General features: G+C 38.2%; 6 protein-coding genes and 3 pseudogenes across 7 annotated transcripts in view; 5 read left to right on the forward strand and 4 right to left on the reverse strand.

Moving 5' to 3' along the window:
• Positions 1 to 5,224: 5,224 nt before the first annotated feature.
• Positions 5,225 to 7,315, reverse strand: LOC122028092 (cytochrome P450 78A5-like). The gene is made up of 2 exons (XM_042587109.1): positions 6,179 to 7,315; positions 5,225 to 6,102 (listed from the first exon to the last, which is right to left on the reverse strand). Exons 1-2 carry the CDS (start codon positions 7,112 to 7,114, stop codon positions 5,494 to 5,496), a joined length of 1,545 nt encoding a protein of 514 aa, XP_042443043.1. The 5' UTR covers positions 7,115 to 7,315; the 3' UTR covers positions 5,225 to 5,493.
• A 258-nt stretch (positions 7,316 to 7,573) lies between these two features.
• On the forward strand, positions 7,574 to 12,601 carry LOC122027019 (annotated as a pseudogene).
• A 2,931-nt stretch (positions 12,602 to 15,532) lies between these two features.
• Positions 15,533 to 16,892, forward strand: LOC122027020 (pentatricopeptide repeat-containing protein At4g18975, chloroplastic-like). Its single transcript, XM_042585817.1, has 2 exons — positions 15,533 to 15,675; positions 16,035 to 16,892. The coding sequence occupies exons 1-2, from the start codon at positions 15,571 to 15,573 to the stop codon at positions 16,299 to 16,301; spliced, it is 372 nt and encodes a 123-aa protein (XP_042441751.1). The 5' UTR covers positions 15,533 to 15,570; the 3' UTR covers positions 16,302 to 16,892.
• A 1,001-nt stretch (positions 16,893 to 17,893) lies between these two features.
• LOC122027021 (40S ribosomal protein S19) lies at positions 17,894 to 20,126 on the forward strand. The gene is made up of 4 exons (XM_042585818.1): positions 17,894 to 18,062; positions 19,264 to 19,354; positions 19,448 to 19,631; positions 19,887 to 20,126. The coding sequence occupies exons 1-4, from the start codon at positions 17,973 to 17,975 to the stop codon at positions 19,945 to 19,947; spliced, it is 426 nt and encodes a 141-aa protein (XP_042441752.1). The 5' UTR covers positions 17,894 to 17,972; the 3' UTR covers positions 19,948 to 20,126.
• A 464-nt stretch (positions 20,127 to 20,590) lies between these two features.
• On the reverse strand, positions 20,591 to 23,583 carry LOC122027024 (annotated as a pseudogene).
• A 29-nt stretch (positions 23,584 to 23,612) lies between these two features.
• Positions 23,613 to 27,898, forward strand: LOC122027023 (pentatricopeptide repeat-containing protein At4g18975, chloroplastic-like). Of its 2 annotated transcripts, none has more exons than XM_042585820.1 (7): positions 23,613 to 23,908; positions 24,574 to 24,758; positions 24,838 to 24,884; positions 25,155 to 25,248; positions 26,320 to 26,463; positions 26,920 to 27,132; positions 27,332 to 27,486. In XM_042585820.1, exons 2-7 carry the CDS (start codon positions 24,591 to 24,593, stop codon positions 27,344 to 27,346), a joined length of 681 nt encoding a protein of 226 aa, XP_042441754.1. In that variant the 5' UTR covers positions 23,613 to 23,908; positions 24,574 to 24,590; the 3' UTR covers positions 27,347 to 27,486. The 2 variants fall into 2 exon arrangements, with proteins under 2 accessions (XP_042441754.1, XP_042441753.1); XM_042585819.1 differs by having other exon boundaries at positions 23,624 to 23,908; positions 27,322 to 27,898.
• Positions 27,899 to 28,839: 941 nt separating this feature from the next.
• Positions 28,840 to 31,894, reverse strand: LOC122028085. Its single transcript, XM_042587103.1, has 6 exons — positions 31,560 to 31,894; positions 30,615 to 30,764; positions 30,100 to 30,358; positions 29,633 to 29,851; positions 29,392 to 29,534; positions 28,840 to 29,273 (listed from the first exon to the last, which is right to left on the reverse strand). Exons 1-6 carry the CDS (start codon positions 31,830 to 31,832, stop codon positions 28,974 to 28,976), a joined length of 1,344 nt encoding a protein of 447 aa, XP_042443037.1. The 5' UTR covers positions 31,833 to 31,894; the 3' UTR covers positions 28,840 to 28,973.
• A 1,926-nt stretch (positions 31,895 to 33,820) lies between these two features.
• LOC122028438 lies at positions 33,821 to 33,964 on the reverse strand (annotated as a pseudogene).
• A 16,112-nt stretch (positions 33,965 to 50,076) lies between these two features.
• The window catches only part of LOC122027987, a 954-nt gene continuing 296 nt past the window's right edge, over positions 50,077 to 50,734 (forward strand). The window contains exon 1 of the mRNA XM_042587001.1: positions 50,077 to 50,734. This exon is cut by the window's right edge and continues 296 nt beyond it. Coding sequence (XP_042442935.1) covers positions 50,077 to 50,734 — 658 coding nt within the window.

Consider the following 50,734-nt stretch of genomic DNA (forward strand, 5'->3'; position numbering starts at 1 on the left):
TGGACGTCAGTTAACTATTAATCTGATTTATCATAGACCTTAATACCCTAATTTTAATATCTCAATTCATATTTGAGGATAGGGTTATCCTAAGGATGATGATGATGCGAAGAATATATAATAACTTAGTTTGAAATGTTTCTAAAGTGTTTATCCTTAGTGAATTTTGATCAAATTTGATGAATTTATAATATTTAAAATTGTAAAATATTGTATGAATAAGAGGAATCCTGAAACTGTGTGATCGAATGTCAGTGAGTGGATTGAAGTGATGTTGGAAATATGATGTGGCACCAATTGTATGGAAGATATATTTTTTTGCTTTGTAGACAGTTCAGTATAATCACAAGTGATTTGAATTTTCATCCCTAGTCAAAATATTTCGGGGTCTGGAACCCTCCTAACCAAAACATTTGGGATATCTGGATTAGTTCAGGTGTCATATATATATATATATATATAGTCAAAATATATGGGGTGCCCGGGACCCTCATAGCCAAAATATCCAGGCATTCGGAACCCTCATAGCCAAAATATTTGGAGCACCCAGATCTAGTCAGGGCGCCTCGAGCTATCAGAGTCGTCCACCCTAGTCATCCAAATTGGACGCCTAGGATAACACTTAACCCAGGGTGCTATTAGTCAATATAATAATTGGATGGGAAAGGAAGTAAGAGCGTAACCTTCGAGCGGCTAAGATTAGTCCATACGTTAACTTCTTGAGTGCGGTGTAGTGACACTCGGTATCCTGTAATAAATGACTTGATAAATACACTAGTTGTTACATATTTCCCTCTTGCAGTACTAAAATAGACCTGACTGCGCTCTCGATAGCCGACAAATATACCCATAACGGTTTGCTGACCATTGGTTTGGCAAACACAGGCAAGGTGGACATATAATCTTTCAACTCTTCGAATGCCTTGTCACACTCAGCATCCCATTGAAATTTAGTAGCTTTGCGGAGTATTTTGAAGAAGGGTAGACTCTGATCAACTGATCTTGAGATGAAGCGTGATAGCTCCGTGATTCGCCCGGTCAACCATTGAGCTTCCTTCAAGTTGCACAGTGGAGTCATGTCTCTGAAAGCGCGTATACCTTGCTTGGATTGGCTTCAATCCCTCGTTCGGTCACTATGTAGTCAAGGAACCAGCCACTTTTGGCTCCAAACAAGCACTAAAGAGGGTTGAGCCGGAGTCCATATTTTCTTAGTGTTTGACATGTCTCGTCGATATTAGCACAAAGATTCGTCGGCCGGAGGGACTTAATAAGGATATCGTTCACGTTTACTTCTATGTTGCGGTCGATCTACTTTCGAAACACTTTATTCATGAGTTGTTGGTAAGTGGCACTTGTATTTTTTAGTCCAAATATCATAAAATTGTAACAATAGGTTTCTTCGGTCATGATGAAACTTACTTTCTCTTGATCCTTTCGGGTTAACAGGACTTGGTGGTAGCCTTGGTATGCATCCAACATACATATCAATTCGCAACCTATCATCTCCACCAGTTGATCAATGCATGGCAAAAGATAATAAGCCTTTGGACATGCCTTATTCAAGTCCCTGAAGTCGATGCAGACTCATCATTTATTTCCGGCTTAGACACCAACACTACATTGGCTAACCAGCTCGGAAATTAGGCTTTTGTCAACCTCCGCTCGAATGATTTTGTTCTGCTCAGCTCCAAAATCTTGCTTTCTCTATTTGACCAGTTGGGTGTACAGGAAGACACGGAGTACATGTTCAATGACCTTGGATGAGATGCTAGTAATTTCCTTAGGTGTCTAGGCGAACACATCATTGTTGCACATTAAGAACTTCACTAAGTTGGCCTTGAGTTCGGGGATCAAATCGACCGCTATCTAAGTGATGGCCTCTGATCAGTCGGGGTATATCTAAACTTCCTCTTTTTCTTCATAGACTAGAGTTAGGATGCTTCGTGTATGACATTTACCCCTATCCGCTGGATCTTCAGCGCCGCTCGAGCTTCATTCTTGACAACATTCACATAGTACTTATGCACAACTAGATGGTTTCCTTTTACTTCCCCTACCTAATCATCCATGGGGAATTTGATTTTCTAACAAAAGGTTGAGACAACTGCTCGGAACTCATTCAAGGTCGGTCGCCCCCAAGATTACATTGTAAGCCAAGGGAACGTCTACCACGATGAAGATTGATCGGCAAGTCCTCATTAGAGGATTCTCCCCTAAGGATATGACAAGCTTAATTTGTTTGAGCGGCTAAACTTTCCATACAAGGGCGTTATCATGGGCACAAGTTTGCTCTTCTCTATTTACAACTGCTTGAACGCCATCTTGAAAAAAAATGTTGGCTGAGCTACCTATGTCAATAAAAGTACGATATATGTTATAATTAGCTATAACAACCTTAATGATAAGAGCATCATCATGGGGATACTTCCACTCCTTCTAAGTCTTTGGGCCCATAGCTAATTTCGGACCCTTGTGCTTGCTTTGGTTGCATCGGATCGCTTGGATTTTCAGTCGATGGGCGTGTGACTTTCTTGCCCAGTTGGAGTCTCTATCGATCGGCCTTCCAGCTATCATACTGATGTCTCCCCGAACCACGTTGCTGCGGTTTTCTTCTTGTCGAGTAGGGGGACACTCTTGTTCAACTCGGGAGGGGGTCGGGGCCCTATCCTAGCCGTTGGGGTGCTCGCAGGCGTTGCTCAGCATCTCGGTGATCTCTTCTAGTTGTTTCGTTTGGCCGTTGATAGCGCCGATTATTAGGAGATGATGAGCACTGGTGAAACCCATGGTCGACCGACGCGTCTCCTGCATGTATTAATAACAGTTCCTAGTGTTATGGGTTCCTGAGTGATGGTATAGTGCAGAATATCGGGGTCCATCGAGGGGGCTCAGGGAATCGCGTTCATTCGACCTCTACGTGTTGTGCAATATTAAGCCTTTGCTCTTGGTGGTGCGGTTGGGGTCTTGATTGGGACCTTTATGCAATAGAGGTGGGAGAGAGGCTCGACACTCGGGGGCAGAGACAGGAACGAGCACGACAACCTCCTTCTTCTGAGAGGATTGTGCCTCCTCTATATTGATGTATTTAGTTGCCCTTCCGAGTAAATGATTGAAGTCTCTTGGGGGCTTTTTGATCAGGGACCAAAAGAAATCCTCATTTGTGATCCTTTGGGAGAAGACACTTACTAAGATCTTTGGGGTGGCCATGGGGATGTCTATGACCACCTGATTGAATCTTTTGATGGACACAAGACCCATCATTGACGCAACCAGATTGTTCTGCAAGGGACACCAGGCTATTGCTTGCTGTTGTTGTACCATCCTCCACACTCAAGCAACTATTAGTAGCTCCAAGTCTTCTTGCGACAAAGTAACAGTGATGAGTTGTTCAATCTCTTCTATCTCCGCATTTCAGAGTCAGGCGAAGATTCTCACAGAAAGTGCCAAATTGATCCTAGCTATATGAAATTGGGGGAGACGGAGATGTCGTGCAATCCTACGTATCAAAAACAGATAATAGAAGGAAAAACGTCATTAATCGAGACAGGGAGGGGTCCCCAGCTTAGACACTTCAACGCTCAAGTCAGGTGTCCGAGAGGAAATGCAATGAACAACAGTAATGAACAATGGAATCCGAGTGTCTTTATTTGTGTGAAATAGCGTAATGCAACGTTAGCGTACCAACACATGTAGATAGAGACCCTTCTTTTATAGTGTTAAGTTTACCCTGCACGAATCTCGAAATATTGCCAAAAAAAGACCAACCCTTCTAGCATTCTGACATTCTTTCCAAAAATGGGCCTACCATCTCTATGTTTTGCAGAGTAGAAGTTTATTTCATAAAGACTGCATAGGGAATATTCCTTTGACAACTGTCCCACAAAACACCAAAGGGAATATTAAGTCATTGGGTTGGTGGGTCAGCTATATGCTTGATGGATAAACTGGTCGGTCGACTAACTGAGTCCCCTTTCGAGTCCAATCTGCTCTTGTTTGCAGGTGCGAAACGGATGGATGTCATTCTTAAGAACTTGGCCTGCACTCAACCTTCACATTGATATAAAAATCCTAGTCCGATCGGGCTGCGTGTCTAGTGTGTCCGATCGGACTTCCGGTTCGATTGGCTAGAGCACTTGGTGGGGACACTTGACTTATCTTTGAATGACACTCATATGACTCAAGGTTTCGTTGACTTTGAGGAACTTAGGATCCGATTGGACCCGCGATCTGATCGACCAAACCAATCAGTCGAGACATATGACCATGTAAACCCTGAGTGTTTGACCTCTTCTGGGCCCCTTAGATCCGACAGGCTATAGGGCTACCCGGGTTTATGCTAGGAGTCTTGCCCGTAAGAAGTGGGGAGCTGGTCCCCATTGGAAGTGGTATGTTCAGATACATGCACATTGATTTTGACTGTCACCCTATCAGCCAGCTTCCTTGACTTTAACCCGACGTAGGGCCCTAGTTTATTCACTGTATAAGTGTTGATTTGTAGAAACCAGTACTAAGTGGTGCACCAAGGCTATAAACCAACGCTAGTTTGTAGAAATCAACAAAAAGATGATATTGGTTTGTAGAAATCAGTACTAAGTGGTACACCAAGACTATAAACCAGTACCTACAAATCAACATCAATTTGTAGAAACCAACAGTAAGATTATAAACTAGCACCACCTTAATACTAATTTCTACAAACTAGCACAAGTACTAGTAAGTTATGCTCATTAGTCATTTCTATAAACCAGCAGTTTTAGAAATCATGGTGCTAATTTAAATCAGCACCATCACTTAGTACTAGCTTCTATCAATACCATCTTACTACTGGTTTGTCAAGATACTGGTTTCTATAAATTAACACCACCCCTTGATGCTGATGGTTGGTAAAAAACACTAAATGGTGATACTGATTTCTCCATATCATTTTTACAGGTACGAAAGAGAAGAAAATATTTATTTTGCTCTTTTAAATATGTACAGGTATCCTTATAGATATATTCCGTACATAAACTAATTATGATTTTCCTTCTTTGACAATAAGTATATATTTTTCTGCTTTATAGATTATAATTCCAGTGGCTTGGAATCTTCCTTTTTACAAAATTTTCATAATGTGCATCAAGTCATTCATATATATATTCTGTTTGTTTTTCTTATAAGCATGTATGGTATCTAATGCAATTGTAAATTTACTTGAACAAAACTGTGGAATCAAGACAAGGTCAGTCATATATTAAACCATATATTAAGATTGGAACCTGCTAATTTACTTGCACACTACAAACTCAAACATTTCAAACAGAACTACTCTTAAACTTGCTAATTAAGATAAGGACGTAGGCTCGCATTAACTTTGACTATATATGATCACTACATTACCACTGCTTCGTATAGATGGATACTGCGGAAAGCTTTTGTTTAGTATCTACGGATCCGTAGCATCTATCTACAAGTGTTGCAAAATTAGTCTGGTGCTTGATTAACCTAGTCGCTGTTTCATTCGGATCTTGGCAAGGCTCTGCAAACGAGAGGGTTCTTCATCTCCATGGACATCTTCAAGCACTCGGTCAAGTCCACTCCATTCTCGCCGGCAGGGATCCAATCAAAGCGCTGAAGCAGCTGTGCCACCCACAGGTGGACGGTGGCCAGAGCCAGGGCCTTCCCCGGGCACACCCTCCTGCCGGACCCGAATGGCGCCAGCCTCAGGTCAACCCCCAGAACGCTCACGCTCTCCTCTATGAATCGCTCCGGCTTGAAGGTTTCGGGGGCGTCCCACACGCTCTCGTCGTGGGTGATCGCGTACATGTTCACCATGGCGGTGGTGCCGGCAGGGACGAAGTGGTCGCCGACGTGGGTGTCGTGGATAGCGAGGCGCGCCCAGGAGAGCAGGGGACCCGGCGGGTGCAGCCGCAGGGTTTCCTTCACGATGGACTGGAGATAGGGGAGGCGAGGTACGTCGGAGTCGGAGATTGGCCGGCGCGAGGAGCCAACGACGCCGTCGATCTCCGATTGGGCCTTGCGTTGTATATCCGGGTGCAGGACCATTCTCGCCATGATCCATTCGAGGAGGATGGCCACAGTGTCCGTTCCTCGAAAGATCATTTCCTGTAACAAATTAAATGAATTCAAGATTAATTGGTATATATCGAAAGAATCTGGACACGGCGGAATTCTAACTCACCCAGAGGACAGCGATCATATCGGAATCACAGAGACTCTCTTCTTTCTGCAACTTTAGCAGCACATCCACGAAGGAATCGCCAGTTACATCATTGGACACAACCCCATCGACCCTCCTTCGACGGTGCTTTTCTATGATTCTTCCGACGAAGTTATTGACCCTGTCCACTAATCTCCTGCATCTCTTCCTGATGCCCTGAGGATCCATCCACCTCAACAGAGGAAAATGGTCGCTCCAGTTGAAGGCACCGAGAAGCTCGTACCCTTCCTTGACAAGTTCTTCCAATTCCGCGCCCTCTCCGTTGCCAAAATCGAATCTTTGGCCGAAAACGCTCATTACAATGTTGTTAAGAGAAGCAAAGTGGAGAATTTTCCTCATACCGATGACCTCATTCGAGTCCATGCTCGTCATTATGTCCAGGATCATTTTCTGCCCGATCTCTATCCGGTGCTGCTCGAAGGAGGCGATTCTCATGGGGCTGAACAAGTAGGTGGCGGAGATCCTTCTGAGTTTGCGCCAGTACTCACCGAAGGGTGCGAAGCCGATCGCTCTGTGGAATAGGAGCTCGTAGGCGGATTCCTTGACTGGGCGGTCCGCGAAGGCAGAGCTATTGAGGATCTCGCGGGCGGTTTCGGGTTGGCTCGCGAGGACGAAGCGGGTGAGGCCGACGGAGAAGGCCATCAAGTCGGCGGCTTGGAGGGAGCGAGCGAGCGCGGCGAGGACGCGGTGCGCCAGGGAGCCTGAGAGGGCAAGGACTACGCCGTGGGGGCCAGGTATGGATCGGCCAGTCCTGGACAGAGCCCACGCGAGGCCGCCTGGGTGGAACCAGAGAACCGCGAGGGCGACGGCGATGACTGCGGCCATTGAAGGGAGCGCCGCCGACGTCGGCAGGAAGACGAGGTGCAAATAGGAGTCGAGGACGGAGAGCGAATCCATTGGAGGAAGAAAGAAGCGAGGTCGCGGTGGGAGTCGATCGGGTGGAGGTTTTAAGGATGGGAAACGGGAGTAGTATGAGGCGATCGAGGTGGGTTGCGAGGGAAGAAGGGCGTGATGCAACGGTTATATAGCAACCGCCGCTTGTGAAATATTCTCCGTAGATTTTTCTTTATAATTGTCTGGCTCTTCACCTTCGCTCGCTATTAATATGGGGGACGGCGGCGGCACCTCGCGCGGCCACGGTTACTCTTGCTATAATTATATTTTTCCATCGTTCGAAGTAAACGCCCTCCTATGATCTCCGATGGAAGGACATTGCGGACAGTACACGTGGCTATATGTAAGCGGTGGATCGTGAGGCGGGCACGTGCGGCCCAGTGGTCCGGTCCGGTTCACTATGCCAACTAGAATACGACGCCCCCTACTTCTATACCTTGTCATTTGTAGAAAACCGAACCCATGAGAAGCTGTTCGTCCATTGGAAAGTTGGGTAGGGAAGTGAGATCGACTGAACGAGTATCGTCCGCTTGGCCTATCCTTCAAAGGCGTAACCGTTGTGAGTATGGAGACGGGCGACGGGGCCGGAGGCGGCTCGGGACCCATCCCGACACCGGGACCGCCGCGGCATTAAAGGCATCGTCCTCGTCGCCTCCTCGGAACGGCGCCGCGTGGCGGCGGCGTCACCGCTGCCGTTACCCATTCCCGACGGCGCTGCAGGTTGGTCGTTGCAGCGCCGCGCGTAATGATGACGAGGTGTTAACGTTGTGGTGGGTCGAAACGGACCCCCCTTTCCGCCGCCTCGCGGTTTTGTAGAGTTCGAAGGAGGGACTGGCTGGCAGGAGATGATAGATGGAGAGGAGAGGTGGCGGCTATGGTACAGGAGCAATATCACACAGTGATGGCGGTATATGCGGGGAACTTACTTTAGACGGCGGAAAGGGGGTCACTGATTAGCAGGGTATCGAGTTTATTATCTTCCTGATGTGATCTGGATGGGGGCAGGGATGAGACGGCGATTACGGAACACGTATCGTTTTCACTTTTGGGGGAAAGCAGATCCTCCTCCTTGATCTTCCCACGGATCACCATTCCTTTTTTTTTTTTTTTTTTTGGCTCCAAATGAGATAACGAGAATGGACACAGTTGTTGCTGTTTTAATTTAATCGTGCCATCGCAATCTCCATGGAACATCTGTCCTCGATCAATATGTTCGGGGTAGCATGAAAATGATAAAGTTGTACTAGGAGCTGCCCGCGATGTTAAGCTCGATTACTGCGAGAACATGTAAAAAAAAAGGAGACGCAGATATCGCAGCAGCATATTCTTGGTCGTCTTCAATCCTCATCCGGTGGGCTTTCATGCTTTTTGCAAAGTGGGAGATGCCATTCCAGTTTTGAGCGTGATAATTGTAAAAGTGAGATTCATAGAAATCGAGTGAGTGAGTGAGTGCAAACATCATTTTCCGGAGAATTGAGAATGTTGTTGTTATAGAATATCAGCCTCACCCTCATGTTCTCGCTCATCTGAAAGGTATGAATTCTCTATTCGACTTGTTTGTGTGTGGGCTTAGAATATCCAGCCCAATCCGAAGCCCATTACAAAGAGCAGTGGAATTAATGGGAGAAAATTGAGTTCTTTCCACCTCCCAAGCCCTATCGCCTGCCGTCCGTCGTCCGCTCCTCCACCACAATTGCGCCTGCGAAAGAGAGCAGTGGAACACTGCTTCAAAAACGATGTTGGATGTCTCTCCCGTGAATTATTCAAGGCCTACCCTTCACATCTGAATGGATCTGGCAAGGTTAGTTCCTGTTGATGTATCTGTGTGCTTCGTTACTCGAGATCATCTTTGTATATTTTGATTTATTATTATATTAATTAAGTAGAAGTTGATGGTCCCTTTCAAGTTTAAACATGTTGTATAGTCAATGCTGCATTAGTATCTGACCCTGCGGTTATAAGTTTTCCCTTGATTCAGAATACTAAAAACGACATATAATCTCCTGTTTGTAATTTATTTTGTTTGCAGTAAAGCTTAAGTGACACAATCTAGTTAAATAATTCGGAGTGGTTGTGGGAAAATATAGTCTTGAAGGAAGATTGTGTGTCTCGTTTGGTGCATGGATTTGAAGTTAATAAGAGACCAACATTTCTATAAGTTTAATCTGGCAATTCTACTATTTAAAAGGATTCTGCTTTCTATCTATCATCGGTAAGTATCAAAATGAGTGTCATGTGCCTCATAATGGTGTGCATATGTGCTCTCTGTCACTACTGCTTAAGTCAATTGGAGTGCATCCACATGATATCCAGTAATTACTATATGTTTGCAATCTGTTTCACAATCTATCTATTTAACTATTTCTTTTTTATTGCACTGAGTTTTACTCTTATTTCTTATTTAAACTGTAATTCATAGGAAAAAACTTGTATCCTATGTGCTGCTCCTTGCCGCTCTTTCTAAATTTCCGCGCCTCCCCAATTGATACCATTACCATGGTAAATTGTTCATCTAGTATGGGGGAAATCTGCATGCGAGGTGATCTCGTCTACGCTCCTCGCTCAACAAGCCTTCACTTTTTTTCAGCTAGCTTTGCTGCAAAGGTAGGCAATTCATAGTATTAGAAAAGTTTGCTTTTATCAATATGGAATCTGATCGACCCTATGTTTATCACTTTTTTGCAGATTGTAGTAAGTCAATCCGTGCGGCATTCGAGAAGAGATCCATCTCTGTTAGTGCATTTTTATCTTTTATTTCAGATATCAATCTCAAAATTTTAGTTTCTATCGTTTTAATTTAGATTACATTCATGTTGTTACTGGATTGTCCTTTCCTGTGACTATGATGTACTATAGTAATCACTGTGTTTAATAAGAAGGGGTGGATAATCATAATTTTGTACATATTTAAAAAGGGCAGAGTCAATGGTTAACATAGCTTCCAAACAAACTCTAGATCCCTTATCTTGCTATGGACGTTTCTTTACCTTTTGTGTGATCTGCAGCAAAATAAAAAGGGCAAGCAAAAGGGAGCATCATTTGTGGATGAAGAGAGATTCAGCAGGGTCTGGACAAAAAGTTCTGAATCTTGTCCATACTGTAAGATATTAAAATACTATTGTTTTCATTTGGAACCTATGTTTCATAAACTTTGACTATTTCCTACTGGCTGCCTTTGTTCCCTTGCTACCATTTGATGAAATTTACAAATCCATGAACTCAGGAATCCAAATAAAGAGCTTAAGATAGATGTATAAAGGTATAAACTATAAACTAGTCAGAAACATGATGGCTTAGTCATCAATATGAATATAGTGCATGGTTTGACATTTATATATTAGAAAAAACTGTATGAAACCCTGAACATATAGCATGTCTTGTATGGTTTTGGTTCTGACCCTCTTACCCCATCTCTAGCAACATTTTTCTAGTATGGAACTATTGACATCTTGTGCCGTGCTGAGTGGCATGACCAAAATGTATGATTTGGTATGCATAAATTCTTAGATGCATGTTGAGTGTCAAAACATTAACACATAACAATATTTTAACTTCGCTGCAAATCAGCATAATACTCAACATTTATCTTCAAGTATTGTTTTTTTTTTTTTTGCCTTTTTGGGTGAAGGAAAGGCCATTGACCTTCCTTTATATTATTAAGAAGTTATATGCACAAATGTGATATTTACTTTTAATGGTCTAAACTATGCTTGTGGAGAGATGGGAGCTGAATTGAACCAAAGTAATGTTCCTTCCGGTACCTGGTTTAAGTTTCCAAGGTTACGAGTTTTTTCTTTCTAGTGTTGTGATCCAAATCCAACCAATGGCAAATCTCTCTAGGAATAGTTATGACTATGAGTATTGTGCTGCGTGGTTTAAAGAGAAGATCTTTTATGTCTTTGTTATCATTTGGATTTTTATTTTTCTCAATGTTTCAGCCGTTTAGGCACTGTCCCTACTCTAAAAACATTTAGCTCATTAAGTATAATTTTAACAGATTGAGAAACTTCCCAATGAGAAAGAGGTTATTTATGGTATGTTGGACAAGTGGAGTGCTTTTGAAACTGAATTCCCTGTTATTGCTGCTGCAAAAGCCTTGGAAATTCTTCGAAGATGAAGAAAGTGGCTTCGAATCATTCAGGTAAGGCATGCTCATAATGCTTCATGTCTATGGACAAATCCATGGTTTTATTGTTGACAAATTACTTGTATTCAAGAAAATTTTCATCAATTGAATAACTATTCTGTCACTAGATTTTAGTTGATTAGCTTTAACAAGTCAATTCAATAAACTTCCTAAGAAATCCAATAAAAATTCAGAAGTAGAGCAGTTAGCAACTTCAAGACAAAAGATTTCTTATGGATTTATTAACTGGCTTGTTCAATAACCATTATGATTCAGCATTCTTAGCACTCTGCAGACTGAATAAGTTTTGATGTCTGACATCTCATGTAAAGCACATTATGATAACTTTTTCTTATTTGGTTTTTGCATGAACCAGGTGACCAAGTGGTTGTTGAGCAAAGGCCAAGTACTTACAATGGGAACATTTGAGACATTGCTCTTGGCATTTGATATGGATGGGAGAGTGGATGAAGCTGAATCCGTATGGAAAATCATTTTACAAACAAACACTCGTTCAGTCTCCAAAAAGTTGTTTTCAAGGATGATTGCTTTGTACGACCATCATCACCATCCTGATAAAATTTTGGAGGTAACCGAAATTAGCAGAATTGGCAGTTGTTGGATTCACAGCTAATTTTTTCTCGGTTCTCAGTTGCATTAGTGTCTTTTGCTGATTAAAAAAACGATAGCATTAAAAATTTTACATTATGTTTGCTAGAAGAAGGGGAGCCTTGGCGCAACGGTAAAGTTGTTGCCATGTGACCAAAAGGTTACGGGTTCGAATTCTGGAAACAGCCTCTACTTTTAGGGTAAGGCTACGTAATAGATCCTTCCTCGGGACCCCGCATGGCGGGAGCTTCGTGCACCGGGCTGTCCTTTGTTATGTTTGCTAGAAATTATTGTTGTTTTCCTGAAATACCCTTAAAAACTCCTTTTACTAAATTTGAGACTTCGTTTTTTTTTAGGTTTTTGCAGATATGGAGGAATTAGGAGTAACACCTGATGATGATACTGTTACAAGGATAGGAAGAGCCTTTGAAATGTTGGGACAAAATGATAAGCGAGATCTGTTGTTTAAAAGATACAAGAGCAAGTGGAGGTACCTCCACTTCAATGGCGAGCATGTCAGAGTTCGCTCAACAGAAACATATAACTAAATATCCAGTTTCATGGGATCGACTTATTATCAAACACAACACAAATCAGAGCAGAATGGTGCACCCACTTTTTGGTGCATACAATATGTTTGTAGTATTTCATTGTGAATACAATATGCATCTCCAGTTATACTGAAAATGAAATTTGTTCTCCTTTTTGTAATTTTTGCAGACAACAATCTATCTATTTAACTATTTCTTTTTTATTGCACTGAGTTTTACTCTGATTTTCTATTTAATCTATAATTCATAGGAAAATAACTTGTAAAAAATAATCTATAATTCATAGGAAAAAAACTTGTATCCTATGTGCTGCTCCTTGCCGCTCTTTCTAAATTTCCGTGCCTCCCAATTGATACCACTACCATCGTAAATTGTTCATCTGGTATGGGGGAAATCCGCATACGAGGTGATCTCTTCTACACTCCTCGCTCAACAAGCCTTCCCTTTTTTTTCAGCTAGCTTTGCTCCAAAGGTAAGCAAGTCATAGTATTAGAAAAGTTTACTTTTATCAATATGGAATCTGACCGAGCCTGTGTTTATCATTTTTTTACAGATTATAGTAAGTCAATCCGTGCAGCATTCGAGAAGAGATCCATCTCTGTTAGTGCATTTTTATCTTTTATTTCAGATATCAATCTCAAGATTTTAGTTTCTATCATTTTAATTTAGATTACATTAATGTAGTTACTGGATTGTCCTTTCCTGTGACTATGATGTACTATAGTAATCACTGTGTTCAATAAGAAGGGGTCGATAATCATAATTTTGTACATATTTGAAAAGGGCAGAGTCAATGGTTAACTGAGCTTCCAAACAAACTCTAGATCCCTTATCTTGCTATGAACGTTTGTTTACCTTTGTGTGATCTGCAGCAAAATAAAAAGGGCAAGCAAAAGGGAGCATCATTTGTGGATGAAGAGAGATTCAGCCGGGTCTGGACAAAAAGCTCTGAATCTTGTCCATACTGTAAGATATTAAAATACTATTGTTTTCATTTGGAACCTATGTTTCATAAACCTTGACTATTTCCTGCTGGCTGCCTTTTTTCCCCTGCTACCATTTGATGAAATTTACAAATCCCTGAACTCAAGAATCTCAATAAAGGGCCTAAGATGGATGTATAAAGGTATAAACTAAACATGATGGCTTGGTCATCAATACGAATATAGTGCACGGTTTAACATTTATATATTAAAAAATCTGTATGAAACCCTGAACATATAGCATGTCTGTCATTAGCTTTTCTTTGATTTCTTTTGGCTTTGTATTATGCTTCATATCTTTCTTATAACTGCTAAATCCTTAATATCCCCATTCAGTTCATCTTTGAATCAATATATTAGGAATGGGATATCTATGATACTAGTTGTCATTTAGAACAATTGCTCACTTGTACCATTATTTAGCTTTTGTTGAGTGCTGATTGGGGAGAGGAAATGGTGTCTATCATTTAATAAAAGGTCATTCAACAGCAACATTCCAACTGTTGCCACCAAAGACATGACAGCCTTCCGTAAAAAAAATGTGAAACCGCCACATCAGCGGCCCCCTAGAGCCGGTCCCACGGATATGGAGGGAGGTAAATGCAGGTACACAGCTGAAAGCGCATAGCCGGGACATTAACCCCAGGCAATGACATCCCGAGGATCGAACCCTGGACCTCTCGATCACGAAACCATACGCCCCCAGCCGTGCTACGCCCTGGGGACGACATGACAGCCTTCCATGCTAGCATTAATGATATCCTCATTAATTACGTGTCCAATCTTACCTCTGGTCATTCAATACAAGATCATTACCACTCATGCTATAAATATGTTACTTATTAGGTGGCCGAGGCCATGAGAATTTCCCCTTAAGTTTCAATCCAACTTGTGATCAGTGTTTAGACCTAAAAGCGTCAGAGTTCCTACTAGCCCATTCCTGGTGACACTTGGACACAACCACTTCAGTTGCCTCTATCAAAGACAACCCAATTTTGGACCCAATCTCCTTCACACCTAGGGTTTTGGTTTTGACCCTCTTACCCCATCACTAGCAGCATCTTTCTTGTATGGAACTGTTGATATCTTGTGTCATGCTGAGTGGCATGACCAAAATGTATGATTTGGTATGCATAAATACTTAGATGCATATTGAGTGTCAAAACATTAACACAATAATATTTTAAACTTCGCTGCATATCAGCGTAATATTCAACATTTGTCTTCAAGTCTTGTGTTTTTTTTTTTTTTGCCTTTTTGCCTTTTTGAGTGAAGGAGAGCCCATTGACCTTCCTTTATATTATTAAGAAGTTATATGCACAAATGTGATATTTACTTTTAATGGTCTAAACTATGCTTGTGGAGAGATGGGAGCTAAATTGAACCAAAGTAATGTTCCTTTTGGTACTTGGTTTAAGTTTTCAAGGTAATGTCTTTTTTCTTTCTAGTGTTGTGATCCAACCAATGGCAACTCTCTCTAGTTATAGTTATGAGTATTGTGCTGACTGGATTAAAGAGAAGATCTTTTATGTCTTTGTTTTCATTTAGCAGTGTTATAAATGGTGGTTGAGGCGACCACCTAGGCGCTGCCTAGGCGGGGGAGGAGGACAATAGGTCCGGACTCGTCACCAGGCTGAGACGACAGGTCTAGACTTGTTGTTGGGCTTAGGAATCCGAAGTTGAAACACCGAAGTCAATCACCGAATAGAATAGGTTTTTTTTTGAACTTGGGATTTAATCAAGCTTTAAATTAATAATTTTAATCATGATTGGGATAATTTAAATAGACTTAAGTAAAGCCCAATAAAATTATCCTATTAATTTAATATTATATATATATATATATTATCTTTTTTATTTTTAGATAATATATTTTATAGTATATTTTTTAAAAAATTATCCTTTATTTAATTTTTTTTTATCTTTTAGTTAATATATTATTTAATTATGTATAAAAATAGGAAAAAAAAATCAACTGCCTAGGCACTGCTTAGACACCGCCTAGGCGGTATGCAGTCATTGACCGCACCGCCACCGCGTACCGCCATTTACAACATTGTCATTTGGATTTTTATTTTTCTCCATGTTTCAGACATTTAGGCACTGTCCCAACTCTAAAAACATTTAGCTCATTAAACATAATTTTGACCGGTTGAGAACCTTCCCAATGAGAAAGAGGTTATTTATGGTATGTTGGACAAGTGGAGTGCTTTTGAAACTGAATTTCCTGTTATTGCTGCTGCAAAAGCCTTGGAAATTCTACAAAGTCGAAGAAAGTGGCTTCAAATCATTCAGGTAAGGCATGCTCATAATGTTTCATGTCTATGGACAAATCCATGGTTTTATTGTTGACAAATTACTTGTATTCAAGAAAATTTTCATCAATTGAATAACTATGCTGTCACTAGATTTTAGTTGATTAGCTTTAACAAGTCAATTCAATAAACTTCCCAAGAAATCCAATAAAAATTCAGAAGTAGAGCAGTTAGCAGCTTCAAGACAAAAGATTTCCTATGGATTTATTAACTGGCTTGTTCAATAACCATTATGATGCAGCATTAGCACTTTGCAGACCAAATAAATTTTGATGTTTCGACATTTCATGTAAAGCACATTTTGATAACGTTTTCTTATTTGGTTTTTGCATGAACCAGGTTACCAAGTGGTTGTTGAGCAAAGGCCAAGTACTTACAATGGGAACATTTGACACATTGCTCTTGGCATTTGATATGGATGGGAGAGTGGATGAAGCTGAATCCGTATGGAAAATCATTTTACAAACAAACACTCGTTCAGTCTCCAAAAGGTTGTTTTCAAGGATGATTGCTTTCTACGACCATCTTCACCATCCTGATAAAATTTTGGAGGATTCACAGCTAATTCTTTCTCAGCTTCTCAACTGCATTTGTGTCTTTTGCTGATTAAAAAACGATAGCATTAAAAAATTTCACATTATGGTTGCTAGAAATTATTGTTGTTTTTCTGAATTGTAGATATGGAGGAATTAGGAGTAACCCCTGAAGAAGATACTGTTACAAGGATAAGAAGAGCCTTTGAAATGTTGGGACAAAATGATAAGCGAGATCTATTGTTTAAAAGATACAAGAGCAAGTGGAGGAACCTCCACTTCAATGGCGAGCATGTCAGAGTTCGCTCAACAGAAACATATAACTAAGTATCCAGTTACTTGTTATCAAACGCAACACAAATCAAAGCAGTGCATTGTTGCAGAATGGCGCGCTCACTTTTTGGTACGAGATGCAAAGTTTCTCGTTAGCAAGCAAGTAGGAAACCTGAAGGCAGAAGCTGGACTATGAGTAAATACCGTTTGAGTATTGGCTGCATCTGCCATCTTGACAACTTGTGGCTGAACGTCTGGATGTTCTCTGTTTGTAGTATTTCATTGTGAATACAAAATGCATCTCCATTTACAAATGTTGTGCCAATTAGTCATGATAATTTTCTTTGAATATGATGGAAGATTCATGGATGGAAGATTCATGGATGAATTTTTTGAAGCTGATTAAATAATTAGATAATCAGATATGAGTATTCCAATAATCAGGTATGAAGCCTTACTCAAATTTGAATATCTGATTATTATTACCTAAATATTCAATTAAATAATATATTAAAGAAAAGAATCGGTATAAAAAGTCTCAAGGAGTTATAATTTTTTTTAAATTCAATCCATTTAAATTAGAATTTAATATATATTTTATCAAATTGAGTACTATTTTTTTTTTTTCTGTCCATCAATCGATTGGGTGTTCATATCAATGTTGAGTTGATAAGAATTATGTATTTTTAGATTTTTTATATATAAAAAAAATAAAGAATAATTAGATATATATGAGTTAAAATATAGAAAAATTTATATACAGAGAGGAAAATCAGGGAGCGTTTGGTCAGTTCTTATCCTCTGTCCCTAAATTTCTCTGTCCCCGTGTCCCTTGCCAATGGACGGACCAGATTACATCTCAAGGCATCATGACATTCTTAAGATGTGTGCGGTATCCTCGTGATGAGCAAGGCATCCTTGAGATGTAATCTGATCCGTCCGATCGGCAAGGAGATACGGGGACAGAGAAATTGAAGACAGAGAATCCGAACTCGCGTTTGGTTTGTATTTTCTATGTTATTTTTTATTTTCATTTTATGAGAAAATGAAAAATGTGTTTGGTTTATATTTTTCACGTTCGGTTTTAGAAAAAGAGAGAGCGTTTTCTATAAAAAAAAATAGAAAATACCGAAAAATCATTTTTCAAAAAAATGAAAAAAATATGATTTTCTAAAAATGAAAATAAAAATGAAAAATATAAATAAATCAAACGCCCCCTCAACTTTTTGACACAAGGAGTAAGAATAATTTGTTATTAGGGAGTTGTGAACAATTTTCCTCAAATAAATTAGCTTCGTGAGTAACATTTCTAGCCCAATCCGAAGGAACTTAAGCCCGTTAGGCCTGGCCATTAATTTCGCTCTCCGCTTCTTACATCTACCTATTTATTTCTAGCGTCTCAGTTCCCCAAGCCCTAACGCCTGGCTTCCATCGCCCGCCGTCTCCGAAGAGGGAAAGAGAAGGTAGAACCATGGAGAACAACGTCTCAAAGACCGTCAAGGACGTCTCACCCCATGAATTTGTCAAGGCGTACTCCGCCCATTTGAAGAGATCCGGCAAGGTTAGTTCCTAATCATGGATCTTAGTGCCCTGTTGCTTGTGATATGGCGTTCCATTTTTATGTTTGCGTGTGTGCTGTGGAGGGGTGGGGTGCGTCAACTAAGTTTGAGAAACGTATCTAATCCCGCACTCACAAGTGTTCTTCTTCTGATTCGGAACTTCCAGCGTAGGATACTGAAATCTAAATATGCTCTCCTTTTTGTTATTTGTGCTGAAAACGTCTGTAATATAATATAGCTAAATAATTTGAAATTTTTAATTTTTGCAATAATTCGAAGTGATTATGGCAAACATTGTCTTCGAGGAAGATTGTATCTCTCACAGGGTGCAGTTTTTGAACTAAATGACGGACCAGGATTTCTTTAAGAAGAATATGAGAATTCGACTTTTCAAATGATTTTATCTTCAATTTATCATCAACAAATATCAGAATAAGTGTGTTCTCCGTAATTGTGGTGTGTGTATGTGGTTTCTATAGGTGTTTAAGTCACTCCATCATATTTTATCAATGAATTAATAAATAGTTGCAATTTGTTTCATAATGTGCCCCGTGTTTCAGACATTGTTTATGCTTAAACAATAATTCATATTAAAAACTTGCATGTTTTCTTTAGGCGATGTCATGTATATATTCTTAAATAGAGTAAGGGGGAACTTGGTTCGCGGAAGGGAATGGAAATGGGAATGAGATTGAGAGAAGTGGAGAATGGGTATGATTTGAAGCTGAATAGTATTTTTTTTCCCATTCCCCTCCTTTTGTTAGGTAATGGCTCATTCTCATGTTTAAGGTAATGAATCCATGGGACCCACCACCAATCCTCCAAACAAACACCCATTTTCAATCCCTTTCCTATTCCCCACTCTCATTCCATCCAACCAAGCACCCCCTAATTCTCCAATATATATTTTGTAGACATGTTTCAAATTCAATTTTTGCCCTCGGTTATATATGACTTGTTTTATGTAGTTATGCTTATTTTATATAGTCATATGAGCATAATCAAATTTCAAAATCTAATTCTAAGCTAATGTTTCTTCTGCCGCATGTAGTTTAGTTTTATTTGATACTGTATTGAAATGTTCAGTGTAGGATGTCAACAGCTCATGCATGAGCATTATATAAAAGAACAGTATTTGTATTTGTCCACATTATCTTGTCCAAGTTTCTTTTGTGATTTTATGTTTGCTGTTCTTTTAAACAGATGGAACTTCCTGAATGGACAGACATTGTGAAGACTGGAAGATTCAAGGAACTTGCTCCGTACGATCCGGATTGGTACTACATCAGAGCTGGTAATACCATGCATATGATACTTACATTTCAACAAGAGATTGCCACAAGAAATCTTATTTGTATCTAATCTGTTTGAGTGATTATTGTTGTAGCGTCAATGGCAAGAAAGATATACCTGAGTCAGGGAATTGGAGTAGGTGGTTTTCAGAAGATCTATGGGGGTCGCAAGAGGAATGGAAGCCGCCCACCACATTTCTGTAAAAGCAGCGGGGCAATTGCCCGTAATATTTTGCAACAATTGGAGAGGATGGGCATTATCGAAATTAACCCTAAAGGGTAAGCATATTTCATCATTATTGCTTCTCTTCTCCACTCCAATTCTACTATACATCTGGCTTCCTTCGTCTATCAAATTATGTGCGATGCAATAGGGGACATGTCATGCATTGTATTTCAGTGAACAGGAAATCTTGACACTTTTTGTTTCATAAAACGATCCTTCTTGCATGCTTACTTGCAGTTTTATTGCAAGGTTTGTTGCTTATTTTTTCTTGCTACACCGCAATGATACTTTTCCCTTTTTGAATTCAGTGGAAGGAAGATTACTTCTCAAGGGCAGAGGGACCTTGATCAAGTAGCCGGACGTGTCTAGGTGCACCCAAATATGCTCTATTTTTAACATCTCGGAGATGTGAGTTAATGTTTGCTCGGAAACAGTGAAGTTATCTTGCTGCTGTGGATTGTTGAACTAATCCATGAAAATTGGAAAAATACCCTTAAAATTTCTTGCTATTTTTCTGACTATTAAGAATTAATCAGGTTAATGGATTAGATGTTTGCTCGAGCAGCAGGTTGCTAACGTTGCTGCTTTCAGGCAATTGCCGGTCTTGCTCATATTAATCTCCACTTGCATTCCTCATCCATTGCTTTCTTGTGGATAGTTAAAATTTTTTAAACTTATTTATTAAAAATGTTATCCAAGTTGTTTTTTTTAACAAGTTCAATTAGAGGCGTTATTCTCTTTGAAAATATTAATTTGAATAAATTAAATCGACCTTAATTTTAAAATTTCAACAATATATAGATTTGGAAAATTTAATAAATATTTTTTTATAAAATATTTTAGAGCTTTTTCATTTAAACCGGATGAGTTCATTAATATTTAAACTTTATCATTTTTATATATTTTTTATTAGTGGACAATTATAAATTTTAATGAGTTTTTATCAAGTTGAATGTAAAGAGCAAGATTAGTCTTTTTTGTTTGTGTATTTTAACCCATGCACAAGATCATGAGCAACAAATGTCAACCTGATCATTCTTAAGTTTTTATTTACTTCCTCTGTTCTTTTCATGAGGGTTATGATGATTGTATGAGAATGCAAAAAGTACATTTAAAAAAGGCCTATTAGTTCGCCTGCTGTTTCCTAGTGTCATCTTTTTCTCCCAGAACAACGCCAGCTGAAACCAAGAACTGATCAAGTGATGACAATGTCTTCATATCATCTGGTGGGAAGTAACTTGCTGCCCTACCCATTATCAACGCAAACAGAAGTGACAATCGTCCAGGAACTCATCAAGAAATACAAAAGCCGCCAGGAAATCTGACCTGCTAGCACTTATTGGATCTGCAAAATGGGCAGGAATTATCCTTCTGAATGGCCAATCTTTGGCAATTTTATCAGCCCAGTCCCTCACCTGAAATTCAATTTAAACATACTTGGAAAGTTATATCATGAACAACAGATACATATTGAGCAAAGGTTACATAGATTTCTAAAAGCCACCATTTTAAATATTTGGAACTGGCACACACCTTTCTGGAACTTTGCTGAAAACCAATGTCTTAACAATAGGCGAAACTATCAACTTCTGTGACATCTGGGAAAAGCTGGCAGTTGGTTCCAGTAGATTTGAAGGTCCTAAAAACAAAATCTGCAGTAACACTCGCTCCCAACCTAACACAAATATACCATGAAAAACTTGTAAATTCTCAGCATAAACAAATTACTTTGGCTGTTATATCTGAAAGGCGGCAATTTAACTTGTTGGCAACCTTTTTGGCGGTTCAACTTGTTGTCCACAACAGGTTCATTAGGAACTTCTTTTCCTTTGCTAAGGATCTTCACTGCCAAACCATTTTTAGCTGATGCCAACAGAGACTCTTTGCTAATACACTCTGGTGGCTGCCTCGGGACAAAGATGACAGCGTCTGCCACTAGTAAAGTTCGTGAACGCCCATGATAAAATGCTACCTCCACGTAGGGACCGATACCTACAGGAAAAGAAACCAACAAATTAGAATGATGGATCTGAAACTCCAAGGAAAAACAACCTATCATGTGAAGCAAGAATGTGTATAGTTTTTTGAGAAAGAAAAGCACACATGGTTCTAACTGGATAATCAGATACTTGCAGCAACTGTTTAGTCCACATATTTTCTTAAGAAATAAAATACAAAATGGCACATAAGCTGAAAAGGAATATTGGATCGAGAGGTAGCTAAAAAAGGAGGGACTTTACCAACTTCAGGTGAACTGAACACCTTTTGCTCAATCTCATCAGCCCATGGGGTGGAATCATCCTCATCTTCCAAAGCTCTGGCACGAAAAATTCCAAAAAATTCAAGTGGCAAATTAATCGGCCAACTCCACTGTCTAGGAGCTACCCACACCTGGCGCGTGGGAACTTTCTTGAGAACGGCCGAGGAAGATTTTATGTTCATATGCAAAAGTTGGTAGTACAATGTATTCAACAGGTGCATCCAACTCCTTCAAAAGCTGTAATTGGAGAAGAGGGAAAACTTCTTAAGTTTAACCCTGATGTATGAGCATTGCCGTATAAAATCTGTTTTAAAGTTATTAGACAGCAGCTGAAACTCTTCCATGGACTTTGAAATTGAACTGAGAAAACATAAGAGGAATATATTTAGGCAGATGCTAGACTTTGATAAAACTAATATTCCAATCAGATAAGAAATACACAGGAATCAGGATGGAGGAGTAACAAGAGGACAAACCTTGATGCATTCATCAATTGGTGCTATAGGCGCATGGACCCATAGTCCTCCAGACTTCAATTTGATGACAGTCATTCTAATATTTGTTGAGACACTACTGTAACCCAGAGCTTGTTCTTGTTCAAAGAGCCATATTGATTTCTTGACAGCCTTCAGAAAAATCAACAACAATAAAAATAGATCACAAGAAAGTGGCTGCCACTGAATGAGATGATATTTGTAGCAGATAGACTAAATGGCCATAAATAGCTTAGCCAGTTACTCTCGAGAGAAACATGGCTGATAATTGTGGTTTAGCTAATTTGGAAGGTTCCGATTGGTATTTTTAAAAGCATGGTTCATCCACATTGAAATGCCTCTAAATATTTGACCATGATTTATGGAACAATTTGAAAGGTTTCAATTGTGTGGTAGTCTATTACGAGTATATGTAAAGAGGGTGGTCCTCTTGATGGAATGAGCTCTACTAAATTCAACAAATGCAATCCAAAACCAAAACTATTCATGCAGGCATGTTCTCTATGAATATCAAAGTTATGTCAGTGAACGCTATTCTTTTTTAGTGTCTGTACTCTAAATTCTAGGTATATTTTGCAGTGTTTTTTTATCTGTTCCATCTCCGCCGTTCTCATGGAATAGATCAAATCACAAAATTTGCTTAAAGAAAGTATCACTCTTTGCTAGTCTTACATAGACTGTTAGTCTTCTGTTATCACCAGATTTCTCACTTCATAAACCTAAAGTACTTCAATTTGGCATACCTGAAGATCTCGTCGAACACATTTGCCAATTAAAGAGATTTTTGCTAATCATCTTCTTATAAAATCAAAGGTATTCTTTCTTCCGATCCATCATGTTTCCGATGTTTAATGTTCTCAAATAACTGAACAAGCTTAATAGAGACTGCTAAAGGGCAAAGGGGCGACCCCCGTCCTGATGGTACGCCGATTGATGAAGGGGCCGAGCGGGAAGGGAAACCCAGTGATGTTGAAGTAAAACCTCCCCGCGCCTCTTCCGCTGCGTCTGCCGCCTTCACCGTCATTGGCGGAAGCGACCACCGAAAAAATCGCACCTTCTCGCCGGCCCCGACTTGGATCTTGATCCGAGAAGAGATTCTTCGCGAAGGCGTCGAGGAAGCCTTGCCGTCTTTGGCTCCGCAAAGAGATCGGTCCGAGGATAACAGCAGCAGATGCAGCCATCGTCGCCCGCCTCTCTTCTCCACTTCCTCTCTCAGTAGGGATCCTCTGTTGGGTCGGGATCTTCTGGACCCCTTATTCCTGGTCCCCTGGACGGTATAAAATCTCTCACACGTTCTCTCACGTGCGAAGCGCGTGCATGCGCCAACGCACAAAAGCCCTAGCCTCTCGAACTCCAGCGTCGCTTCCCTCCCGCTAACTCCAGCGTCGCCTGCAGCCTCCCTCCAACGTCGTCTCCTCCCTCCATCGACCTCCTGAGGCCTCCCTCTAACGGCGTCTCCCTCCAGCGACCTCCCTCCAACGACATCTCCCTCCAGCATCGTCTCCCTCCCGCGACCTCCATCGGCCTCCCTCCCTGGCACCGTGTGGAAGAAAGCGAGGACCTTTTCTGGAATTAGGTAATCGTGGTTGAAAAACTTCTAATTTATTGCTACAATTTCAATTCCCCTTTTCATTCGACCTCCTGTTTCCTCCTGATCATGATTTAATTTTTTTTTGTGCCGATGATCCTTCTCATAAAGCATATCTTTTGAACTATAGTTGATTTGGTTAAAGGTATTACAGTTCATGTTAGATGATTTAATCTTTGTCTGCATATCAGTCAGTTGCAAACCTGAATTTTGTTTGCTTGGAACATTATTTAGTAGCACAGCAACAATTCTATTTTACCTAAAATTTTTATATTTAAAATTTGATTTTGAATATACAATTTGAGTATTGTTACTTGAAACAAGTTATTTACCTAAATAAATATGCTCAACCATGATAACAACGCGTCAAATACTGTCAAGGACGTCTCACCCCATCAGTTTGTCAAGGCGTACTCTGCCAATTTGAAGAGATCCGCCCCTTGTAACTTGGAGCTTTTGATATGGTAAGTTTGAGAAACGTATCTAATCCCGCACTCATAAGTGTTCTTCGGATTCAGAACTTCTAGTGTAGGATAAAACGAAATTTGTTCTCCTTTTTGTAATTTTTGCAGACAACAATCTATCTATTTAACTATTTATTTTTTATTGCACTGAGTTTTACTCTTGTTTTATATTTAAACTGTAATTCATAGGAAAAAACTTGTATCCTATGTGCTGCTCCTGGCCGCTCTTTCTAAATTTCCGTGCCTCCCCAATTGATACCACTACCATGGCAAATTGTTCATCTAGTATGGGAGAAATCTGCATGCGCGGTGATCTCTTCTGCACTCCTCGCTCAACAAGCCTTCTGTTTTTTTCAGCTAGCTTTGCTCCAAAGGTAGGCAATTTATAGTATTAGAAAAGTTTGCTTTTATCAATATGGAATCTGAACCCTATGTTTATCACTTTTTTTGCAGATTATAGTAAGCCAATCCATGCGGCATTCGAGAAGAGATCCATCTCTGTTAGTGCATTTTTATCTTTTATTTTAGATATCAATATCAAGATTTTAGTTTCTATCGTTTTAATTTAGATTACATTCATGTAGTTACTGGATTGTCATTTCCTGAGACAATGATGTAGTATAGTAATCAGTGTAAAATAAGAAGGTGTGGATAATCATAATTTTGTACATATTTGAAAAGGGCAGAGTCAATGGTTAACTAAGGCTTCAAACAAACTCTAGATCCCTTGTCTTGTTATGAACCTTTCTTTGCCGTTGTGTGATCTACAGCAAAATAAAAAAGGCAAGCAAAAGGGAGCATCATTTGTGGATGAAGAGAGATTCAGCAGGGTCTGGACAAAAAGCTCTGAATCTTGTGCATACTGTAAGATATTAAAATGCTATTGTTTCCGGTTGGAACCTATGTTTCATAAACCGTGACTATTTCGTGCTGGCTGCCTTTTTATCCCTTGCTACCATTCGATGAAATTTACAAATCCTTGAACTCAAGAATCTTAATAAAGGGCATAAGATGGATGTATAAAGGTATAAACTAGTCAGAAACATGATGGCTTAGTCATCAATATAAATATATTGTATGGTTTGACATTTATATGTTAGAAAAAACTATATGAAACCCTGAACATATAGCATGTCTGCCATTAGCTTTTCTTTAATTTCTTTTTGGTTTGTTTTATGCTTCATATCTTTTTTATAATCCTTAATCTCCCCATTTAGTTCGTCTTTGAATCAATATATTAGGAATGAGAAATCAATGAGACTACTTGACATTTAAAACAATTTTGTTTGCTCACTTGTACCATTATTTAGCTTTTGTTGAGTGCTGATTGGGGAGAGGAAATGGTGTTTATCATTTAATAAAAGGTCATTCAATAGCAACATACCAACTGCCACCAAAGACATGACAACCTTCCATGCTAACATTAATGATATCCTCATTAATTACGTGTCCAATCTCACCTTTGGTCATTCAATACAAAATCATTATCTCTCATTCTATAAATATGTTACTTCTCAGGTGACCAAGGCAATGAGAATTTCCCCTCAAGTTTGGGTCCAACTTGTGATCAGTATTTAGACCTAAGCATCAGAGTTCCTAGTGGCCCCATTCCTGGTGACACTTGGACACAATCACTTCAGTTGCCTCTATCAAAGTCTAAGACAACCCCAATTTGGACCCAATCTCCTTCACGCCTAGGGTTTAGGTTTTCAAGGTTATGGGTTTTTTTCTTTCTAATGTTGTGATCCAAATCTAACCAATACCAAATCTCTCTAGGAATAGTTATGAGTACTGTGCAGACTGGTTTTAAGTGAAAATCTGTTATTAGTTTATGTCTTTGTTATCACTTGGATTTTTATTTTTCTCCATGTTTTAGACATTTAGGCATTGCCCCTACTCTAAAAAAATTTATCTCATTAAGCATAATTTTGACAGGTTGAGAAACTTACTAATGAGAAAGATGTTATTTATAGTACGTTGGACAAGTGGTGTGCTTTTGAAACTGAATTCCCTGTTATTGCTGTTGCAAAAGCCTTGGAAATTCTACGAAGACGAAGAAAGTGGCTTCGAATCATTCAGGTTAGGCATATTCATAATGTTTCGTGTTTATGTGTCGACGAATCTATAGTTTTATTGTCGACAAATTACTTCTTGTTTTCAAGAAATTTTCATCAATTGAATAACTAACTGTGCTGTCACTAGATTTTAGTTGATTATCTTTAAAAAGTCAATTCAATAAACTTCCCAAGAAATCCAACAAAAGTTCAGAAGTAGAATAGTTGCAGCTTCAGGACAAATGATTTCTTAAGGATTTATAAACTGGTTTGTTCATTAACACTTATGATTGGGCATTCTGAGTTGGCGCTTTGCAGACCAATGATTTCTTAATGATTTATAAACTGGTTTGTTCATTAACACTTATGATTGGGCATTCTTAGTTGGCGCTTTGCAGACCAAATAATTTTTGATGTTTCTACATCTCATGTAAAGCACATTATGATAACTTTTTCTTATTTGGTTTTTTGCACGAACCAGGTTACCAAGTGGTTGTTGAGCAAAGGCCAAGTACTTACAATGGGAACATTTGACACATTACTCTTGGCATTTGATATGGATGGGAGAGTGGATGAGGCTGAATCCGTATGGAAAATCATTTTACAAACATACACTCGTTCAGTCTCCAAAAAGTTGTTTTCAAGGATGATTGCTTTGTACGACCATCATCACCATCCTGATAAAATTTTGGAGGTAAACAAAATTAGCAGAATTGGCAGTTGTTAGATTCACAGCTAGTTCTTTCTCAGCTTCTCAACTGCATTTGGGTGATTAAAAAATGATAGCATTAAACAATTTACATTATGGTTGCTAGAAGTTATTATTATTTTTCTGAAATACCCTAAAAAATTCTTTTGCTAAATTTGAGAGTTCTTTTTTTAGGTTTTTGCAGATATGGAGGAATTAGGAGTAACCCCTGATGATGACACTGTTTCAAGAATAGGAAGAGCCTTTGAAATTTTGGGGCAAAATGATAAGCGAGATTTGTTGTTTAAAAGATACAAGTGCAAGTGGAGGTACCTCCACTTCAAGGGCGAGCATGTCAGAGTTCGCTCAACAGAAACATATAACTAAGGATCCAATTTCATGGGATCGACTTTTTATCAAACACAACACAAATCAGAGTAGTGCATTGTTGCAGAATGGTGCACCCAATTTTTGGGACGAGATACAAAGTTTCTCCTTAGCAAGCAAGTAGGAAACTCAAAGACAGCTGAACTATCAGTAAATACCGTTCTAGAGAATCAGCTGCATCTGCCATCTTGACGGCTTGTGGCTGAACGTCTGGATATTCTCTGTTTGTAGTATTTCATTGTGAATACAATATGTATCTTCAGTACAAATGTTAAGTGCCAATATGATTAAACTTGTTCAGTGTGTAATATTTGCAGAGAAACTTAAGTGAATCGATGTAGGTAAATAATTCAAAGTGATTATGATAAACATTGTCTTGGAGGAACATTGTCTCTCTCATAGGGTGCAGGTTTTTGAACTCCATGACGAAACAGGATTTCTTTAGGATGAATATGATATTTTGACTATTTAAAATGATTTTATCTTCTATTTATCATCAACGAATATCAGAATGAGTGTGTTCTGCCTAATAATTCTGTGCATATATGGTTTCTATTGGTGTTTAAGTCACTTGGAGTGCTATCATACTGTATCATTTAATTAGTTGATACTTGCAATTTGTTTGATAATGTTCTCTGAGTTTTAGTTATATTTTATGCTTAAACAATAATTCATACTAAAAACTTGCATGTTTTCTTCCTGCAATGTTATGTATGTATATCTTAGTCACGTTTCTAAATAGAGTAGTTTTACAATATATATACTCGTAGACATACTTTTCCCTTTTTGAATTCAGTGGAAGGAAGATTACTTCTCAAGGACTGAGGCACCTTGATCAAGTAGCCGGACGTGTCTAGGTGCACCCAAATATGCTCCATTTTTATTCATCTCGGAGATGTGAGTTAATATTTGCTCGGAAACAGTGGAGTTATCATACTACTGTGGATTGTTGAACCAATCCATGAAAATTGGAAAAATACCCTTAAAATTTGTTGCTATTTTTTCTGACTATTAAGAATTAATCAGGTTAATCGATTGGATGTTTGCTCGAGCAGCAGGTTGCTAACGTTGCTGCTTTCAGGCAATTGCCGTTCTTGCTCTTTGCTTGCTCATAGTATTCTCCACTTGCGTTCCTCATCCATTGCTTTCTTGTGGGGCTGGATTTGAGAGCCTACTTATTTAAATTTTCTGAACTTAATTATTAAAATTTTTATCGAGGTTGTATTTTTTTGTGTATTTTAACCCAAGTCACATCCCCACGCACAAGAACATGAGCAACAAATCAATAAACATTGCAGTGTCTTTGTTATCAATCAAACAGAGAAGTATACTGTCAAACTGATCATTCTTAAGTTTTTATTTACTTCCTCTGTTCTTTTCATAAGGGTTATGATGATTGTATGAGAATGCACAAAGTACATCTAAAAAAGGACTATTAGTTCGCCTGCTGTTTCCTAGTGTCATCTTTTTCTCCCAGAAACTGTCTTTTTAACAACGCCAGCTGAAACCAAGAACTGATCAAGTGATGACAATGTCTTCATATCATCTGGTGGGAAGTAACTTGCTGCCCTACCCATTATCGACGCAAACAGAAGTGACAATGATGGTCTCGTGGCATAGCGATCGTCCAGGAACTCATCAAGAAATACAAAAGCCGCCAGGAAATCTGACCTACTAGCACTTATTGGAGCTGCAAAATGGGCAGGAATTATCCTTCTGAATGGCCAATCTTTGGCAATTTTATCAACCCAGTCCCTCACCTGAAATTCAATTTAAACATACTTGGAAAGTTATATCATGAACATCAGATGCATATTGAGCAAAGGTTACATAGCTTTTTAAAAGCCACCATTTTAAAGATTTGGAACTGGCACACACCTTTTCTGGAACTTTGCTGAAAACCAATGTCTTGACGATAGGTGAAACTATCAACTTCTGTGACATCTGGGAAAAGCTGGCAGTTGGCTCCAGTAGATTTGAAGGCCCTAAAAACAAAATCTGCAGTACCATTCGCTCCCAACCTAACACAAATATACCATGAAAAACTTATAAATTCTCAGCATAAACAAATTACTTTGGCTGTTATATCTGAAAGGTGGCAATTTAACTTGTTGGCAACCTTTTTGGCGGTTCAACTTGTTGTCCACAACAGGTTCATTAGGAACTTCTTTTCCTTTGCTAAGGAGCTTCACTGCCAAACCATTTTTTGCCGATGCCAACAGTGACTCTTTGCTAATACACTCTGGTGGCTGCCTCGGGACAAAGATGACAGCGTCCGTCACTAGTAAAGTTCGTGAACGCCCATGATAAAATGCTACCTCCACGTAGGGACCGATACCTACAGGAAAAGAAACCAACAAATTAGAATGATGGATCTGAAACTCCAAGGAAAAACAACCTATCATGTGAAGCAAGAATGTGTATAGTTTTTTGAGAAAGAAAAGCACACATGGTTCTAACTGGATAATCAGATACTTGCAGCAACTGTTTAGTCCACATATTTTCTTAAGCAATAAAATACAAAATGGCACATAAGCTGAAAAGGAATATTGGATCGAGAGGTAGCTAAAAAAGGAGGGACTTTACCAACTTCAGGTGAACTGAACACCTTTTGCTCAATCTCATCAGCCCATGGGGTGGAATCATCCTCATCTTCCAAAGCTCTGGCACGAAAAATTCCAAAAAATTCAAGTGGCAAATTAATCGGCCAACTCCACTGTCTAGGAGCTACCCACACCTGTGCGCGTGGGAATTTTCTTGAGAACGGCCCGACGAAGATTTTATGTTCATATGCAAAAGTTGGTAGTACAATGTATTCAACAGGTGCATCCAACTCCTTCAAAAGCTGTAATTGGAGAAGAGGGAAAACTTCTTAAGTTTAACCCTGATGTATGAGCATTGCCTTATAAAATCTGTTTTAAAGTTATTAGACAGCAGCTGAAACTCTTCCATGGACTTTGAAATTGAACTGAGAAAACATAAGAGGAAACAATTCCCTAGAACATTATATTTAGGCAGATGCTAGACTTTGATAAAACTAATATTCCAATCAGATAAGAAATACACAGGAATCAGGATGGAGGAATAATAAGATGACAAACCTTGATGCATTCATCAGTTGGTGCTATAGGCGCATGGACCCATAGTCCTCCAGACTTCAATTTGATGACAGTCATTCTAATATTTGTTGAGACACTACTGAAACCCAGTGCTTGTTCTTGTTCAAAGAGCCATATTGAGTTCTTGACAGCCTTCAGAAAAATTGACAAAAATAAAAATAGATCACAAGAAAGTGACTGCCACTGAATGAGATGATATTTGTAGCAGATAGACTAAATGGCTGGAAATAGCTAACTCTCGAGAGAAACATGGCTGATAATTGTGGTTTAGCTAATTTGGAAGGTTCTGATTGGTATTTTTAAAAGCATGGTTCATCCACATTGAAATGCCTCTAAATATTTGACCATGATTTATGGAACAATTTGAAAGGTTTCAATTGTGTGGTAGTCTATTACGAGTATATGTTAAGAGGAGTTCCTTCTCTTGATGGAATGAGCTCTACTTAATTCAACAAATGCAATCCAAAACTCTTCATGCAGACATGTTCTCTATGAATATCAAAGTTATGTCAGTGAACGCTATTCTTTTTTAGTGTCTGTACTCTAAATTCTAGGTATGTTTTTTTTATCTGTTCCATCTACGCCGTTCTTATGGAATAGATCAAATTACAAAATTTACTTATAGAAAGTCTGTTCTGACTAAAGGTAAAAAAAAAAACCACTCTTTGCTAGTTGTACATAGACTGTTAGTCTTCTGTTATCACCAGATTTATCACTTCATAAACCTAAAGTACTTCAATTTGGCATACTTGAAGATCTCGTCGAAGTTGAAGTGCAACACATTTGCCAATTAAAAAGATTTTTTGCTAATCATCTTCTTATAAAATCAAAGGTATTCTTTCTTCCGCTCCATCATGTTTCCGATGTTTAATGTTCTCAAATAACTGAACAAGCTTAATAGTAACTGCTAAAAGGCAAAGGGGCGACCTCCGTCCTGATGGTACGCCGATTGAGGAAGGGACCGAGCGGGAAGGGAAACCCAGTGATGTTGAAGTAAAACCTCCCCGCGCCTCTTCCGCTGCGTCTGCCGCCTTCACCGTCATTGGCGGAAGCGACCACCGAAAAAATCGCACCTTTTCGCCGGCCCCGACTTGGATCTTGATCCGAGAAGAGATTCTTCGGGAAGACGTCGAGGAAGCCTTGCCGTCTTTGGCTCCGCAAAGAGATCGGTCCGAGGGTAACAGCAGCAGACGCAGCCATCGTCGCCCGCCTTGCTCTTCTCCACTGCCTCTCTCGCGTGCTCGATACAATCGAGACGCAGAGTCCAGTAATTGGGATGTGGCGCCTACGTTACTTGGTCCCACTGTATCCGAATTGCTGGACCAAACCTTGCCACGTGTGAGATCAGGAAAATAAACAATATTTTTTTAAAAAAAATTACGGCCTTGTGAAATTTATATTTTACCGTTTAGACTTCGACTATTTCTTTTTTTTTTAAAAACAATCCTACAATTTTTAAATATGATTGATTTAGTCCTCAAACTTCCAACTTTAGAATGGTGGCGGTGGAATGAAGTGATATTTTTATGTTTCTAAATTTATTCAACGAAAAACTTATATGAGCCGAACATATAACCTTCAAAATTAATCCGTTAAGATGGATATGGATTGATAAAAATAAATGAATAAATTAATTGTTAATATAGTCGAATTGTAAGAAGAATATCGATAATAATAATATTATACAAATATTTTAATAATATTTATATGAGTATAAAAGTATCTCTAAAATAAGAATAAAATGATAGAGGGATTTTTTTTTTAAAAAAAAGTAGTAAGTTCTAACGATTTTATGATTTTTTTTTTCTAAAATACATCTTGATTTTTAAAGTCATTAAAATTCATTAAAAATTTTAAAATTAATATTTTTTCCAAATCCTTAGTAATGCTAATTCACATATTTAATAAGAGCATCATGACAATAAAATAGAATATTTCTTTCAAATACTTATGATTTTTTACATCCATATATATAATTAAATATCTCACTTCTCAAATATATTCAATCTCATAATCAAATATTTGACTAACTAAATATTCATGATTTTACCTATCAAATATCTCACACTTAAATATTTCAAATTTGATAATTAGATATCTCACCAACTAAATATCACTATCATTTTATTAATTTATCTCTTAAATAATATTTGATCCGGTATTAAGAAGGGGGGGGGGGGGTCCTGAACGGATAGGGATCGATGGCCCGTGGAGATCAAAATCAAGGCGGTCAACGTATAGTGTTGGACGGGCGGGAGGCCACTTGGCCGAGCAGGAGGCTACTTGGCCGAGCGTCCACACCAGTACCCCGGTCGGCCCGGAGACAACTCGACAGCAGGTCAGGGTTCCGACGCTCAGGGGTCCGCTTAAGAAAGCCGATGAGCCGAGCAATCGGTCCGCTCGGCCAAGTGACGGATTAACAACTTGTTAGCTCAGACGAGCAGTGCACTAGCAGTGGACCAGCGGAGACGACATGCCCGTCTGAGTTTGAGGCCGAGCCGACGGTCCGCTCGGTCCGATGTCTGTCCCTCCTGGACGTTAGTATGGTCGAGCGGTTTTCTCGCTCGGAACAGTAACAGACAGAAGGTGTAGAAGAGTGTAAAGGGGACAGCTAGATATATCCTTATCGAGATATGTGCCACCGATAGACAACATGGTCGGCGGCCGGACCGGACAGAGAATCGTATGGTGAAACTTTCCACTGTCATGTCAGAGATATGCTCGGACGGTTACGGTATGGCGTCATGCACACTTTTCTAACACGTCCATTTTTGAGGTATGACTTGGGAAGTGTACATGCATCGATGAGCGTGCACGCGCACCCCTGGGGGCCTATATAAGGGCCCCCAGACTTGACGGAGGTATGCAATCAACCCTATTGTAGCTACAGTTCTCCTTATTTTGCTTCAGCTTTCTTCTCGCCTGACTTGAGCGTCGGAGGGTCGTCGCCGGAAACTCCTTCCCGACCCGGCTTTGTTACAGGTTCACCGGAGGTCCACCTCATCCCGGCGTCTACGCGGAGCCAGCAGAGAGTGTCACATCCCCAGCTTTTATCAGCTCACAGTTCGAACAGGATCAGTATTAATTATATTTTTTAAATTTTGTTAATTTAAAAATTAAAATAACAAAAAGTATAAAAATCTGCCTTGATGCTCGAGAACTCCAGCAATAAGTTACTAACGGACTCTCCCGAGTGCATCGTACCCATGCAGTAATACAATGCAAGAGCGATGCTCGAAAATCCCAACAGCAAGCTACTACAACAGATTTTTCCTCATAAAAAATTAATTTAATATCACACTTGATATTAGCCAAAAAGTCAGGAAAAATATATTTTCTAACATCATCGGTCCAAGATATTTATAGAAATTTCTCCGCTCGTAATGTTATTAATCTAAAATATAAAATTAAAAAAACTCATAACAGTATTTAGAAAAATATTAACTTAATTTTATTTTAGACTTCATTAAAATTAATTATTAAAGAGTCTAAATTTTAAATAAAATAGTGAAATTATTATTTCTTTACAGAGATTTAGAGTCTAGAAATATTTAGAGAAATATATTTTCTAAATATCCTTTATTACGGATGTCCTAAGACCCACACGATTTTAGTTTTTTTAAAAAATAAATTATCAATGTTAATGGTTAAAATAAAAAAATATTTTGATTCCTTTAAAAAAAACTCCATAAGACATTTTGAAAATATGATTTATAATTTTTTTGATAAAAGAATGTTGCTTTGTTTTTTTATCGTGCTACAAATAACGTATTTTAAATGAACAAGAGTAGAAAATTTATAGCTTTATCTGAGGATCTAATACTTTTAGTATATTTTTCACCGAAATTAAAATTTCCAATATATTTTTTATATTTTAAAAGATAAAAAATCATTAAAAGTTTGGAAACAAAATAAACACTCACTTTGTCTACTCATTTCTTAATAAAAAACAAAAATATATTTTTGCTTTAAAATATCTTTATAAAAATTATGTTAGTAATAAAAACTCTTGAATTTTTGTTATTAAGTAAAAATATCTCTATAAATTACAATAGATTGGAGTAATACTTAAGCAATAAATAGATTATCAACAAAATATATAAGAAACGATGTAAAATTTAGAAATTAGAAGAGTAACATTTTATAATAACTATTATTTCTTATTTATATTTTATAAATACAAAAAATGTGTTTTTGAGAATTTAAAAAAACCTATTTTTAGGATTTCAGTCCTACCATGACATTCTTTATAAATCATCATCGAAAGAGTCGGTCCTTATTATTTAAAGGCCCTATACAAAACTATAAATTATGTCCCAAATTTTTCTTCCGCACTGCTTCTTCCAAAAAAAAAAATATTTACATCATCCATCTTAGAATATATCTATCTATAAAAAAAAATATAGAGGTGACTCATTTAAAGTATTTTAGTGATGCACTGTTAGAGCATCCGTAACGTTAATTCGTTATAACATCCATCGCCTCATCAAAAAGTATGGGACGTATTGCCACATACTCATTATAACAACATATCTCTTTCACTCACATCCCTTTTAACATTAACACTCATTATTTATGGGCCCCACCATCTACTTATTCATCCATTAGTTTTTTAAATAATATTAAAAAATTTATAATTTTAAAAAAAATATTGAAAAATTAAGAGAGAGTCTCTCCTCTCTCTTGTGAGTGAGCATTATAATGCCCACTCACAATGGAGAGGGGGTGTTAAATGGATGTTATAATGCCCATTTAACACCCCATTGAGGATACTCTTAAAGATAAAATTATCAATAATAGTATCATATTCAATGTTTTCAAAATATTTTTTTCAATACATAAAATTACTAATACATTTAGCCTATGTTAGTCATTATGATTCGTAAATAAGATTTTATTAATTTTAATTTTCAATAACTTCTTTTGATGGATGTTACTATAATATGTATTGTCAATAATATTTTATAAGCAATCATCACATTTAGAAACATATCTATTATTTTTAAAAATTTTAATATTTGAATGGAAGACTATTTTTATTTGTTTCATAAGATTTACTTAGTAACATTACTTGTAAAACTTGTATTTTTGAAAATATATATTTTGCATCAATATCAAAAGGGTCATCATTTTTAAAGTATTTTCAAAATTTACACAAAAACTCATCAATTCATCATCATCCAATGGAACTAATTTTACAACATCATAAAAGAACCCAAATATAGATTCAAAATATACAATTGTTTAAACCTACTCTTCAATTGCCCAAGAGTAATATTAACCACAAGATAAAATAATCTATTCGAAAAAAAATTTTGGTGATTGATTTTCCCTTTCAGTGTTAGCAATCTCATCAAAATATCTCTTTCTACCAATTTTACAGTTTGTAGAAAATACATGCTCAATTTCCATATCAGATTCTATTTTTTTTTTGTATCACCCATAGTAGAAGCAAAACCATTTTCTTTATATTTTAAAAAAAGGAAATAAGACCAGACAATTATTTTACAGTAACATCAAGACGTATATCCTCTAATTGTAATTTTTTACTAATTAATTTAATGCAAAATATAATGTCAAATAATAAGGCTTAATATAAATTCAAAACTTGAAAGTTCACTAGATGCAAAAGTTTTAACATCTCTATTTAATTTGTTGTCTTCACTTATTTGTGTTAATTTTAACAAATCTTCTTTGATTTGGGAAGCTTGTGTAGGACCGTTAGATTCGATAGAGGAGGGGGGGGGGGGGTGAATATCGATTCGAAAAATAAGAGTATAAACGCAGCGGAAAAGTAAAATAGACACAGATGTTTTTTACTTCGTTCGGAGCCTGTGACGACTCCTACTCGAAGGCCCGTGGTCCTTGACCACTTTCGTTGGGCAATCACTAACAATTCGAATATAGTTATAAAAATGAACACAGGAACTGCTAGTGAAAATAAAGCAATACCGACAAGGAAATTAAATAACCGAAGGAGCGCTTTGTCGGAGCTTAGTTGGCGTCGCACTGAACATCGAGCAGCAAGACCAGCAGTAGAAGAATTCTCAGATTGATTGATTGATTCTGAAGCTCCTGTCTGGGGCTTCTTTTATATGCTGTTCCGAGCGCCTGGATCACTTCCGGGCGCCTGGAATGCGACGTAGCTGCTCAAACCGAGATGCTCCACGTGGCGATGCGCAATCAGGATAAAGTTTGCCTCCCGGGCGCCCGGATCCCTTCCGGGCACCCGGACCTCCGGGCGCCTGGATTCCTTCCGGGCGCCCGGACCCTGTTTTCCCGCAGAATCCGTCCTGCACGACAAACGTTAGTCTGGAGGCAAATATATATATCCTGTAAAACAGATTGTTAGCACAATTAAAGTTCAACAAAGTAATAGCAAAGAGTATGACTTAGATTCCGTCTTTCCGAGACCGGAATCTAGTCACGATCTCGACTTAGACATCCGAAATGGATCTAAGCCGGATCGACGCCTAATGTTCCCTTCCCGGGAACGCGTCCTCGCAGTCACTCCCCTCCAGTGACTTACCTCACTTACCTGCCAGACGTCCGGTCAGCTCGTCGGCCCGTCTGGACTTCTCGCCAAGCGTCCGGTCAGCCCGTCGACCCGCTTGGACTTCTCGCCAGCTATCCGGTCAGCCCGTCGACCTAGCTGGACTTCTCGCCAAGCGCCCGGTCAGCCCGTCGACCCGCTTGGACTTCTCGCCAGCTATCCGGTCAGCCCGTCGACCTAGCTAGACTTCGTGCCAGACATCCGGTCAGCCCGTCGACCTGTCTGGACTTCTCCTGCACACTCGATCAAAGTGTCAGACAACAACAAAATTAACTTAACCTATTTGTCATTCATCAAAACCTGGGTTAGACCGTTAGTGCTACCTGCACCAACAGCTTGAGATAGCATTACTTTTACTGTTTCAATATGACTTTTTCATCTTGTAGTTGACAATGATTTTAAAGTTAATCCATCAATATATTCAAAGTAAACATTCCATCTTTTTGTTGAATTAGAGAACACGGAGTACATACATTAACATGCTCTAAAAAATAATTTTACTTTAGCACAAGAATTTGTCATGTCACAAACAACTAAATTAAGAGAATGAGAACCACATGATATGATAAATATTCTAGGGTTAATGTTAAGTAATCTCCTTTGTACACCTTAATTTTTACCCTTCATATTAGATCAATTATCATAACCTTTCTCTCTCACATTATCAATATCAAGTTTTAAAGATTGTAAACTAACTTGCAATTTATTGAAAAACTCTAAACCAGTTGTATATTTTGTTAGGATGTATACTAAAAGTCTAGCTTTTGGTATAAACATTTATCTAGAAATAAGAATCACATTGGTCAAATGTCTACATTTATGATAAATGTAATTGTTCAATTAATTTATATTATAGATAACATGGTGTGTGGTGTCACACACAGAAGATCATGTTATCGGTTCCTTATAAATTATAAACAGTAGCTCACGACCAAGATGGAAAGGAACAAACCATTGGAAGGTCATAGTGTAATTAGGTATTAGTTTATCTTAACTATATAATTACACTAGTACACTTAGAGTGTATTGAGTAGGATCATTAGAGGTCGTTTCTTTTATACTGACTTTATAAAGGAACAAAGATCTCGGTTATTATGGAAGTGTGTGCTCTTAATCCCAATATAATAACAAGTACATATATTTGATATTTATTTCTTTAATTTATCAATGAGTGAGATTTAGTTCGATAAATCAATAAGCCCGATAAGTTGGGAAATGATATCACTTATAGTGTGTGTTGTTGATTATAGAAGGAAATTACGTCCTAGTGATCTAGGTTGAGAATGTCCCCAAGAGGAGCTCATAAGGATTGTCATGTTAAACCTTGCAGGTGGATTTAGTCCGACATGACGATGAAGTTGAGTGGTACTACTCTTGGAGTTAGATATTAATTAAGTGAGTTGTCAGTAACTTACTTAATTAGTGGACATTTGTTATCTTAAACACATGGAGACTAACACACTCATAATAAGAAGGAGCCCAAAATGTAATTTGGGATTGGTGCGGTAGTTCAATAATAGTTCTCTAGTGGAATGAATTATTATTGATAAAATTAAGTTGTGTGTTCGGGGCGAACACGGGATGCTTAATTTTATCGGGAGACCAAAACCAATTCCTCCTCTCGGTCCCTATCGTAGCCTCTTAATTATAGAGTACTATACCCACCTATACCCACCTTCTTACCCATCCCATAGGGGCCGGCCAAGCTAGCTTGGAGACCAAGCTAGGGCCGGCCAAAGTTTGGTTCATGGGTGCTTCAAGGTGGCCGACCCTAGCTTGGGTTCAAGCTTGGTGTGGCCGGCCCAAATTAAAATAAAAGGATTTTTATTTTTTAAAATTTTTCTTATGTGGATAACTTGATTTAAAAGAGAGTTTAAAAATTTAAATCTGTCCTTTTATAAGATTCTACAAAAGATTAAGAGAAGAGCTAAATCTCTTTCCTTATTTGTAGATTAAAAGGTTGATTTTAATTTTGGTAAAAACTTTCCTTTTAATTATGTTCATGATTTAAAAGAAAGTTTAAAAATTAAAAATTCTCTTTTATTAGTTTCTACAAAAGATTAAGAAAAGATTTAATATCTTTCCTTATTTGTAGATTGAAAGGAGATTTTAATTTTTAGAGATAACTTTCCTTTTTGGAAATTATCCACATGTTTAAAAGAAAGATTTTAATTTATAAAATTTCTTTTTATTAACCAATCATGAAGGGATTAAAATTATTGGAGAAATTTTTATAAATTTCTAGAAACAAATTAGGAAGTTTTAATTTTTGTTTTAATTAAAACTCTCCTTGTTTTGGGGAAAGAGGTGGCCGGCCAGATAAATTGGAGAAGAGAAAATTATTTTTAATTAAATAAATTTTCCTTTTCATGGCAAAAGAATTAAGGAAGTTTTTATTTAAATTTCCTTATTTGCTAAGACCAAGGATTATAAAAAAGGGGGTAGAGGTGCCTTCATGGGTGAACGACTCTATTATTTTTCTCCCTCTTTTCTTCCTTGGTGTGGCCGGCCCTTCCCCTTCTCTTCTTTCCATCCTTGTGGCCGAACCTCTCTTCCTCCTTGGAGATCAAGTGGTGGCCGGATTTTAGCTTGGAGAAGAAGGAGAGAAAGCTTACATCCCTTGGAGCTTGGTTGGTGGAAAAAGATCATCTTTTGGAAGCATTGTGCTTGGCCGAAACTTGAAGAAAGGAGAAGAAGGTGCTTTGGTGGTTTCTCATCTCGGAAGATCGTTGCCCACACAACGTCCGAGGTTAGAAGAGGAATACGGTAGAAGATCAAGAGGTCTTTCTAAAAGGTATAACTAGTATTTTTCCTTTCCGTATCATACTAGTTATTTTTGGAAATAATACCAAATACAAGAGGCATGCGATTCTAGTATTTCGAATTTATTTTCGATGTTGTGTTCTTTGTTTTTTTTTCTTTTCCTTGTGATTTAATTGTTTCTTTCGGTCAACCTAAAGTTATTTTAGGAAATTAAATATTAGCTTTCCTTAAAAGGTTTTGTCTAGTCGGTGGTGGTTGCTCCCATATCCAAGAAGGCCATGTGCCTCGCCACGTCAGTACTGGGAACCAATTATGGAAATTAATATTTAATGGAATTAATAACTTAGGTGATTTGGATCGAACGTGTTAAGTTCTGCAGGAGATCCAAGTCAAAACCTAAAAGAACAAATAGATTAAACTTTGGATCAAACGTGTTAAGTTCCGCAGGCGATCCAAGTTTAATTTAAAAGAACACATGGTAGCTAGGAAAAGGTTCAGACCTTTGTACAAAATTTTTGTACAGTGGAACCATTAGGTTTTCCGAGTAGCAACCAACATATTTTACATTTAAGAATTCTAAGAAGTACTCTTCTATTTTAATTGGAGCATCTGAAACATCTACATATCTTAATTCGAGAGACATTTGATTTTTGTGACTTGCACCTGGTGTACAATCAAGAACTACTGAAAAATATTTTACCTCTATTACTTTTGTAATTATTGCATTTTTGACTTTAGAGGCTAGAATAGATATTAACGTATTTTGAATTTTATGACTAAGATTATGATAATAAATTTTTTATCTTGAATGAGTCGAAAATGATCTTCCATTATTGGATTAAAATCTATAATCATTTCAAATATATCCAAAAAAATTACCATTGCTATCTTTATAAATTTTATCATGTGTACCACGAAATGTCAAATTATGTATAGGCAACACCTCATGCAATAACCACTAGACTGTCCCGAGGGGACAATACATGAGGGCAAGATCCTTTTTAATTTGTTCTTGCATTTTCTTGTCAATAGTTAATGTTTAATTTAATCTCATTTGTAGTTCAACAAAAGCTCTCAGATTAGTGAGGTGTTCAACACTATTTTCATGTTGTTTAAGCTTGTTACATAAATATTTCCAATTATTAACTCCTCTTGCTAAATTACTTTTAGTGTGTATTACTTTAAAATACAACTTACAACAAATACAAAATACTTTATCCGACTCCTTCAAGTACACTAACCATTTTTTATCACGAGCCTCACCATTTGATAACATTTAAACATAGTAAGTGATGCGATGATAAAGGGGCCCACCAAGTGCGGGTAAAAGGAGGAAGATAGCGGCCGATGTGGAGATCAAAGTCAAGGGGTTCAATGCTAGAGAACCAACAGGGCCCACTAAAAGGTAGCCAAGCGGAGCCCTACATTAAGGGCCGACCGGGCATCAGTTGCCCAATCGGCAATGGGATGAGCCAAGTGATGGCGCGTGTAGATGATCAGATCACTATTTCGGTCGAGCAATAGCATACTATCTAGACTCGTCGTCGCAGGGAAGAGCAGCCAAGTAGAGGAATACTCTGTCGAGAAGAGAAATACTCGGCCGACCGGCTATCCAGCTCGGACGATCGGCGGGAACATTGATGTGTAATTGGATATACTTTTGGAAGATGGCGATGCCGACACGTGGCATGGTCTACAGGCGGATCACACGATGGACAAATCGGAGAACGTGTCCACGACAAATTAGAGCACGTGTCCGTGGCCACATGTCCATGACCAATTGGAGAACGTATCCACGACCAATAGGAGAATGTGCTCTTCCTTGCGATGACGAGTCTAAATAGTATGTTCTTGCTCGACCGGAATAGTGATTCAATCATCTACACGCGCCTTCGCTTGACTTATTCCATTATCGGTCGGGCGATTGATGCTCGGTCAGCCCTTAATGTAGGGCTCCGCTCGGCTACCTTTTAATGGGCCCTGCCGGTCCTCTAGCATTGACCCTCTTGACTTTGACTTCCATGTCAGCTGCTATCTTCCTCCCTTTACCCACATTTGGTGGGTGGACCCCTTTATCACCGCATCACCCTTATTTCGAAATTATGATCGATTCTTACCCCTTGTGTAATATCTCCCACCATGGCTTGCAAAATAGCGATTCGGATCATAAGATCGTATGATCCTACGATATCCAGAAACCCAAAATCGATCCAAGATCATGTAGAATCAATTTTTACAGTAGAATCGCAGCAGGATCAGTAGGATCATAATAGAATCGGTAGGATCGTAACAAGATCAGAGTAGAATCGGAGCAAAATCGGTGGAAGCTTTGAGAGGTTATAATTTTTGATTCGGATTAAACCACGAGGCCTATAATATATCAAATCAAAGCTCGTTCACATATCTTCAATAAATTTCAAAATTTATCTTTAACCACCCTATTTTAAACCTAAAAAAATATCATTTAAATCCTTTTCAGATGTCCATAAGATTTTATCTTTTTTATTATTTTTTTGTCTTATTAGGATTTTAAATTATTTAAACATATGCTTAATTATTTTTGAGTTAGTTTTTTTATCAATAATATTCTATCATTTATTTTCTCCAAAATGATGAGTTTTTGGATGTTTATTGTCTAGTATTTAATGACATCAACTAGTCTTTAGAAGATTATTTTTGTCGTTTATATTTGAATCAAAGGATTCAATAGCTTCTGTTATATACGTTAGGTGTTTTGTTTGTCTTTAAATTGGATCATTTTATAAACCAAAAAAATATTTTTGGCGTTGAATGTGTTATTATTATTGTGTTAATAAAAATTTTATATTCTTTCATTTTATGATATGAAAATATAAATATTATTACTATGCGAGAATGGTAGTTAAATTACTAGTTAATTTAAATTTGTACATGTAGTAATGTAATATGAGGTGTTGAATGTAAATGATTGCATATATATGCAAAATTAGTTATCTATTTATATGCAAATGAGTTTTTAGGTTTTTTTTTTAATTAGTAATCATGTATGATAAGATTTTAAGGGTTTTTGCTAGGATCATATGATTCTACGATCCAATCCTGACCCTAAATAGATTCTGCATAGAATCGCAATTCTATAAACAATGTCTCCCACTACTTGATCCAAGGGATGATTTACATTTATTCTAGTAGATCTTGGTTCTTGAGTTATGGTAATCACATACTAAAGTGGTGACTCTTCTACTCCTTCACTGTCACTCTCTTAATTTTCTTCCTCATGACTATTTTTCTCATTTAATGTTAATTTTTTCTAATTCAAATTATAATTCAACATCGATTATTTTATTAGGTTTTAAAGTTGGATTTTCTTCAAAAACAATATTTAGAGATTCTTCAACTATTTTAGATCTCTTTTTGTAAACTCTATAGACTTTGCTATGATTAGAGTATCCAACAAGAATACCCTCATCCACTTTAGCGATGAATTTTTCTAAGTGATCTTTGGTGTTTAAAATATATACTTTATATTCAAATACTCTAAGATATTTAATTGTAGATAGTTTTCTAAACCACAACTCATGCGGTGTTTTATCCAAAAGTCTATGTATTAGGGTATGATTTTGTACATAGCATGTTATATTATTGCTTCAACCCATAGATAGTTATGAAGTGAATATTCATTTAACATACTTTTAGCGGTCTCTTGTAAGACTCTATTCTTTCTCTCAACAATTTTATTTTGATGAGGTGTCCTAGGAGTAGAAAATTCATACTTATATCCATTTTATGAGCAAAAATATGCAAATATCTCATTTTCAAATTCACCTCCATGATTACTTCTTAATTAATTTATTTATTTATTTATAGTTTTTTTTTCTCATTTTCTACTCTTCTTAAAAAGGCAATTAATATTTTTAAGGTATGATCACTGTGTTTCAAGAAAAACACCAGAGTGTATCTAGTAAAATCATCTATCACAACTAAGCAACATCTATTATCATTCCAGGAAACATGTTTACTACTATCAAACAAATCCATTTTCTACTCTTCTAATGCGGTAGATGTACTCAAAATAGTTTTACCTTTGTGGGTAACTTTGATTTGCTTACCCATTTGAAACATATCACACAATTTGTCCTTTTGAAACTTCAACTTTAGAAATTTTTACACCAACACTTTCTTTGATAGCCTTTTGATATTCCTCATGTTGGTATGAGCAAGTCTCTGGTGTCAAAACCAAGCAAATACATTAGTAGTATCAAATAATTCAACTTGATAAATATTCTCCTTCTTATGGCCAATAAGCATGGTAGTGTTTAGTTTACTATGCTTGATTAAACATTGAGATGAATTAAACTTTAACTCTATACCCGAATCACATAGTTGACTAATAATTAGAAGATTGAAAGTCATGCGTTTCACTAATAATACATTTTTAATCATAAATTGTTCAGAAATTTGATTGTCTCTAATTTCTATAACCTTTAATTCACCACTATTACCAAAAGAAATAGTATCTTTATTTTTGTTCTTAAGCGATGAAAATTTTGACGAGTCCCTCGTTATATGCCTAGAGCATCCTCTATCTGTAAATCATGTAGTTGGATGCTCCTCCTCAATGCATGCCTATTCAAACACGATAAACTAAATATTTTGATACCCAAATGTTGGGTCCGATAGTATCAACAATACATTGCTTAGGTACCCAAACTAGCATAGTTTTAACTTTTGAAACATGATCTTTACTAATTAGGGATACAAATTTAACTTATTTATATTTTGGTTTGTACCCTAATCCCACTTTATTATAAACTGCCCTTTGAGCTCCCAATATCATGTCCAAATATTTAGAACTTGAAGTAAAATTTTCCAATATATTTCTAAGATCCTCTACTTGCAATTTTAAAGATGCATTTTCATTTTTGAGCTCATCAAATTGGTTAGTAGCATTTTCATGATGCATACAAGTTTCATATGGCATAAGATCAACTTTAATTGACTTCAATTCATTTTGTAGTTCTTTAACTCTACATTTTGATCTAGATAAAGCATTTGTTAATCATACAATGGTATTATATAGTTTATCTAATTTAGGAGAAGCTGCATCATCATCATTAGATGATGACTTGCTTGAGAACTCAACATCTTCTCCATGAGTTTCTTCTTAGTCCTCACTACTCTCAATATTGTCCAATGTCATGAGTGCTAAGTGTCTTGAGGTATTTCTCTCAATTTCTTCTTCTAAGGAACTAGAAGATTAATTATCTCATGTAGCCCTCAAAGCATTCTTATTCTTTGACTTATCATCTTGTTTCTTTAGCTTCAGACAAATGGCTTTGAAGTGCCCTTTCCTATTGCACTCGAAGCAAACCGTATCAGATTTTGATTTTGATCTTACCAAAGACTTATCTCTTTTTTTTTTTTTGTTGCTAAATATCTTCTTGACATCCTTCTTGCTGAACTTCTTAGAGTGTCTCATCATCTTTTGAACAAAGTTTTCAATCTTATTGGATGATAGCTCTTCGTCATTATCACTATCTTGCTCAGATTCAGAGGACTCTTCCTTCTTCTCCTTCTTCTTCTTTTTGTTTTTATTCTTGTTCCTTTCACTTGTAACCAAAGCTATACATTTCTCCTTATGGCTTACATTAGCTTGTTCATGCAATTTTAGTTCACAGAATAATTCATCTTGCTTAACAATTGGCAAGTCCCTTAAAACCTTATAGGCATCAACCATTGATGACTATAGTGAGTTTCTTAGAAAAGATTTGAGTGCATACCTAATAAGGTGTCGATTCTCCATAATTTCTCTAACAGAATGAAGACCATTTAAAAGTTATTTGAATCTCTCATGTATTTGACTTACTGTTTTTCTTCCTTCATTACAAAATTTTTCATTTGATTTATAACAAGGTTCCTCCTTGTGATTCTTGAGTTCTTTGTGTCTTCATTCAATTCAACGAGCTTGTCCCACAATTCCTTGGCACTCTTGAATGGACCAATTTTATTTAATTGCTTCGAACTTAGTCTGCATTGAAGATTTATAGTAGCCTTAGCATTTGCCTTCCACTTTGATTAGTAAACCATCTTGAAGATTCAAGGATTTTTCCATCATGAGTTGACACAACAAAACCCTCGGTCACAGAGAACCAATTATCGATTTCAGTCATGAGGTAGTTCTCCATGCGCCTCTTCCAGTAGACGAAGTTGTTTTCTTCAAAGTAGGGTGGTCAAGTAGTGCTATGGTCCTCTTTCATGACATCTTTGTAGTCCAAAACTTTTGCTCCTTTGGATATAAGTCCTCCAAAGCAACCTTACTCTGATACTATTTGTTAGGATACTTGAGAGCTAGAGAGGGGGGTGAATAGCTTACTTCGATTCTTTTTCTTGATTTTGCAATGGATAGTTGAAGTTAAGCACACCACAATGTTAACACATTAATTTACTTAGTATCCGCCTTCTTGAGTTGACTAATCCAAAGGTCCATAGTAGCAATCACAACTTTGACTATGAACTCTCATTCTCAGAACAACACCGAAAGTGGAGAATTTTTTACAGCAAGATTACAAAGCTCTTAGATTGAATAGCAACAGAGAAGAAGAAAAGAAGGATTACAAGTTTTGGCTTGGTTCTCTTTCTCTTGTTTGTTTGAAGATCTTGTAGATAAGAATTTGACACTCAGATGAGCATAAGAATAGCAATAGAAAAGTAACTCCTTGTGCCCAATTAAATGCTTGAAAATCAAACTGTTTCTCAACTTTTTGGTTGCCACCAATTTTTTTGGGAAAACAACTCAATCGATTACTAATCGTCTGACTTATCCGTTGAACTGTCACTGACTCCAGATCAAAGGTTGAGATTACTCCATTTTGAATCCTAATCGATTGGTAAGCTTAATCGATTTGCTAATTGATTCAACAACCTTCTTTCCTCGCAAATAAAGTCTGCCAATCAATTGCACCAATCGATTGGCCATGCCTAATTAATTGGGCAATCGATTCAGAAACCTTTTATGCTCTCGAAGAAATCTGGTCAATCGATTGCACCAATCGATTGGTTAGTGCCTAATCGATTGAATGATCAATTTGGAAAGCTTCTATGTTCACAAAGAAAACCTCTAATCATTTGCTCCAATCAATTAGACAATTCCTAATTAATTGGTTGATCGATTTGGAAAGCTTTTGTATTCGCGAAGAAAGCTCCTAATTGATTCCAATCGATTAGGCAATTCCTAATCAATTGGTTGATCGATTTGGAATGTTTCTATGTGCTCGATTATGATTACCAATCGATTGACAATTTGTGCCAATTGATTGGTACACAAGGTTTTTCCAATCCTACACCCTCAAGCACATTTCCAATAGAAATCAATTATCTCATACCAGATGAATCTCTTGTTCCTTGAACTTCGTGCTTGGAGCATCCTCATCTCCGGGTCTTCATCTACCCTAGTATTTGATCTCGCGATCTGCTCGGGTCCCCAACTTTTGCCAAGAGTCTGGTGCTCAATTTTCTTGGACTTCTCTTGCCTTGCATCCAGTCTTCTGACCTACAAGAACTACTTCTTGCCAAAAATCTGGCTCTCGACCTTCTTCAACTTCTCTTGCTGTGCATCCAGTCTTCCGACCTGCAAGAACTTCTTCTTATTTTCAGAAAATCTACTTTTCCCTAATCTCTTTCTCTCTCGCTGAGCGATTCTTCTCGCCGCGAGCTCTCACAGACGCCCTCCCTCGTCAAGGTAGCGCCCTTGCGATTCTCCTTGTCGCGAGCTCCCTCATCACGCCCAAAGTTCCCTCCTAGCGGCATCGCGCCCGAAGCTAGGGTTTCCTCATCATGCCCAAAACTCCCTCCTCACGGCGTTGCGCTCGAAGCTAGGGTTTCCCCGCACCGCCCTCCCTCGACCCACCTTCAGTCGTCGCGCCGAAGCTATGGCTTCTCGGGCCTCGGCTGCACCCTCTCTCGGAAAGCCGAAGCTAGGGTTTCCCGCACCTTACTCCCCTCCATTTGTTCTCCACGACAGTACACTCTATTGCTTGGTTTTCTTTTCTCCATCTGTTTGCGACCTACAGAGATTTCTGCCCTTCATCTTGTTATCTATGCCTTTGTAATGTACAATTTCTTGAACCTGGCTCCCTTGCTTGATCTGACTGGGACTAGAACATGGGCTCGATCGGCTTAAAATTTCAAATCTTTGTTAGAAAGTCATGGTTCATTTGTTTGTGTGGTTATTGTTTTTGTTGTGGGTCTCTTTGCGTTCATTTAGAAACTAAAATTTATTCTTTAACTTCTTTAAAGGAGCCAGGTCATTTTGGGTGTGATGAGGGAGCTCGTGGCGAGGAGAACCACAAGGACGCTACCTCGACGAGGGAGGGCATCTGTGAGAGCTCACGGCGAGAAGAATCGCTTGGCGAGAGAGAAAGAGATTAGGAAAAAAAAGATTTTCTGAAAATAAAAGGAGAAAAAATAACGCAAATTTTTCTTCAGAAAATAATAACACGGATTTTACCACATCGGATGAATTAACTTAAGTAGTAATGATTTAATTGAGAGTATTGTCTAAGGTCCAAATTAAACAAGTTGAGTTTGTGATAAACAACCAGGATTACACTCTTAATTAATAATCTGCTGTCTGCACTGGCCATCCCAATCAGCAGATATATATATACAAATGCGGTTTCAATCATCAGTGTCGGCAGCTGAAAATTTTTCAGCTTTTCCTAAATTTGATAGTTCCTGGTCGATATGAACTCTGCAATCCTAATCCCCCTGAGATTATTAATTAAGCACAGAAACCATCTCCAGCCCTACCACAGTTGGAGAGCAGTCATGAATTAATCGAATAGTTAGCTTGATAGGCATCGAAAGCAAGGAATGAGTAAGAAAAATCCAAATTATTGAAATAGATATTTGCCTACTCAATTGCCCTAAGCTTTAATTAAGTAGGCTTTGCATCACGCCAACTAAACAATGATCACTCGGCCCTCGATCATTAGAGACAGAGGTCGAAGCACTCGTTAGCTTAAAATGCAAGGGAAACCAATATCAAACATGGTGGCAATTTGGTGGCTGCTCAGGGAAGAGAATGAAGGAACAAGAGCAAACAGAGGCATAAAAGGCGGCTACAGAAGTCTGTCAATAATCTTATACTTTCTCTTGTAGTTCATGAATTATTGGTGGTTGTCTGGCTGAAGATGAAGTTTTTAGTAGTTTTCAACAATGAATGATTCTTGTATCAATGAAAGCGATTCGTGCCTTTTTATTATGAGTTTCTAGTACGTAGCCATCCTCGGCCCTCATCTCCACCAAATGAGTTGACCTGACCTGTCTGTCACTAACTCATTTCATCCTTTTCCAATTAGTCTTCAATTCCTTAGAAACAAAACAAGCAAAGTAAGAACATGAATCAGAAGCTACTTATGTAACATTGCATCTATTATACCAAGGTTTCACAGAATGAAAGCATAGAGAAAGACAGCCGTAGTAATCAACTGAAACTATACAAGAGAAAGCTGCAGAAAAAGAAATGCTGGAAGATCGAGCTGGTCATCTTGTGTAGTGTTGTGTGATTTCTGAGCACAGGCTTTGCTAGTGTCGGCTGTGTATTAAGACAATTGACCTACCATAAGAAAATATATATATAATTCCTATATAAACGAGTGTACCAATCATCATATCCTGTCTGCTCGCTACGTATCACCAACTTCACTAACTGCATCAGTTCCCTGCTTAATCTCTCCCTCATCCATTTCAGTAATAATGCTATTAGAGTTTCTTTGTTTGCTTTGATAGTTACTGTCAATTAATTAACTGTCTTCAAATCATACGAGAGGGAGAAGCCCACTCGTTTGAAGAATCGATGACTTCAACTTTGACAACTGCCTCTTTCTTATCACCATGAGTACTGGCTACAGTCCAACATTACAGCAAATAGGATTCGATAGCTAATCCATTCATTCAGCTCGAGTAATTAATCAACCACTGACAGACACAAAGAATCCAAGCATCTTCCGTTGAAAACCATGCACTGCCTGCAACGAAGCTAGTAGCTCACCAGTAGTTGGCCTATCGCCACCACTACAGCCATTATATTTATACTCATCGAGGATTCGAAAGATCAATCGCTTCTTCGGTCCTTCCTTCCTTCCTACCATGGCTCTTAGGATCGTAAGGAGCTCCATCAATGCCTTCTTGGACGGTTACCAGTCGTTCACCTCCATTGCTGCTCTGCTCGTCTTGCCGGCGTCGGCTTCCATTCTGTTGTCGCAGGCGCTGGTTCCGTTCTCGGGGCCGGTCGTCAAAACGATCTCTTTCCGCCTGTCGGCGCTGTTCCAGGCTGCGAGGTTCCCTGCTTCGGCGGAGTTCTTCGCCCTGCTCAACGTGAAGCTGGCGCAGACCGTGTTCTCCTTCTTGGCCACGCTGCCGATCGTCCTTACTTTCCTCCTCGTCGCCAAAGCTTGCGTTGTCCTTGCTGTGTGTGGCGGCGGCGGGAGGATTCGGAGGGGGACGCCGTCGCTATCCACTGCCCTCCGCCTCTACCGATCGATCCTCCCCACCCACCTCTTCAACTCCTTCCTCCTCCTCTCCACCAACGCCACCGTCTTCGCCTTCCTGTTCCTAGTCTTCAACGTCGCCGACGTCCTCGGCCTCGCCACCAGCACTGCCCTCCTCCTCCTCCTCTCTGCCGCCGGCGCCGTCCTATACTCCGTCGTGATTGCCAACGCGACCGTGATCTGCAATCTGGCCCTCGTCGTTGCCGCGGTGGATGACTGCGGCGGGCTGCTCCCGGCGCTCAAGGCGTTCTTGCTAG

This window comes from Zingiber officinale, chromosome 10A (assembly GCF_018446385.1).
Source record: "Zingiber officinale cultivar Zhangliang chromosome 10A, Zo_v1.1, whole genome shotgun sequence".
Lineage (NCBI taxonomy): Eukaryota > Viridiplantae > Streptophyta > Magnoliopsida > Zingiberales > Zingiberaceae > Zingiber > Zingiber officinale.

Bases quoted from the DNA above. Each gene is read 5' to 3' on its own strand.
- LOC122028092 (XM_042587109.1), bottom strand. From the start codon at position 7,114: ATGGATTCGCTCTCCGTCCTCGACTCCTATTTGCACCTCGTCTTCCTG. The intron at 6,103-6,178 runs GTGAGTTAGAAT...AATTTGTTACAG, and splicing joins ATATGATCGCTGTCCTCTGG to GAAATGATCTTTCGAGGAAC.
- LOC122027020 (XM_042585817.1), top strand. From the start codon at position 15,571: ATGTTGGACAAGTGGAGTGCTTTTGAAACTGAATTTCCTGTTATTGCT. The intron at 15,676-16,034 runs GTAAGGCATGCT...TGCATGAACCAG, and splicing joins AGTGGCTTCAAATCATTCAG to GTTACCAAGTGGTTGTTGAG.
- LOC122027021 (XM_042585818.1), top strand. From the start codon at position 17,973: ATGGAGAACAACGTCTCAAAGACCGTCAAGGACGTCTCACCCCATGAA. The intron at 18,063-19,263 runs GTTAGTTCCTAA...TCTTTTAAACAG, and splicing joins ATTTGAAGAGATCCGGCAAG to ATGGAACTTCCTGAATGGAC. The intron at 19,632-19,886 runs GTAAGCATATTT...TTTTGAATTCAG, and splicing joins ATCGAAATTAACCCTAAAGG to TGGAAGGAAGATTACTTCTC.
- LOC122027023 (XM_042585819.1), top strand. From the start codon at position 24,591: ATGTGCTGCTCCTGGCCGCTCTTTCTAAATTTCCGTGCCTCCCCAATT. The intron at 25,249-26,319 runs GTAAGATATTAA...TAATTTTGACAG, and splicing joins CTCTGAATCTTGTGCATACT to GTTGAGAAACTTACTAATGA. The intron at 27,133-27,321 runs GTAAACAAAATT...TTCTTTTTTTAG, and splicing joins ATCCTGATAAAATTTTGGAG to GTTTTTGCAGATATGGAGGA.
- LOC122028085 (XM_042587103.1), bottom strand. From the start codon at position 31,832: ATGGCTGCGTCTGCTGCTGTTACCCTCGGACCGATCTCTTTGCGGAGC. The intron at 29,852-30,099 runs GTAAAGTCCCTC...CTTTTCCTGTAG, and splicing joins GTTCAGTTCACCTGAAGTTG to GTATCGGTCCCTACGTGGAG. The intron at 29,535-29,632 runs GTTGCCAACAAG...TATTTGTGTTAG, and splicing joins CAAGTTGAACCGCCAAAAAG to GTTGGGAGCGAATGGTACTG.